We start from the raw sequence: 70,744 nt of genomic DNA, 5'->3' as shown, positions 1-70,744 counted from the left end.
TTAAACTCTTGCAGAATATAAGATTTAGATGACAATTATACTCCAATAAGGATGTTTAAAAAAAAGAAAAAAGATTTAGTTGATATATTTAAGTTTTTTAATTTTAGAAAAATTCCAAGTATATATAAAAGTAGAGTAGTCTAATTAACCGCCATGCACCCGTTACCCAGTCCCACTCATGACCAGTCTCGTTTCATCTGTACCTCTGCCCCCGACCACTCCCATTTTTAAGCAAATCTCAGACATCATATGTTTTCATGTGTAAGTATTTCAGAATGTGTCCCTAAAATATAGTCTTAGAAAAAAAACTACAATACCATTATTATCATACCTAAACAAAATTAACAAGTCCTTAATATCACTAAAAGCCAATCAATATTCACATTTCCCTGGTTGTGTAAATTTGAAAATAATTTGGTTATAGATAACATATTTAAAAGTAATAGGCGGGGCTTCCCTGGTGGCGCTAGTGGTTGAGAGTCCGCCTGCCGATGCAGAGGACGCGGGTTCGTGCCCCGGTCCAGGAAGATCCCACATGCAGCGGAGCGGCTGGGCACGTGAGCCATGGCCGCTGAGCCTGCGCGTCCGGATCCTGTGCTCCGCAATGGTAGAGGCCACAACAGTGAGCGGCCCGCGTACCGCAAAAAAAAAAAAAAAAAAGTAATAGGCAACCTGATTGATTTTTACTAATCACATTTTCCTGTAGGATACTAACATGAAAACACATGAAACTGTATCATATTATAAAGCTTTCTGAAAATGCTGAGGCGCTCTACCATTGACCAAGGCAGACAGAAATAACAGAGCAAAAATGGGAAATCTCTGTTGCATTTTAAAACAGCAACAAAGTTATTCTTTCTTGGGCTTTGCACTTTTGTAACTCTAGGTTATTTAAATCTAACTTCAATAATGAACAGCTGAACTTAACTGCTGTTAAATTGAGGTTTGCCTCCAACCACAACTAACATTTTGAATATGTGTGAGTTTTAAAACAAACGATTAAAGATCCTTGACACTTTTTAACCTTTAAAAGAAAAGCAGTACAGCTGTATGAAAAGTAAGAGCAAGGGGGTTCAGACATCTGGTGTGTGTGCTTGGCTGCGGAGCCAATGGGGTGAAGCTACCATCTGTGGGATTATGACTGAATGCCTGCGAGTCAGATTCCTGCCCAGGTGGAACGATTAAAAAATTTTTTTTAAAGAAAAGTTAAGAGCGGGGGTTGGGGGGGGGGGGGGGTGATAAACCCATGTAAATAAAACAAATTACTTAAAAGCGTAAAGACCCTGGATTGTGTCTGTAGTTTTAACATCTAGTAGTACTACTTCTTTACTTAAATCTAGTGACTCTACGCCATTAAATAAAAAGATGAGTGGGACAGTCTAAATCTACCCAGGCTTTGTAAATATATCAAATCCTGAAGGTACGGTTCTATACGTAGGATTACACTGACAATCTAGTCTTTATAAAATTTCTTCCTTCTCCTTGTTGCCTACCTTTCCGAGATTGGACTCTCCAGCCCCTTTTGGATTCTTGATGTTATCAGAACGGTGATTATGAACTTTCCGGTGACTTAATCAAACTGTCTCTTGACAGATGACCTGCCCAGGATGAGGTTCAAGTGCCCGTACTGCACACATGTGGTGAAGCGGAAGGCAGACCTCAAGCGCCACCTTCGTTGTCACACAGGAGAAAGGCCCTATCCCTGTCAAGCTTGTGGGAAAAGATTTAGCCGGCTAGACCATCTAAGTAGCCATTTTCGAACAGTATGTATATGGTTTTTCATCATTTTACTTTTTAGGAAATACATGCATTTATCTGTTCTAGGATAATCTAGTTCACTGAGGAAAATCTTTTCACACAACTATGCAATATTAAACAATTTTTCCAATTTAATGTTTTACTTTGCACATAATTTTATATATTTTAAAATTTTATTTATTTGTTTTTTTATTTTTGGCTGTGTTGGGTCTTTCGTTGCTGCACATGGGCTTTCTCTAGTTGCGGCGAGCGGGGGCTACTCTTCTTTGCAGTGCGCGCTTCTCATCGTCATGGATTCTCTTGTTGTGGAGCACGGGCTCTAGAGCACAGGCTCAGTAGTTGTGGTGCACGGGCTTAGCTGCTCCACAGCATGTGGGATCTTCCCAGGCCAGTGCTCAAACCCTTGTCCCTTGCATTGGCAGGCAGATTCTTAACCACTGCGCCACCAGGGAAGCCCCATATTTTTTAAAATAGGTTTTTTTTTCTCCTCTGAAACCTTGAAATAAGATATTCTTTTGAATATCCATTTCAATTCACTTAAAATCTATTATTTTTATATCCCGGTTTTTCAGAGCCAAAGACAATGTAAACTTCTAAAATGTTTAAAACTTTTAAAATATCTGTGTCAGAATCACCACGTCAGATATTAAGCACCTGCTAGTGATTCTTGAATCCTTGTCTGGTAGGTTGTCAGTCTAGTTTCTGACCTCTCTCCACTACAGCCTCTTTCTAGTGTCTCTCCAGTTTCTCTGGTCTCCTGAAGGAATGGAGTGAGATGGGCAATAGGGCGACTCTCAATCAAGGACTGGACTGTCAGCAGTCAGAAAAATCTCAGGGAATTTTCTGTTCAGTGCTCTGGTGGTTTAATAAGGTAGTGATGGGACTTCCCTGGTGACATTGGTAGTGACATTGGAATTACTCTGCTGTTCATCTTGCAGCAAAAATTTTTTCCAAAATTGATGTTCTATTACCCATACTTTTATTTCATTTATACGAGCTCCTTTTAATTTGGAAGGGTATTGGTCACTTGATGCATTGCTTTCTAGGGATTCATCCAACAAATATATATTGAGCACCTACTATGTGCCAGACCCTTTTCTAAGAGCTAGGTATATGGCAGGGAGCAAAACAGATCTCTGCCTTCATTAATCTCTGAAGCTAATTTAAAAGTTAAAATAACCTTTTATTATTACAAAAGCAATAAGTATGCATTATAAAAACTATGAAAATAGACGTAAGAATAAGAAAATAAAAATATCATATTTTTACCACCCAGATATTACCATTCTTAACACTTTATCATGTGCATTTATTTTTTTTAACCAAAATGATATCATACTGTATATGCTATTTTGTAACCTGCTTTCTTTTTTTGTTTTTAGATTTATTTATTTTATTCATTTATTTTTGGCTGCACTGGGTCTTCGTTGGTGCACGTGGGCTTTCTCTTGTTGCGGCGAGCGGGGGCTACTCTTCCTTGCGGTGCACGGACTTCTCACTGCGGTGGCTTCTCTTGTCGTAGAGCACGGGTTCTAGGCGTGCGGGCTTCAGTAGTTGTGGCACACGGGCTCAGTAGTTGTGGCTTGTGGGCTCTAGAGTGCAGGATCAGTAGCTGTGGCGCACGGGCTCAGTTGCTCCGCGGTATGTGCGGTCTTCCCAGACCAGGGCTCAAACCTGTGTCGCCTCCATTAGCAGGTGGATTCTTAACCACTGCGCCACCAGGGAAGCCCCTGTAACCTGCTTTCTTTAGTGAATAATCTCTACCTTTCCATCTCAATAAAATTTTATGTGTTACACAGTTCAAATTTACCTATAGTTTCCTAAAATACCACTTATAGCTGGTGTGTCTAAGCCAGAATCCAATCCAGAACTCATCTCATTGTTAGATCCCTTAAATATGTTTTTGAGCTAGCATAGTTCCCTACCCGCCCCTGCCACCCCCCCACCTTTTTAAAAATAACATTGACTTACTGAAGATATTGAGCCAATTGTTTTACAAAATATCCTGCCTCTGGATTTCTCTGCTTGCTTCTGCATGGTGTCATCTTTAGCTTGTTCTTTTATCACCCCCTGCATTTTCCGAAAACGAGAAGTTTTATCTAGAGGCTTAATGGATTCAAGTTAAATACTTCATCAAAGACAAAATTGTATGTTTCATATTGTGTCACATTAGGAGACACATCGTATCTGGTGGGCCCATCATTCATGTTGTTACAGTTGATCACTGGATTAGGGTGATGATACTATGATCCCACCATTGCATTGTAATTAGAAAGGAATCTCTGTGTAACTATTTTGGTATTATATGACTATCCATTTTCCCATGAACTATTCATTTAATAGTATTAATACCAATTGGTAATCTCTGTCCAAATTATTAATTTTACTTGGAGTTGTGGAATGATTTACTAATATTATCCTTCCTTCTATATTATTAGCTGGAATTCTATAAAGTAAAGCTTTCCTTCATCACCTGGGGCTATTTGGTTACTTTGAAATAGGGTTCCTGCAGGAGAAGCAAGATAAATGTTTAATTATTTCCCTTTAACCACCAATTTTCAAAGTAAAGAGTGATTTAATAGTAGCCTCAAATGGTATATGAGTTTTTTCTGGCTTTGTTTTTTTAAATAGCATATGTTTTCATGAATTTTCATTGGTTCATTATGTTTGGATCCATAACAATTATTATTTTTTTGATACTCAAAATTTCAGATTTGTGCAGTGGGGACCTTTGAAGCTGGCTCTTGTGTCCTTTTGTCACAACTCCATTAAATTTTCAGTGCTCTTGTTCTCTGGCTCCAAAAGAGCCCTAGGCTCATCTTGTACTTCCCGTGCCACAAAACTGGAATCAGCCATTTCTCAAAGGAGCTTTGGTACCTCTTAGCAGGGAATGAAATTAGAAACCAAAATTTGGACACCCAGGGTGCTCATTGTTATTAGGGTATCCTTTTTAGATTGTTTTTGAGCTAGAAGGTATATATTTTTAAAATAGTGAGTTCATGATGATATTTTCAGTTTTAACATTACAGTGTTTCACTTAATTTCTTTGTCTTCATAACTGTATTGGATTTGGAGGGGGATGAACATGAATCTGTGTCAGAACTTTGTAATAAAAACAGTGCCACATAGGATAACCGTAATACTGATTATATCTCAGGAGAAATAAAGGTACACTCAAATTATGTACTTTCAACATTTACTGATTAATATGTCAGTGGTTAAGCAGAAGATAATAACTGTACTGAGTGGTAGTCCCATACATTTTCTTAGATATTTTACCAGACTGCTTTAGTTCTCTTGGGTTTTTTGACTATTTGTGTTCGGTGGCCCACTTTCATACCATTCTGACATTATCTAAATGAATATGCCATAAACATTAATTCAGCATATATAGTTAATTATATGTAATAATTTTTAGATTAGAATCTATAATCTATTGCTCTGACAGCTATTGAACAAAGTTACTAACTATAATATACAATTATTCATCAATTACAACTTCTTCCCAAAGCATTTCACACATATTAACTCATTTGGTCCACACAACCTGAGTTGTATCCCTATTAGTAATAACGGAGCAGTTAGGAATAATAATAGACTGATATGTAGCAGAACCACCGTAGTGGTTGTTTATAACCAGTGTCCATTCTGATAGTCAGGCTTCTATTCTGTTTGGGTGGTGCCCATACCTTACCAGTTGTTAAATATTTTGACAGTCACCCTGGAAGCAGGTTTATAATGTTTTAAGTTACTTGCTTCAAGATAACATCGTTATTAAATGACAAAAGCAGGACTAGAACCCAGGCTTTCCAATTCCTAGTCCAGTCTTCTTTCTATTAGATCTTTCATTAATAAAAGTGGCAATAATCCTTACATTGAAAATATTTTTTGATAAATTTAAATTTGGGACAATATTTTTTCTTTCTCTAGCGAAATAACAAAATATTAGTATTCAAATGAAATGAGTTTTTTCCCCTGAATTAAGATATGTAAAGTCCTGGGCCTCCCTGGTGGCGCAGTGGTTGAGAGTCCACCTGCCGATGCAGGGGACATGGGTTCGTGCCCCGGTCCGGGAAGATCCCACATGCCGCAGAGTGGCTAGGCTCGTGAGCCATGGCCGCTGAGCCTGCGTGTCCAGAGCCTGTGCTCCGCAACGGGAGAGGCCCGCGTACCGCCAAAAAAAAAAAAAAAGATATGTAAAGTCCTTAGAAAAGTATATGGCAGATATTAAGTGTCTGCAATAATTTTGTATTATTCTGGGAATGTGTCCCTTGTTACCTCAGATATAAAAATATTATTGGATTAAGGGATATGTGAAATTATTAAGTACATAATATTAATCATAAAAACATAGTAGACATTATTTAGAGAAAGCTGGTATTTAATATTTCTGTGACATTAATTTATCACCAAAACCTGTGATTTTTTTCTAATAACTAGATGTTAATTTAATACTAATGCTTGGCTTTGAACATTTTAAATTTATGAATTGGTACTTAGAATATCAAACTGTTCTGCTTTTGAAAAATCTTTTTTTATCACTATTTAAATCTCTACACAGATTCACCAGGCATGCAAACTGATCTGCAGAAAATGCAAACGCCATGTGACTGATCTAACAGGTCAAGTGGTACAGGAAGGAACCAGGCGCTACAGACTCTGTAATGAGTGCCTTGCTGAAGTTGGCATAGACAGCCTCCCCATTGATTTGGAAGCCGAACAGCATCTTATGTCCCCATCAGATGGAGATAAGGATTCCAGGTGGCACTTGGGTGAAGATGAGAATAGATCATACGTGGAGATTGTAGAGGATGGGTCTGCTGATCTGGTCATACAACAGGTTGATGATAGTGAAGAAGAAGAAGAAAAGGAAATAAAGCCCAACATCAGGTAGCTGGGATGTGAACCAACAGATCTGGCATGTCTGCAACTTACATTGACTTCCCATAACTCTCTCTTTCCATGGTCAGAGTCTGGTTAACAAATTATCAGACTGACCTGAAAGTAATGACCTGATATCACTTGCATGCTTTCTGAACAGGCCATTGTATCCATTCTGAACTTTGTTGCCCTAAAATCTGTTGCTGCACTGGAAAGAAAGACCTAGCTTGAGTTGGCATGATGGATGAACAATTAATCCTCTTACTTTTATTACAGAGATACCTTTTTTTTTTAATATTGGAAGATCTACTTAGTGAACTTTTTTCAAAGAAAATATTTTAAATAAATTCACCACAACCAAACTGTATATAAGATAATTTCAAGGTGTTTCAAAAACATATAAACTACCACTATTGAATTTTCACAGGGAACCAGGTAAGAGCACATTTAAGGCTCTGGCACCCTACCTGACTAAACTAATTAGTCCATTACCTTCAGACTGAAAATGACCTATCATTATCCCAATATCCTAAATATTTTAGAATTATGGCAGAAAACAAACCTAAACTGTTTGAAATCATTCATATTTGAAACTTTTGTCATTAAGTTAAAAATTACTCTTATGTAGTCAGTGTTTAAAAAGAACAAACTCTAAAATAGAAGCTGATCAGAGATTATATACAGACATCACTTTCTTAAAGCAGGAAACTAATATGGTCAAGGTAGTTTTTTGAGGATCTGTCTATATAGCTCTCTTCCTCTCCAGAGAAAAAAAGAAAACTGGAGGTTCTTACCGGTTCTTAAGATTAATTTCCTCCATTTATATACTACTATATTACTTACAAAGTGCTCTTTCACACATCTCCCCACCTAAGCAGCAAGGTAAATAGTATTGTCTCTGATTTACAAATGAGGAAATTAAGGTCAGAAAGCTTAAGTGGTGGGACTGGTGACTGGACGGGTTTTGATTTTAAACAGTCCTCTTTCAACTGTCTCTCCCTGGATAGTCCCCTGAAATGGTGAAGAAGTGAAGTCAAACCTCACCAATCTGCAATAATTATAAAAAGAAGCCTATGAGAATTAGAAAGTATGAAAGAAGAGGAATTTAATCACCTTCAACAACATATAATATCTTGAACTAGAGTTATTCAAGTAGTGCTAAGTAATGTCCCTATAGTACCTATTGACATGTTTTTATGTTATTTATATATAAATTTTATATATAAAACTATTTGAACACATTATTCTCCTAAGTTCTTTAAGCAGTTTATATAATTTATATATTTCTTCAAAACAAACTTTTCTACTAGAATACAAAATTAAGTTTTAACTCCTCCCCTATATGAATTATGAAACATTCCAAAATTACAGTCAAATTGGAGATGCATTATTTTAGTTGTAAAGATAAAATCTAAATACTAGAAGTAAAGAACTGTTCATAAAGGTCTTGGCAAGTTATCCCAATTAAGTTTGTTTTAATTTCGATAGAGGCTCCATGTATTATACTGTATTTTTAACTGCCATGACATACCTCAAGATACTTTTTAATGTTATTTTCTCTTATTCTTTAATTAATGATTGTCCTTAATACCAATTTGTGGGCCAAAATGGTTAATTTCTTTAAGTTTTCTTTATAAATAGATGAATAACCACTTTGTTTTATGGTACCTAATTCTGAGATTTTTTTCAAGATTCCCCTGATGGTAAATTTCCAATTGCTTCAAGACCGGATAGTGTGCATTGAGTTCATTGTCTCCCAACATGACCATTCCTGAGTCAGGCGTCTTAACAATTACATTGTTCCAAATGAGGGAGGGAACACTTGTCATTCTTTAGTCTCACCAGAGGATGATAACATCTTTCAAAATTGTAATCTGATTTTTAATCATTGGAACCAATAGGAAAAATGACTGACTTGAGCTTTATTTATAGAAATGAAGTTGTGCTTGCATGTGTATACTCTAATGCACTTTAGTCTATGATCTAAATGTTCTTTGATGCTACTATATTCTGCATGCAAACATCAGCATGATTGTCAGCAAGGTCCACTGAACACAGTGCCACCAGCACTTGTAGAGCCTTATCAGAAATAATGCTTTCTCATAATTGTTTATAACAAGCATCAAGCAATCTCCACAAAACAGCTATCAAATTTACCAAACTAGACAGCGCATCTGTTCTATCATTTTAGTATCATAAAAGAACATACGTGACATGTTTGTAAGTTGTAAATAATAACTCCAGTATCATATCATATTTATCTAAGACTTTAGAGACCAATTCTTTTCTAGAGTATAACTATTAATGGTTTCTAAGAAAACTGAATTCTTTGGCTCTTAAATGTGGGAAAATATTACATAGGGGTATAATCTGTTAATATAAGCTTTATTTATGGATTTTTTTTTTTTTTTTTTTTTTGCGGTACGCGGGCCTCTCACTGCTGTGGCCTCTCCCGTTGCGGAGCACAGGCTCCGGACGCACAGGCTCAGCGGCCATGGCTCACGGGCTCACGGGCCCAGCCGCTCCGCGGCATGTGGGCTCTTCCCGGACGGGGGCACGAACCCGTGTCCCCTGCATCGGCAGGCGGACTCTCAACCACTGTGCCACCAGGGAAGCCCTTTTTCTTTTTAATGTTAGGAAAATAATGGAAGTTGGTTAGACCAAAGTTTGCTCTTACAAGAATGCTGTTTTATCAGCTTCTGAACACCCTTCTAAATCTATGGTCCTCAAGATCCGGTTGATAGGATGAAGTTTTGCAATATAAAGCACCACTGAGTCGTGCCTACTGTCTGGAGGAAGCAAAATTGACTAGGCCAGTGGGTTAAAAGATTTTTTTTTACCCAAGAAACCCCTTCTTCAAATGAATTGTTTCATAGAGAAGTTCAACATTTAAGGAAACTCTAAAGGACAGAGCTGCTCTGGTTTAAGCTCCCTACAAACCTTTCCCCAGACACTCTGCAGAGCACTGAAAACCTTGGGCTGTATCACTTTTTGAATTCCCTTTGAGCATTACAGTCTCACTTCATTACTCCTGTTACTCCTTGCACTTATAAGCTGGTAACCATAGAGCAGCAAATCACATCTTTACAAGGTTCCTTCTATAGTTATCATATATCTTAAGACCTTTTTAAGAACAAATCTTTCAATATTGTATGTCTGAGTGATGAAATCAAACACAGTTACTGCTTTTATGTGGCCAAGTTACTGCTTAATGGATGAAAAGCTTAGTGTTTCAGTTACTTATGAGCTCAGAACTCAATTCGTTAAAGTTATTTTGCTGAGTCATGCTAAGATATATTGAAATTTCCACTCATATTGGTTATGTATGTTTGGAGTCCTAAAATTAATACTATGGAAAAATCACTAAAAACAGTACAGCATAAGATGTGTTTAACTGGGAAGGGTGATAACAGTAGGTACTGGAGGACCAAACTTTAGATTATAAGTGGAAAGTTCTAAGTTCTTTTATATTAGAGTGGATCAGTATTACTATTTATCATTTATATAGCATTTTATATTTGCAAAGTATTTAATAATTTTTGTTATTCTTTACGTATCTATGAAATAGGACATTTATCACATGAAAGGTAAAGAAATTGAGGCACAGAACAATAAAGCAACCTGCCTAAGACAGCCCAGTGAAACAGTGGCAAAAATAGGAATTAGAATGATCAGATTTCCTGAGTCCTAGAATATCAGCTTAAATCACTGAGGTGTGTTGTGTATTACTCTATTTTATAAGATGAGTTTATACAAATTACAGTCAATTGTTTTAAAGCTGACGTCATTGTATGTGGATAAATCCTATACAGAATAAATATTATGTAACGGATGTGACTTTGGTTACAAGAGTTTCAATGATAAAAATTCAGGTTGTCACACAAGTGGCATTATTTAGCCAATTTTATATATTGTGAAGTATAATTAATATTTTATTTTGATATAGGAGTTTCTCAACTATTCATGCCAATTGAGCCATGAATAGAACAGAAAAATGAAATCCACAGAGAATCTATAAACTTCATTTTCTAACTTATCAGCCTTCTCCCTAAAGTACCTGTGTTAGTGCCAATGAAAAGTGAAATATGTTAATAAGCCACACACAGGAGAAGCCAGGGGACTCTTAATTATTATTATTATTATTTTTGGCTGCACTGGGTCTTCATTGTGGCGTGTGGGCTTCTCTCTAGTTGCAGTGCATGGGTTCTCTAGTTGTGGCACGCCAGCTCAGTAGTTGCTTAGTTGCCCCACGGCCTGTGGGATCTTAGTTCCCTGACCAGGCATCAACCCCGTGTACCCTGCATTGGAAGGCAGATTCTTAACCACTGGACCACCGGGGAAGTCCCGGGACTCTTAACTTTTAAATGCAAAATATTTCGAAATGTATTTACTTAAAAGCGTGATAAACACTTTTCCCTGCCTCTTTTAATTTTCTTCACACCAGCAAAAGCCATTGGTACTTCATCATCTTTAGATAGGAAACCAGTGACCAGGGTAATGCCAGTCATCTCTTTACCTTTGGGCTTGATTAGATCATTTGCAAACATTATTAAAGACAACTTGTAAAGTATATCTAAGAACTGATTATACTTTACTTCACTCTTTTGGATTTCTAGATACACAGATCCATTATATAGTTTCTTGATTTTCCCACTGGGAAAATCTTTTAATTCCTTGTTGATATTATTTACAACTACTTAATTCTTTTATTGAGTAAATTATTGTATTCAGCCTATACGGGAAAAAAATGGAACATTTTTACCTAGATAGTAGTTCTCAACCTTGGCTGCACTTGAGAATCACTTGTGGAAATTTCAAAAATACAGATGCCTAAGTGAAGCAGAATCTCTGGCAGATGGGGCCTGGATACATTTTTTTTAATCTTTCCAGTGTCTTTTATGTGCAAAATAGGTCCCCTAGTCAAGGTTTCCCTTTTTCTCCCCAGATAGATAGATGCTAAAGTTGGGCAGTGGAACCATTTCACATTCCAGTCCACTGGTTCGCAACCCTATCATTAAGGAAAAAAAATTAAAATATGGTTGCCCAGTCCAAGAAAATATTAATTTTTGTGAAATTTTAAGATATTGTGTATGCCCCCTCATCTAAACTTTTTATTAGGGTCAAATAGTATGGACACTAAATTAAAATAGCCCATTTTTACTTTGAGATGTATTTGCATTTTTATTTGATCATGGGTTGCAGTCTGGGAATTCACACAGTAATTCAGAGTAATTAAAGAACTATATTAGGAAAATGTGACCGAAATACTATATCCTGAAATTTTGCAAGTTTAATGTTTTCTTTGCTTTTGAAAAAGAAACCAGAACACTCTCCAAGCACTGTGAAACTTAATTGCTACACATTTGTACTCCATCAATGAATTGAATTAAATCAGTTTTTATTAAAGTTAAATGCCATACCAGAGAAACCAAGAAAGATGTCTTATTTAAAGAAGCCTTCAGATTAATTTGGAAAGAAAAATAAATGTCTTTGCTTTACTTCAAGTATTGCCATTAAAATTTTTTTTTGTAAAATAACTTGAAACGACTTTGGCATAAAGCACCATCCTCATTCCCATAATTGAGGTTATGTATGCAATTCAAACATGACAAGTATATCCGTTCAGTAGTACTGTATATGCAGACACCATTGCTTAATCTCCTACCAAAAAAGAAAATTATCCAATAAGGAAGTGGCACTTTCTTGCATAATTCAAAAAGGTTAAACGCTGAAATACAAGAAGATAATGTGTCTTTTGTTGCATATTTGAGTTGATTTTAAACGTTTTTTCCCCTGGAGGAAAAAAATCCACAAGGAATACAGCAGTGGAAAACGGCACCTGCACCAGACGCTCCAGTATTTGGGGGCCGTGTTAAAAAATGAAAGCCCTGTGTTTTCCCCTAAGCAGCAGCAACGTCTATTCGCGCTCAGGCGGTTGACCACGTGGCTTCATCCTACTCTCAGGGAGGGCTGCACCAGTCAGTGGGATTAAGGAGTAGGAACCTTTCTTTTCCTTTTCAGTCCTGTTTCCCGCACAACTACTTTTCCTGAAAAGTTATCACAGAGTCCAGCAGCGAGATCCCCAAAGTTCCCCGTAGAGGGCCCCGACATACCAGACACCCCTAAAGCTAAATTCTGGGGGTGCAAGATGAATAGAAAACGCTGTGTTGTGTGCAGTGTGCACCCGATAAAGAGCCCCTATTTGCCGGGTCCCTACTCGATCCAAGGCCGCTGAGGTAGGCACACATGCCTCCCCATTTAAAACAGGAGGAAACAGGCTTGAGAACGGACCCGTCATTGAGTCCAGCCCACGCAGTGGGTTGGCTAGCGGTGTCCGAAACCGCCGCCCTACCGCCAGGGGGAGCTAGTGTCCTTTACCTCTACTCTCGGTTCCCATAGTGCAGTCTGTGCGTTACAGAGGGTCACTGCCTTGGGCGTCACCCCCATTCCTCCCCACCCCCGTCACACAGAGGGGGGACCGCGCCCTTGGCCTCGATGCTGCTGGAAGAGAGGTACCGGATGAGAGCCTAGCTCTCCAGATTCTGTGGGCACTTCACTGACGTTTTTTAGTTTACCTGTCTTGCCTCCCTCCCCTCCTTCCTTTTTCAGGGAGTCGTAACTCTTTTAGAGAAAAATTGAGCAACAAATGTTTTAGCCTGACAGCCAGGTGAGGCAGGTAGTACTGTATTATGGCAGATGAAGAAACTGAAGCTTAGAGTGGTGAAAAGACTTGGCCAAGTTCAGAAAATTTAGGAAGTTTCAAGAAGGAAACTGGAAGGAGAGGCCTTGACTCCTACCTTTAGGTAACAGACATACATATAAACATCCACATATTGGAAGATGAGGCATTTGTAGTGACTTCGGGAACCCTTGTCACATGCAAGGGAGAGAAATGAAATAAAGTCCTGGGGGAATTTTACATTCCAGCTGGAGAGACATACATATATGGCCAATGACGATGTGTGGTAGAAAGTACCAACAGCCAGAAGTACATCCATTTATTCACCCAACCAATGTCTCAATATCTACCAAGCACCCAGATTCCTAAATGGAATTCAGACAAAAAATTTGGGTGGGGAGAGTATCACATTTATTAATTTCGTTTTTACTCAAAAATAAATACAGATAACAAAAATGGTCCTTAATGCCAACATGTAAAATAGCAATGCTATATTTAAAATGAGAAAAAAAAATGATTTTAAGCTACACCTTGAATAATGGAAAGAACATCCAATTAGGAGACACAATGAAAGGAGAAGATAAATGATCAGTGTAACTAAGGAAAACTAGCAAATAGTTGAGTACAGGGGATGGAAGTGTAAGAGGAGTTCAAGAAAACTCCAATGTGGGCTGTGGAAGGATAAGAGCACTGTTGATAAAAACAAGGAACTCAGAATTTGGATATGAAAACACGACATTAAAGATCTCTCCCTAAGGAGCATGTCACCAGGGGGCTTTGGAATCAGGAAGAACTGGAAGCATCACTGAAACAGACCATTAAAAGATGGAAGGTACAAATAATAACCAGAAGCCAGTTCCCTTGCTCCTTAAGGTGCTTCCAACTTCAAAGCGGAGTTGACTACTACACACATTAGCTGACTTAAGGAACTTTATGCAATTGTTGTAAAAGAGAAAAAGAATCTGCACAAGAATTCAAAGGTAGGAACTGGTGAGTTGTATGGTGTGAACTTTGATGGTGGGTGATGGCGGGCGGGCTACACTGGTACTGAGAGAAGACTTGGAGAGGCCATGGGAACATAAAGGCAGAAACAAAGTTACCGTATAATTGATTCATCTTTCTTCTAATTGTGACACACCCCTTGAATGGTTAATACTTCGAGCTGCAAGGGAATCAGGATGGGACAGTAAAATGGGGGTCCTGTAGAAAGGCACCCAGCTTGGCATAAAGGGACAAGCACAGCTTTTGAAAACAGCTCAACTCTGATAATGGAAGAAAGAAAATTAGACTAACAGGAAAGATTTGGAGTAGAGAAGCAGGAAAGGAAAAAGTCTGAAGAGAAAGCAGGAGGAGAAGCAGAAGGGAGTGGCTTTGTTTGCCCTTCTTAATAAACAAGAGACTCTGGCAGAATGGCACTGGCTCCAGGGTTATCCTTAGGCTGGTCACCCCCTAACCAAGCGCTGTGGCCTTTTTAAAAAATTAAAAGGTGGGGCTTCCCTGGTGGTGCAGTGGTTGAGAGTCCGCCTGCCGATGCAGGGGACACGGGTTCATGCCCCTGTCAGGGAGGATCCCACATGCCGCGGAGCGGCTGGGCCCGTGAGCCATGGCCGCTGAGCCTGCGCGTCCGGAGCCTGTGCTCCGCAATGGGAGAGGCCACAACAGTGAGAGGCCCGCGTACCGCAAAAAAAAAAAAAAATTAAAAGGTGAAAAAGTAAGGTGGCTGTTAGCATTTAAGCTTGTCCCAATAATAGTACTAGCCCTCACTGAGCATTACTATGTGCCAGGCACTGTCTTGAGTTTTATGTGTATACATTTATTTAATTCTCTCAACAACTATTGTCACGAGTTAAAATTTGGAAATTGAGGCACACGGAGATTCAGCAACATGCCCCAAAGTGGACAGTTAGTAAATGGTGGAACCAGGACTTGAACCCCCATGATCTGGCTCCAGTTTGTGCTGTTAACCACTGTACCCCCCAAATCCTCAAAATAAAACTGTTAGCACAGTAGTGTTTAAATTCCACAGTTCCAAGTATAATTCCAAAATTACTCCCTTTCTCTTCTTCTACAAAATAAGATTCTCAACTATGGTAGCAAAGCTGGGGACACCTGGTCTGTGAGTAGTCACCATCTCCATTTCAGTGTTGAAGAAACCCAGCCTCAGCGAGGTTCAAGAAATTTCCCAAAGTCATATAGCCAGTGAGTGACATGGTCAGGATGTGAATCCATGACTCTAATGTACTTAAAGTTTGTATTTGGAAGTAATTTAAAAAACACACACAGTTGTGTATTTATTTGGCAATGGGAAAAAATAATATAAACCCACTATTTTCTACTCTCTTGTACTGATACAAGATATTTCTATAGTCAAAATGTTTTTGCTAAATAACATTAGCTTTTGAACTTTTAGAGTATGTGTCAGAGAAAATGAGACAGCCATTGTCAATCATCTATTTTTGAGTTGCACCTTACAAATATCACCCAAATGTAAAGTGTTTCCTTATATATAAAAATTGAGGGCTTCCCTGGTGGCGCAACGGTTAAGAATCCGCCTGCCAATGCAGGAGACACAGGTTCGAGCCCTGGTCCAGGAAGATCCCACATGCTGCAGAGCAACTAAGCCCGGGCACTACAACTACTGAGCCTGCGCTCTAGGGCCCGCAAGCCACAGGTACTGAGCCCGTGCACCACAACTACTGAAGCCTGCGCGCCTAGAGCCCATGCTCCACAAGAGAAGCCACTGCAATGAGAAGCCCGTCGACACAACTAGAGAAAGCCCGCACGCAGCAACGAAGACCCAACGCAGCCAAAAATAAAATAAAACTTGAGTAATGAGAGCTGTTGTGCTAACCTCACAGGGCTATTACCTGGATCAAAAGAACAACAGAACATAAATGTGATTTGTTATATATTAAAAGATATTGTATAAATACAGTGAACAGAGTCCTAAGTCCCAAATCTGCCTCTTCTAGCCAGTAGGTTTTAGGTGTCACTAATCCCCTTATTTGTAAAATGTAGGACAACTGTACTACATATAGAATTGCTGGCAGGACAAATGGGTAATATACAGAAAGCATCTGGGAAAATGTTTTGTACAGAGGAGACCTGGATATGTGTTTATGACAAAATAAATATGTTGGCCCTAAAACTATTTTCTTGCATGTCCAGAATTCAACATTAATTGTTCATTTTACAGGCAACAGAACAAAAAAGTACAGAGCATGTTATATGGGAAAAAACATTGATAAATTACTACAGTCACTAAATTCTGAGGAAGTTTGCTCTGGAAGGAGCTTTTGGAAGCTATCTTTTCCAATTTCCTGTCCCCCCCTCCCACCCCCTGGTTTTTGTAGATGAAGAAACTACATTCTCAGTCTCAATCTGGAATTCCCCAAACCTTCTGAAGCTCAGACTTCAGGAAGGGGCAGAACTGTAGTCCACTTGGTGCGCTTCCCCCACTTTGAGGAGGGTATAAACTGTACTTTTTCCACCATTTCTTCTTGAACATTCTCTTCCGAAGCCCAAGTGGTAATAGCAAGGTGGAAAGAGAACTAGCAAGGGTGGCTGTAAGGACACACATAACCACTTAGCCTTCTTGGAGAGGCACCAGTGAGAAAAAGTCATCACATCACTACTGTTACTTTCCTGAAGTCACTGCCATCATGTAACACAGCCCTGTACCCATGACAATGGCTGTCTGATTAGTGAGCAGACCTGGATGGTGTGATCTGGACCTTTTAGGCTAAACTGTTCCAGTAAGATACCTTCTTTTTCTCAGCTCAGTTGTTTAAAATATTACTCGATCACAGAAACTTAGAACTGGAAAGGAACTGAGGAATCACTAATACACACCTATAATACATAGATGAGGAAGTAGGTCCAAGGTCAAACAGTAGTAGAGCAAAGGCTAGGAACTGAGGCTTGTGGCTTGGGGTTCTTCTGTTCTTACAGATATGCTCAAGGAGCTGACCTGCAGTCTCTGCCTAAGAGTTTGACGTGGCTCTAAGATGCTTAATCCACTGACCACTAAGTAGTAACTGACCATCTATTATGTGCCATCTAGGAGCTTTCCTTCTATTCAGAGGTATAAGACTAGTGAACATTAAACAATTATAAAATTGAATAAGCCTGCAAATCTTTAAAGCTAACTAGAGAGGCATAGTTCAGAGACCCCTGAAGGCTGAATGGTAAGGGAGGCATTGTGGAAATGTGATTTGAGTTGGGTTTTTAAATTTTATTTATTTTTGGCCACTCTGCGAGGCTTGTGGGATCTTAGTTTCCCTACCAGGGATTGAACCCAGGCCCACAGCAGTGAAAGCACCAAGTTGTAACCACTGGACTGCCAGGGAATTCCCTGAGCTCGGTTTTAAAACGCAGCTGCAGACTAGCAACCTGTGGACCAGATTCTGCCCACACACAACCTGTCTGTACTTCATTGTGATGACCCACAGTGGTTTGGGTTTCTTTCCAAAAACTTGGGAGGTTTTACATAAAAATCCCACTCTCTGGGGTTTTATGAAAAACTGCCACCCTAGGCTTGTATTCCCATTAGAAATGAGGGCTGGAGCTGAGAGGCAGCTGCCCGCTTGGCCCCTGCGTAAACCCTCAGTTCAACACCTGCAGCCCTCCCATTACCTGCCTGACTCCTTGGGCAGCGGATTTGCTTCCCGACATTTTCAGAAATGAGAACGGCAGCCCAGAAGTAAGACAGAAGTGAAGATGGGTGGGTACGTTATGGGGAAGGAGAATTAGCTCTGCAATGGGGGAAATCTGTTCCTTAGGGGAAGACACATACTTGAAACTGGCAGAAGAATCTGGTGAGAGCACGGTGCAACCATCTCAATAAATAAACTAAAAATAAATAAAACGTGTGCTGCTACTGATGGATCAAGAATGCCAACACTTCACGTATAAAGGGTAACATACTCATTTTCCTTCTATTCAGTATCTTTGTTTTGGCATATTTTAAAACACAAACTAAATTTTAAAATTTACCTGAAATTGTAATGTTATAAATTTATTAAAAATAAGAAAATATAATTTGTATTGCATAATTACATCTGCCTTGTTTTTATTGAGCCCCATTATACAGCTCTGGTGGTTAAGAGATATGGCTATGCTTTCCCCCCACCCCACCAAGTCAAATGTGTACCCTACTTGGCTTAATACATCCCAAGAGCTCTTCTTACTTTGGCTTCAGCTCTCCCATTCCCCTCACAGTATCCCATTGTTCACTTGCACAATCAACCCCCCCAAGTAGCCCATGATGTGTAAAGGAGTCGAAAGAAAGAGCCCCATCTCAGGCTGGAAATTCATCCTAACAAAAGGTAAAGAGATTCTTCTAGACATTGTTTTGCTTGGAGGTCCACAATTTACATTATAAAATATGCCTGAGAATAAAGAAGGTAAAGGAGTGCTACCTCAGAGATCCTGCTGTGTATCCATTTGAAGAGCTACTATTAAAACCACAGGCTCAGGCTTCCCGGGTGGCGCAGTGGTTGAGAGTCCGCCTGCTGATGCAGGGGACGCGGGTTCGTGCCCCCGTCCGGGAAGATCCCCACATGCCGAGAAGCGGCTGGGCCCGTGAGCCATGGCCGCTGAGCCTGCGCGTCTGGAGCCTGTGCTCCGCAACGGGAGAGGCCCGCGTACCGCAAAAACAAAAAACAAACAAAAAAAACCTCACAGGCTCTTGCCCTTGTCATTACCCCCCGCTACTTTCTGTTAAATTCCCAGAGAGGGACTTCCCTGGCGGTCCAGTGGATAGGACTCCGAGCTTCCAAGACAGGCGGCACGGGTTCGATCCTTGTTTAGGGAAATAAGATCACACATGTCGTGTGGCGCAGCCCAAAAAATCCCCAGAGTAAAAATAATGTGGTGCTCCAAGAGAACAGTTAGAAAGCTCACAATCTCTTCCTTTTAGGTCAAGTTCAGCACACTATAATGATATTTGGCAGCACCCAGTGGCAATCTTTTTTCACATATGTGTGAATAAATAGCAACTTTGCAAACTCTTGCATCACAAGGAAGAATACCTCAATCAATGAATAGAAAATGGAATAATGCTGCAAATCAAATGAAAGCAGCCTCATGTTTTCAAAGGTTATCTACTTTGAAAAGTTCAGATCATTTTAAAGTTGTTTTCCTGGCCTCCTGTCTCCTTAGGAATGAAAAGCTTAGGTAATTTTTAAAAACCAAAGACATTTTTAAAAAGTCTCCTTTTCTTCTCTAAATATAATGGCTTTAATATAAAACTATATGTTAGAAAGAAGGGCCCATTTGTACATGCATCAAATTTTTCTTATGGGAAAACAGGAAAGTGTCAATACTTCAGTGCTTAGAAAAAAGTGAGAACAGTAAATCAGGGCTCTTTCTAGAGAAGCCTTCCAATTGTTCAACTATAATTGTTTCATCTGAGAAAACCAACTGGAATACAGGATGGCTCTTTCCCACAGCAATCTAAAACGACCTCTTTTCATGTACGTATAGAAAATATATGTGTTAACCAATTTGGAAGAAAAGCAAAATCCTGGTTGTAGGATTCCTCAAATTTCTTTTTTTTTCCAAGCTGCATTCAGTAAGGGCATGGGGGCTTCAGAGTCTCTCAGGCTGCTCTTAGATCAATGATCCTTTCTGGGACCAGGCTGGAGGGCTGGCATTCCATGGGAAGGGTGTAAGGCACCTGCTGCTACAGCAGGGAATTAACAAATGAGATACCATACTTGCCACCTAAAGGTTTCTTTTAACTTTGAATATTTGGATAACACAGACCAAGGCTGTACCTAGATTTTCCATTTCTGTAAGTCACATTTTAATTTAAAAATTTCTGTTCTGCAAATCTCCATATATTAAGATACTGTAGAATTTATATCATGGTATCATGGTATCTTCTCAAAAGGAAGAGAAAAAACAGTTCTTCATAGGGAGGCTCTTTTTTGTGTGTGTCTTAAATGTCAAGGATCACAAAAACTTCTGGCTTCTCTTCATTATAGACCTGCATTGCTGAATACGTTATTGCCTTGACTTCAGTTCCCTGAAGTTGGGGTTAAAGAAAAAACAGGAAGAAAAAGGACATCAAAATCAGAATCATTAACTCTAGCAACGACTGGCAGAAAGTCAAAATTCTAATATTGCTCTGAAAAACTCAGACGAAACAATTAGTTATCAAATTAGTATAGTATTATCCACTGATCCAGTAAAAATGAGAGGCAAATGTGTACAGCAGAAAAATCATTGAGTTAGGAGACGAAGCATATTATAGTCCTGGCTTTGTTTGCAACTGGATACAGAAGCTGTCTGACCTCTCTGGGCATCAGCTTTTTCATTTATCAGATGGGTTGAATCCAAGAACACAAAGCTTTCCTACTGTTTGGGTCAGGGCTCCCTCTTAAGGCTTCTTCCATACAGTTGAACCTGGGCCCTGGGAACTCGGCCTATTCCCTTCTCTGAATGGCAGTCAAATGCCTATTATCCAACATCTCCGTTTAGATGTCTAATAGGTATCTCAAATATAACATACTCAAAAGAAAATGCCACTGTCATTTGTATTATAAAAATAATTTGTTTTCAGTCCACATGCTCCCTCTCTACTGGCTTCTGTTCTTTTTATGCTTCTCTTCCCCGAGGCTCCCTCCCAGGCTTCATTTTATTGCACTGTGGTTGAAGAAATTCTATTGCAGCTACCGGAAGCGAACAGGATTTTCCAGTCACCTCCAACTAACTTAGGTCTCCTTGGCCTAAACACAGGAGTCAGTGAACTACAAATTGAAGGCCAAATCCGGCCTGCCACCTATTGTTGTACAGCCCCACGAACTAAGAATGGTTTTTACATTTCTAAATAGTAGTGGAGGAAATGTTTAAAAAAAGTTTTACTGGAACACATCCACATTCATTCATTAATGTGTTGTCCTTGGCTGTTTAGTGCTATATATAAGAGAAGAGTTGAATAGTTGCTCTTCCATCATTCTCTGCCCACAAAGCACAAAACATTAGGAAAAAAATTGCCTACCCCTATTCCAACAGATTTGACTCGTATAGAGCGAAGCCATACATGCTGGCAAATACTGAATCTGGAGAAGCACAAAAGGCAGAAGACACTTTAGAGAACATCTAGTCCAACACCTTCATTACGGGGGAGGACATCAAAACTCGATAAGGCAAAGGGATTTTTACACCCCACAACTCTGTAACAAACCTGACCCTATGACCCAAGTGCTGATTCCTAATCCTCCAAATCAGCTGTGTGAAATCAGTGTTTTAACATAATATGTCCCGACAGGTCATATTAGTCTGAGAAAAATTTAGGACTTTACACCAACTTATTAGAACTAGTTAACTGTCACATTTACTGACTTTATGGTAAGGTAGTATAAAATGTTTCTAATGGCTGGATTTAAAAACATACCTGAGGGTGCTTGGACAATGAGAATTCTTCTCCCCACCTTGAGAAGGAAAAGTGAAACACGATTAAGATTTCCAGGATTTAACATTTATTCTCTCTTTCCACATTTTAAAATAAGCCTTATAAATGTGGTTTAGATACTAGAAAGCCAAAAGAGATGGAGGGGGAAGGGAGCTATAAATTTCAATTTGATTGTTAGCAGATACGGCTGTTGAGGGACTTATGTGTACAATAGCCATTTCAAGAAGGCTGATAGTTGCTCTTAAAAAAAAAAAGTGTCCTAGTATAATGTATATAGGTAGATTCTCAATAAACATTGTTTAATGAACATTGGTTCACAACAGAGTAGCATGTTCAAAATTTTCACTGTACTCAGGACTACAGAACTAATTAATATCTTCCACTGGAGAAAGCACGTCTGAACACCATAAAGGCAAAATACTAGATTCTGTAATACAGTCTGAACTTGGTTTGTATTTTATAACTTTTCAAAAAATGTCCATGGTGTGTACATGGAAGGCCCTAGAAAGGTACTGCCCTGGAACCTGGGATGAACATCCTCTCTCCCTTCAACACATGTGGCTGAAGATCACAGTAGCAGAAGCAGTAGCAGTAGTAGAAAGAGCAAAGTTTTAAAATTCTGTTCAACTATTTATTAGCTAAGTACCCTTGGACAACCCTGTTTTCTTACCCATTAAAAAAAGGGAGGAGGAGATAATAAAAGCTCTCACTTTACAAAAAGAAACTAAAAAAATTCAACATAAAATAGAAAAGATAAGCTCTATATAAAAATAACCTAAAAGAGCTGCGTAAGGGTTGGAGTGAGCCCTCACGTGGCTGAATAAGACCAGAGGAGGCAGTGAGTGCTGGGAGGAAAGTGTAAGGCTCAAGATGGAAAATCATGAACCAGATGATACTGTCAAGGAGAACTTAATTGATATCACAACCAGAAAAATTAACCAAATTCCAAAACAGAAAGGAATCCGCTTGAAAATGGATCAACATACGTTGGACTTAACGCTGCCCTCTATGGCCTAATAGCAGATAGTCTTGTTCGACGAATCTTACATGTGACACAGGCTCATATACCTGCTGGCTTAGCAATGGCAGAGATCCCATTTTTGACGGCACACGTATCTTACAAAGATTTTGTAAGTTTACCTTTGAATACAGGTGATTTGCATTGTGAAACCTGTACCTTCACACGAGGTGAATTGGTTGGTCTTGTTTTTGGTGGTCTGTACCCTGTTTTCTTGGCTATCCCTGTGAATGGTGGCCTAGCAGCAAGATATAACTCAGCCCTGCTACCCGAGAAAGGAAACATCTTAAATTACTAGATTAGGATTTCTAAGCCTGTCTTTAGAAAGATGTTATTTCCCATTTTGCTCCAGATTGGGCTTGCAGCATACCTTGGGTCTAGAGAATATAAACTATTTATAAAGGCTTTTTAGTTACCTGAACCTGTCCTAGAAACCGTGATTGTTAAGTAAATCTGTACACAAAAATAAAAGAGTAAAAATAACCTATATCTAAGTATGAATAAACAGAGACTTGTTAAAAAAAAAAAAAAACACCTAAAAGATATCATTAAATGACTGAAGAAACTCGGAAAACACCAAATCCAATCAAAGTGCCATAATCAAGTGTTTGCAAACTCTGGAAGTGTATAACTTGTTAATAGAAGGAAATGGAGTCCAGGTGTGAGGATCTATAAGAAAGGATGCATCAGCATTTATCATCACCAAGCTAAGCTTTATGCAAATATCTGTGCCCTCTACCAATGATATATTTTTTGTGCTAAAAATCAACAAATTGGGAATCCTGTTTAATAACACACATCAACTTTGTTCTGACAAGTTTCTGGTCCACCAAACCTGAGGTGAACCCTGGCTCCTAGGTATCTCAAGAAGCTTAACCTGCAAAGCCCTACTGGGATGCAACTGGTCTTCTGACTTAACATTGCTATTTGTCTTCCTGCCCACTGAGTTCACTGAAGAATAACTTAACATCTTTCATGACCCGCTACTTAAAAGGTTTTCAAAACTTACCCAATTGACCGTAATTTGAAATTTCTTTGATCAATATTAAGTACTTTTACTTCCTAAAGAAGAAAAAAATTTCTTTTAATTTTAATATATGCTCATAACAGACCAGCTCCTAAAACATGTCTAGGTTATCATCTTTTCAAGATAATAGCATAAAACTTCTCTGAAGCAAAGAAAACTAAAATGTTAACTAAAACAGAATAACAAACTATATATTTCAAGGAAATAGTTTTTTCTTACATATTCAAGGGACATATTCTTAAAAATGTACAATCTAAAAATATGAGTCAAAAGAATTTTTCTGTAAGATACATAGAGGAGGATGACCTAGGGTTTCAATCACTCTGGATTTTTTTCAGTTTTATTTATTTAGAGTTGACAAAACTCTCAGCCTATTTTTATATAATATTGTAGGACGAATGACCCAGTTCTGTAGGACGAATGACCCAGTTGGAAGAATATATGTAGTGGAGCTGGTAAGGGAGAGAATGGGGGAATTACGGAAGCAAGGAAGGCCATGTGTGTTAGATGACAATGAGGTTGGAGAGGTGTTCCCTCTGGAGGTTGGTGGCAACAAGTAAACTCCATTTGGCTTTTCCTTTTTCACATTAAGGAAAACTAAAAGCATCAATTTTTAAACTTAGGCCAACATGGTAGAACTGCCAAATTACAAATGGGACAAAAAGAACATATGGACGGACATAAATACAGTTCAAACTTGGGAGACATAAAATGTGCAGAGACAGTGGCAACAATAGGTGTGTTCTTGTCACACAATCCTGATGAGTGACAAGTATATAATAAGAGATCTAAATACAAAATGCACATACATAAGCAAACTCGGGTTATCCAAGAAGAGCCTATGGTTATTATAATTTCTGCAAATCATCATCTGTATGGCTTGGTTTTGCATCACATGTTCTATTTTAAATCACTAGTCTTATTATAAAATATGGGTAAGAACGCATTTGCTCAGTAAAAAAGAAAAACTATTGCTTACCCGGGCTATGAAGAATTCATCAGCACTGAATTTATAAAGCCATTCATTCAAAAAGTGAAACAGAAGAGATTGTAAGTCATCTCCTACACAGGATCAAAAAGAACCATGACAGTATCATGTTTAATAACTCTTGTCTCTAAAAAACTGGTTTGAATTTAACAGCGCAATGAATTTCTTAGGCTAGTTGAAAGAACAAGCTCATAATCAATTTTGTTGTTCTTACTGTGAGCATATACTGAATTTACATAGAATACTGAACATCTATAACAATTTCTTCCTTGTGAATAAATTGGTTACCTTGGATTTCTACTTCTGTTGCTTGGAGGGGCTCCACTGTCCCAGTATCTGTCATATAACCAAACATGGCCATTGCACATTGCTCAAATGCTTCCTCCAGAGTATCTCCCCATGCGTGTAACCTAAAGAAATACATTCATGCCCTGTGTAATATAATCCACTGCAAAGCAGAAAACTTGTCAGGAAAGTCAAAATAAAATTAACATGATAAATACAAAACCAAAAGTCTCAATCAGTTTAATGACACTGAAACCAGGTGCTTTTAAACCATCATTTCCATGTCCTAAAGGAACCAAAAGACGAGGAGAAAAATTAAAACTCGGGACATCAAGATTAAAACATCAGCCTTCCTATGTTAAGCACGTGGTTGCAAAGGCATAAACTCTAGCTATACTCACTGGACATCAGCTGTATGATCCAAATCTGAGGGAGAGAGGAAAAAACACTTATAAGTAACTAAACCTGACTTGCAAATCACAAGAAAATAACTCTAGATCATTACTAAGAACATAATCCTTGAACAGCAAGAAAATGTGGGCTGGCCACACACCTTTCACTAACCATTTACACAAAAGTTGATTGTTCTGTTAAGGGTTATTTTTTATTTTTAAAAATTTCTTCTAAGCATTCACAGTTATTATTCTGTTAATATTAAATGAACTAATATTAAATAAAAGAATTAATACTTCCATAATATTAGCATATTGATGCTAAAGGGTTATTTTTTTAAAAGCCTAGATTTATATTTAAATGAATGACAATTTCTGGAAGGCATCAAAGCCACGGTCTTCTAGGTGATCTAAAAAGTGTCTAATACATCATAGTTCTTCAATAAACAAATGCCATTCTCTGCCATTAGTTACTTTTCCTCAACAAAACAAATCAGTATCTTTTCTAAATATCTACTTGTGTGAATAACCAAAATTCTAGAAACTACATCATCAAAGATATAAAATTCCAGATTTCACTTCACCTTTTCATGAACAGCTAGCCAAATCCCAGACAAAACAGTTTTTTATTTTTAACAAGAGCCAAGTTTTATATTTGTTGATTTCTTTCATTTGAAGGACTCCTCAATGATATCCTTGACCAATAAAACTGTTTTGGAAAGTAAACTCTACAATATGTATTATGAGCTTTTTCCTGATATTCTCACAGCAACACTAGGAAATAACAACTGCTACTACAGCAAGTTCCCATTGGATCTGTTATCTCAAGATTTCAAAGTCAGGACTTCCCTGGTGGTCCACTACTTAAGAATCTGCCTTCCAAGGCAAGGGATGTGAGTTTGATCCCTGGTCAGGGAACTAAGATCCCACATGCCAAAGGGCAACTAAGCCCACGCACCACAACTAGAGAAGCCCAAGTGCCACAATGAAGACCCAGGGCAGCCAAATTTTAAAAAATTAACTAATTAAAAAACAAATGATTTTAGAGTCTATCCTTCACTCTTACCTGACTTCCATCAATTCTTCCTGCTCAGAATCATAGAATATTCAGGCTATAACGAAGTCTTAGAGTTCATTTAACAGAATTCCTTCAATTACAAGAAGAAACCTGAAATCCAGAGAGATTGTGCGACTTGTTTAGGACTACACTGCTGATTAGAGTTGGGACTAGAATTGAGATTTTCTGACTCCCAGTTTAGTGCCGTTTACATAACACATCTTGTTCTGGTAACACTCAAGGTTTAAGCTCATCTCTAATTTACTCAGAATATTACTGAGAACTCAATACATTTTAGGCATTAAGAGGCTCAATGATCAGCAGAGATGACAAACAAGTTAAAAGAAAATAACAGGTATTAACCCTAGAGAAATTAAAGTATGTGGCCACAAAAGGACATAGAAGGTTCACAGCAATTTTATTCCCCCAAATTAAAAACCCCATATCCATCAAGAGAAAGGATAAACAAACTGAGGAATACAATGCCACACTACTCAGCAATAAAAAAGCATGAACTACTGATACAATGCATTAACAAGAGTCAGGGAGCTCACCTCTTTCCCCTGCTGTCAGTAGTTACTGAATAAAATCCATTCACCACTTTAACATCTAGCTGTGTTTGATACCGGGTGAAGAAGCCAGACAGAAAAGAATCTATACTGTGTGATTCCACTTATACAAAACTCTAAAACAAAAGTAAACTGTGGTGATAGACATCAGAGCAGTGCTTGCCTCAAGGTAAGGGGCTAGGGGACTAACTGGAAAGGAGCAAAGGGAACTTTCTAGGGTGACAAGAAATGTTCTAGAGCTTGACTCGAGTATTGGTTACACAGATGTCATTTGTTTATCAAAACTCATTGGACTTTATACTTAAGATGTGAGCACTTTTATAACATGTAAATTGTACCTCAATTTTTTAAGACGGTTTAAAGAGACAATGACAGATTGCTATAGGGCAGTAGTTCTCAAATTTTTTGGTCTCAGGAACCCTTTATTCTCTTAAAAATTACTGAGGACCCAAAGAGCTTTTGTTTATATGGGTTGTATCTGGCGATACTAACCTAGAAATTTTAACTGAAAAAAATTTTTAAGTATGTATTAATTCACTTAAAAATAATAAGCCCAGGGACTTCCCCGGTGGTGCAGTGGTTAACATTCCACCTGCCAATGCACGCCACAACTACTGAAGCCCGTGCGACCTAGAGCCCCAAGCACCACAACTACTGAGCCCACGTGCCGCAACTACTGAAGCCCGCGTGCCTAGAGCCCAAGGTCTGCAACAAGAGAAGCCACTGCAATGAGAAGCCCGTGCGCTGCAACAAAGAATAGCCCCCTCTCGCCACAACTAGAGAAAGCCCCAGAGCAGCAACGAAGACCCAATGCAGCCAAAAATAATAAATAAATAAATACAAATAATAAGCTCATTTTATTTAACATAAATTATATATTTTTATGAAAAATGACTACATTTTCAAAAAATGTAGTGAGAAGAGTGGCGCTGTTTAGCATTTCTGCAAGTATTTTTAATGTCTGGCTTTTCAGTGTGCTGCAATCTCACAGATATGCAGGAGGAAAAAGGAGTACTTTAAGAGCTAAAAAAAAATGTGGACTTCCCTGCTGGCACAGTGGTTAAGAATCCGCCTGCCAATCCAGAGGACATGGGTTCGAGCCCTGGTCCAGGAAGATCCCACATGCCGTGAAGCAACTAAGCCCGTGTGCCACAACTACTGAGCCTGCTCTCTAGAGTCTACGAGCCACAACTACTGAAGCCCGTGTGCCTAGAGCCCGTGCTCCACGGCAAGAGAAGCCACTGCAATGAGAAATCCACGCACCACAACAAGGAAGAGCCTCCACTCGCCGCAACTAGAGAAAGCCTGCCCGCAGCAATGAAGACCCAATGCAGCCAAAAATAAATACATAAATAAATAAATTTATTTTAAAAATGCATATGGGCAGCACAGCCGGAGTAAGGAAAAAAAATTGTATATAGTCTTCCTTCACCAAAACTAGAAACTGGTGGTTTTTTAAAGGTTAGTTGCAATGCAGAATCTGAGGTTTTAACAATGAATTTTTCGAACTCTGTAACATTAAAATCCATTGCTCTATCTTGTGCTTAGAACAGATCTTATCTTTGCCTGATTGTGTAATATCAAGCATTGGTTTTTGGGATAATATCAGTTCATCGATGTTGACACATTCTATAGAATTTTTAAAAATCTATTTGTTAATATCACCTCCAATCTCATCAGAAAAGTCTTTAAGCACTGGGAAACCGTGAAGCTCATGATGGCAGATACAAGTTTTCCAAAATTCTGATTTCACTTGAAAGCTTGAATTTTATCATTATATAATATACATTATCAATATACCAACAAATATTGTTATTTTCCTTGATGTGACAGATTACTTTATTTTCAAGAAGATATTGGAAATACCCAAGTCTGAATAACAATAGTATGTCTTTCAGTCATTCTTTTGAGAAAAAATAGTGTTCCGAGAAAAAAGGCATCTCACAAACAATCACAGAAGTTCTTTTCCTGAAGGTAAGCATCAATACTTTGAGAAGCAGCAGAAACACTATGCATACTTCCCATTTTGTTACACAGAATATTAAAAAGGTATGTACTCAATGGTTAATATTTAATAAAATTAATAGTTCTTGCCAAGTCATCAAGGACATTTTTAAGTAAAAACGACTTTTTCTTTTTTTAATTATAAGTACATAGTGGTAAATAATACAATGGCTACCAATACAGTTTGGTGCCACTGCCTCAATTTGTGCCAAGGGGCCAGGACTTTTACCTATTACTGCCTCTGCACCACGAGTGCAAATATCAACACAGTGAAAAGAGCAAGTAACATCTAGTATTATTAAGAAAGTAGTTTTAACTTCACAGATCCTTTGAAAAAGTCTGGGGAAACCTAGGGTTCTAGAAACCACCCACTTTGAAAATTCTATTATAGGAGAGAATAAGAGATAAACTAAGCTAGATTAAGAGGTTCAGGTAAGAATTCCCAAAGGAAACAAGACTTAACACTTTATGTGCCAAGAGACTAAGGATGATCTTTATCTATCTGCTCACTCATTTATTCCCAGTTTCCGCTCAGTGTCTGATACACAACAGGTGCTCAATAATGTTGCTGAATGAATATATGAGATGACAATTGAGCTGAGTCTTAAAGGAAAAACAGGGCTACAGGGAGAGCTTGGGGTAGATCTGGGGGTAGTCAGTGGCAAGAAATGAAGCTGGAGGAAACATACTAATCTCACATTACATCAATGCCAAGATTCTGTACAAAATGTCAGCAAGTAGAATCCAGAATGACCAAGTGGGATTTATCCCTGGAATGCAAAGATTCAATTCTTAGGAAACAGATTACATCATCTCCATAGATGTAATCATGAGGCATAACATAAAAAATGTTTTTTTTTTTTCGGTTTTTTGCCTCACTGCAAGGCTTGTGGGATCTTAGCTCCCCGGAAAGGGATTGAACCCCAGCCCGGCAGTGAAAGTACCGAGTCCTAACCACTGGATGGCCAGGGAATTCCCAAACAAAACGTTAACAGGATTTTTGAGCAAATGGTCTTTTCTCAACTATTTCTCAAAAATACACTATTGTTTATTTTTTCTCTCATTCTTTTTTTTTTAAATAAATTTATTTATTTTTTTGGCTGCGTTGGGTGTTTGTTGCTGCATGTGGGCTTTCTCTAGTTTCGGCGAGTGGGGGCTACTCTTCGTTGCAGTGCATGGGCTTCTCATTGCGGTGGCTTCTCTTGTTGCAGAGCATGGGCTCTAGGCATGCGGGCTTCAGTAGTTGAGGCACATGCGCTCAGTAGTTGTGGCTCGCAGCCTCAGTAGTTGCAGTGCATGGGCTCAGTAGTTGCGGTGCATGGGCTTACTTGCTCCACAGCATGTGGAATCTTCCTGGACCAGGGCTCGAACCCATGTCCCCTGCATTGGCAGGCAGATTCTTAATCACTGTGCCACCAAGGAGGCCCTTTTCTCTCATTCCTAATTGCTGCTTTTCACTGAATGTTTTTGTGGTATAATGAAAATATATACTTGGTCTTTGTCCCTGGTTCCTGGAACAGAGCTCTTAAAATCCTGGGAATTTTCTGAGTGACAGGAGTGTCACTCAGTGTTATTCATAAAGAGTCCCTTCTGACCACACTTGAGTCTATGCTAATAAGGTGATTCAGGGTTGGGCCCCTAAGTAGCCTCAGGATGGAGAGAAGATGAAACAAATGATTAAAAGGGGGGAGGGGATACCAACAGTAATTCTTATGGATCGTCACAAGCTGATTTTTATCTACATATAGAGAAAAAAATAAAAACAATAAGAATGGTAGGAAAGGAGCAAGTACTGAGAGGGAGATTGTCCTAGAAGATATTAAAAGATACAATAAAGCCTCAATAATTTAAAATGTGGCACTGGCACATAAAAAGAGAGCTAAAACAAAGGAATAGAATAGTAAGTCCAGCTATAGACCTAAATATAGTTAGAGGAATTCTGTATACGATAAAGATGTCATATTTCAATCACAGGGGAAAAGACAGACTGTTGATAAATGATTTTATAGCATCTGGAAAATAATTATCAGATATTGATACTTAATTTCCACCTTACCCTAATCCTAAGGTATTCAAAATTTAAATATATATTTTTTAAAAACCATAAATACTAGAAACATGAACAATCTATAACTATTAGCAAAAATACGGTTCTCATAAATATGAGACAAAAAAAGCCAAACACAAAAGGAATACATACTACATGATTCCATTTAGATTATGTACAAAAACATGCAAAGCTCATGTATGGTGTTAGTAGTCAGGCTAATGGGAAAAATACGGAGAGAGGAGAAAGGAGCATGAGAGGGTCTTCAGGGATGCTGTAACATTCTGTTTTTTGATCTGGTTACTAGTTATACAGGTGTATCCAGTTTGCAAAAATTCATTTGTAACATGTGTACTCTATTATATGTACCTTATACTAAAATATAAGTTTTATTTTGGGGAATTCCCTGGCAGTCCAGTGGTTAGGACTCTGTGCTCTCACTGCCAAGGGCCCAGGTTCAATCCCTGGGCGGGGAACTAAAATCCCACATCCCACAAGCCATGTGGTATGGCCTAAGAAAAAAAAAAAAGTTTTATTTTCAAATGTACTAGAAGAAAACATGGGAGAATTAATTTACAGTCCCAGAGTGAGCAATGCCTTCTTAAGTATGATATCCCAGTAGCCATAAAAAGGGTTAACAAATTTCACTACATAAAAATAAACTTCTGCACAGTAAAAAAGACCAACAATCCAATAGAAAAAATGGGTTAAAAATATGAATATACACATTCCAGAAGGTAAATACAAATAACTCCAAACATACTAAAATACGTTCAGCCTCACTTATAAGTAAAATGCAATTAGTATAAGATACTTAACAGACTGGAAAAGATCAAAAAGTGTGGTAACACAGTAAATTGGTAAAAGTGTGAGAAAAGAGGCACAGTCGGGACTTCCCTGGTGGTCCAGTGGTTAAGACTCTGCTTCCAATGCAGGGGGCACGGGTTCACTCCCTGGTCGGGGAACTAAGACCGCACCTACCGCGCAGCACAGTGCAGCCAAAAAATAGATAAATTTTAAAAAGTAAAAATAAGTTTAAAAATGAATTAAAAAAAAGAATTCAGGCTTCTTAAAAGGAAAGAAAAAAGGCACACACACAATGCTAGCAAGGGTATAAACTGGCACAACCTCAATGGAAAGCAATTTGGCAATAATTGTTGAAGTTTAAAATGCAGATATCAAAAAGAATGTCTATATATGTATAACTGGATCACTTGGCTGTACAGCAGAAATTAACACAACATTGTACACCAACTATACTTCAATTTTAAAAAACATTGATAAAATGCAGATACCCTTTGAAAAAGCAATGTAACTTTTGGAAATTTATTCTACAGATACACGTGCACATGTGCCAAACAATGGATGCACAGGTATATCCACTGCTGCATTATTTTTATTGGCAAACGAGTATAAGTATAAATGTCCATCAACTAGAAATTGGTTAAGTAAATTAAGTAAACATACACCTTTGCATGTACACATAAGAAAATGTTAAGGATGGTCGATCTGGATAGCAAGACTAAGGGGCTGGGGATCGGGGCTGAAAGAAAGACTTTCGCTGCATACCCGTTGTATTTTTTGAATTCTAAGTCATATATATGACCTATTAAAAGTAATTTTTAAAAAATTAAGTGAGAGACAGTGAGCTAGGGAGATATGCAGGGTCCAGAAAGTACAGAGCCTAGTATGCTATGGTAAATAGTTGGACTCTATACAGAGGACAATGGGAAATCAATGAAAGAACTTTAAGAAAGGAAATAAGAGCCAGATTTGTGCTCCCCAAACCACATCCACCTTTAGGGACGGCAGCTTAACGTTTATGTAGAACTTCAGAGTCTGCACTATACTTTCACATTTATTATTATCTCATTTATCCCTCACATGAAGGAACTGAATGCAAAGAGGTTATGTGATTTTTTTGCCTAAAGTCACTAAGCTAAAAATGACAAGACCAGGTCTTTTTGCTAACAACACGATACAGGTAAGACACCAATTTAGAAGTCCCCTACTCAGAGCTTTCCGAGTCCTCTACCCTAGGCACACTCTAACTATCCCACAGTTGGAGGGAGATACTTGGGGGCGACAACCCCTCAAACGCTTGAAAATACGTTACCTTCAGAATTAATACGGAAGTAAAATTCCCACAAGATAAATGTAATTAGGCATATGCAGAAAAAGTTCAAAAGGCTGTAAATTTGGGAGCCCGGGTTTCCCGACTCTCAGACCAGGAGGCTTTAGCCTTCAGCGTTCCCCAGATAAGTACATAAAAGCCTACAATAAAGGGCAAAACGGGAATGCCTGAGCCACCCTATGGGGCAAAATGGAAGAGGAAGCCGGAAGCCCCCGGCAAGGAGAGAAGTGAGCCACCTACTCACACTCGTACTTCCGATTGACTGGAGGATACTTGGCCTTGATCGCCTTCTGCTTCTCAGTCAAATTGTAATCTCTAACATCTTCCCTTTCCAGCGCCATGATTGCGGCTTGGGCCCCAAACTCAACTTCCGCCCTTCGTCAGCCGGACTTCGGCCCGGACTTACAACTTCCGCCCTAGACTCCGCCCCTTAACACACACCCTTAAAGGGCCAGGACTCCATTCTCGAGGACTTACTTAATCCCCTAAGACTTCCGTCCTAGGTCCCGCCGCTTGGAGATCTTTAAAAGTCCAAGGCCTCATTTTCTGGGCTTGCTTCATCAATAGTTCTTTCTAAGAACTAAGGGAACAAATAAATTGGAGGACCTAGGAGCAAGGGACACTTAAATTAGACATCTCGAGGTCTGATAGAAGCCTTTTCTTGCAGTCTCACCCCCAGAGTTGACAACTAGACCCGAAAACATTTTAGACCCCTCATCTAAAGTCCTACTTTGAAGGGATCGCTAGCTTCAAGAAAATGGCTGCACCCAAGAGCGTGCGGACTAAACCTCTCACGTGACCTCGAGAGGCGCACTCTCACCAACCCCGCGCGCGCGCAATCGAAGGAAGTCGGCTCCGGGCCTTGTGGGGGCAGGGGAGGAGCGCGCGCTTCGACCCCGCGGCAAGCGACTCCGCGCGTCTGGATAGGCTACGAACGCGGCTTCCCCGCCCACCTCGCCGCTCGGCGCGCTCCGATTGGCCGGTGTTGGCGCGAAGGTGCGCGAGTCGGCCCTCACTCAGGGGCAGCAGGAAACAATAGAGGACGCGCGCGCAGAGCGAGCGCCCGCAGCCTCCCCGCCCCTCTCGCAAAGCTCAACCCGATCCCCCCGGCTTGCCTGCCCGCCATGGCCGACAAGGAAGGTGAGGGTACTGGGGCGGCCACAGGAGAGCGGGGGTGCCGGGCTTGCGTAACGGCCTCTACACGGCCTAACAGTGAGGACAGGCCGGACTCTGCTGAGTGCCGTACCCGCCATCGCAGGCGTGAGGAGAAATCGCCCGGCGGGGCGGGCTAACGGCGCGCCAGCTCCTCGGGAGCGGAGGCCCGGCGCAGCGGCGGGAGGGTGGCGGTGGGGGCCCCGGCGGGTATTTGGTCCCTCCCCGCGCTCCCTGTCGGTCTGCCTGTCTCTCTCCGGGTCCTCTCTGCAGCGCTCGCTACCCGCAGGGGTCGGTGTTTGGCCCTCCTCGCGGGTTCTGTTCTCCTGCCGACGCTGTCGCCCGAACGGCTAACGGCGTCTGGCCGGGATGACCCCAGCAGTTAGGCCCCGTGAAGCTGGAGAGCGGTGTTGGTGCCTGCGCCTCGGGGAGATTTAGACAAACCTCCATTTCAGAATCGGGATTCTGGAGCCGTGCCGGTAGCTTTGAAAGTGTCTACTCGGTTTCCATTTGTGGTCGCTAACTTAAATTTGTTTTTAATGTTTTAGCAGCCTTTGATGACGCCGTAGAAGAACGTGTGATCAATGAAGAATACAAAATATGGAAAAAGAACACTCCTTTTCTTTACGATTTGGTGATGACCCATGCTCTGGAGTGGCCCAGTCTAACTGCACAGTGGCTTCCTGATGTAACCAGGTGATAGGAATCTTTTGAACGTTATTTTGTTGTGTTCTCGGTGTAGATTTCTTGCATTGATTTTCCCTGTTTTCCTTTTCTCCAGTCACCCGTAGCGGGCACGTGATCAGAACCTAGCGGTGACATTTTTTTTCTAGGCCAAAAAAGGCAAAATGTAAAACAACTTTGCAGTTTACCTGATAAGAGAAAACATGTTGTCTTCTTTATCTGACTCTGAATTGAATAGCCGTATTATAACTATAGTTGACCAAACAGTAATGTAAAATTTGTCAGCTTTCAAAAAGTATTATGAGTCCAGTTCTTTCAACAAAAGAAATTTGAATCTCACAGTCATTGGTAGTAGCTGGCTAATGCAAAGATGAATGTGACATGGTACCTGCCATTCAGAACAACACTTAGAAATTCTATAAGTGTACTAAGTAAGTAAATTCCTTCAAAACTCAGGTCTTTAGAAGTCAAGATATTTGCGAATTGTGGTTATTTGGCTCCGTTGCAGCTCAACAAGTTTTATATAAATGTTATTAATAACTTAAGAATGAGCCTGCTGCCTTCACATTGGCATTTTTTTTTAAATGGCAACATCTGTCCTAAGTATGTTAGTAAGTTCTTAGAAATTTAGAGCTGGAAGCTGGTTTATCATGACCAGGAGTTCCCATATTCAGCTGATCATCAGAATTACTTGAGTTCAGGATAAGTGGAGTCATTTCTGTCAGGAGTTCTCAGTTCAAACCACTTAGGAACTTGCGCCAGGATACTTGAGAATAGTTGAATGGTGATTCCAGATTTACTGTAGACATGTGCTAAATGATATTGGACCAGAGGATCCCAAATACTGGCCACCCCATACCTATTAAGTCATTCTAGAAAAGCTTTCCACATAATGTGGTTAGCTATGTTTGGAAAGCAGTGAATTAAGACTAAATAACCCAAGGCTGAAATCTGTGCTCTAGTCTTAGTAGCTTTCTACTTTATGAATCGAGGTAAATAAATCTTTCTGCAGTATTAGACATTGGTCCAAATATCCTTCCCCTTTTTTTTTTTTGTATTCTGCTCGAATAACAATGTCATTTACTTATTTATTTTTTTAGAATGAGGGGTCCTTTAAGCAACTATCTCTAATGTCTACTGTTTACTGTGTGTGTGTGTTCTTTTTTATTCATATTTTGTTTCTAAACACAAAAACAAAAAACCATACAATCACAGTTTTGTAATATTCTTCTTCCCTCCCTCACTTGCTCTGAGTCTTTAACTTTCTAAATGCAGGTATCCCCAACTTTATGTTGACAGCCCTCTTATCTTTCCTCTGTTTTTTCCCATGTAAGATGTAGACACCTATTAACTCTGTGCAGAGGAATTTCTGTTGATTTATCTCCAGACCCAACTTCTGAGCGCTACCTGAATTTTCAGCTGTCTTATCTGGAGTAGTTTATTGGCTTCCCCAACATGACATATTTCAAACTGAATATATTTTTTCCATGGAGGTCCCAACCCAACTTTTTCTATTGTTCCCATTTCTCCTTTTCATAGTTGACTTTGGTTTGACATTTTTTAGGTTTTTCCCCGTTTATCCACTTGACAGTCCATTTATAAGCCCTGATCAATTCTTTTGTAGCATCTTTCCCATCTAGACCATGGGTTCTAGAACTTTAACAGACATCATAATCAGCTGGAGGGATTGTAAAACAGGTTTTTTTTTTTTCAATTGACCACGCCTTGCAGTTGCGGGATCTTAGTTCCCTGACCAGGGATTGAGCCTGGGCCATGGCAGTGAAAGCGCTGAGTCCTAACCACTGGACAACCAAGGAATTCCCTGCAGAACAGATTGTTGAGCACCACAAACCATCGCTCCTCTCCCAAGTTTCAGATTGAGTAGGTCTGTAGTGGATCTCAGAATTTGCATGCTGAAGTTCCCAGATGATGTTGATGCTATTGTTCCTGATACCACGCTTGAAGAACCTCTGCTTTACACTGTTAAATTAATCCTTCTGAGGTAACTCAGATGATGCTATGTTCCTTATAAATTTTCCATGGTTCTTTGTTCCTTACAGTAAAGAGTCCAGAATGCCTTAAGCTGGCATTCAGTACCCTAGAGTCTGATTTTTATCTGCTTTCTAGCCTTCTCTCTCACTTTGCTTTCCCACATTCAAAGTCAGATTTGGACTTCAGTTCTAGTTCTGTTAGTTGGTAGTTGTGATCTTAGGCAAGTTGCTTAATTTTCCCAAACCATCTTTAAATTAGAATAGTACTTCAGAGTGTTGTTATGGTGTTTAAGTGATATGAGGTATGTGAAATGCTTAACGTGGTGTCTGGCACTTTGTAATCTTCCCTTTGCTTACTTCCCTTAGAATACTGTCTTCCAAAGCCCTTGTCCCCCTCTTCTAGATTATCTCTCATTTTGAGACCTGCTCAGGTAACACTTCTTCTAAGAATGTGTCCTTTATTCCAGAACTAATCTTTCATATCTAAATTTCCATGTTCTTGGGTACTTTTCATGAATTATATGTTGACTTGTGTTTAAAATGTTTGTGTATATGACTGTTTAATTGTCCCTGGTTTTTTGAGGATATGAATCACATCTTAATCATCTTTGTGCTTCAGTAGTATTTGAACAGTTAGTTTACCTGATGTTACTTCCTTTCCCTTTTAATGACGTTAACCTAATGAAGTAACCTAAAGTGGTAGTATACCCACCAATTGGTTTCTTTCCCTCCAACTCCTTGTAAAGGGTGAGTAGCTAATTCGTATTTTATTCCATCAGACTTTTTCCTCAAAGTAATTGTAAATATTTGGCTAAGTTAAGAAATAATTATGAAATTAAGTGTTCTGTGGTCCTTATACTCAGCTCTATGGAAGATATGTGAAAAGTAGGAACTATGGCTCTTAATGACTTCTTCCTCTGAAAACCTGGTTGTAATAGTGCCTTGTGCATACATGTATGTCACTGACTTTGTAGTCTCTCTTAGTGTACTGATTTGAATACTGACCATATATTCCTATTACAGACCAGAAGGGAAAGATTTCAGTATTCATCGACTTGTCCTGGGGACACACACGTCAGATGAACAAAACCACCTTGTGATAGCCAGTGTGCAGCTCCCTAACGATGATGCTCAGTTTGATGCTTCACACTACGACAGTGAAAAAGGAGGTAGGAATCTTAAAGGTGAAGGAAGGAATGGTATATGGGTTATATTTTTCATATCTCTAAATTATCATAAAGAGTGTGTACAGTTTGATAAAGTAGTCTCTCAAGTTAGGAACAAGATAACTAAGCTTTGGAAAGCCTGATTTTGCAGTATAGATATTAGATGTCAGAAGACATATTTAACACATACTTGGTTCTGTACCTTTTCTGTAAACTTTCTTTAACTAAATTTGGTGGTGGGGAAATTTCTAGAATTGAAAGAAGCAAAAATCCACCATATATTACTGCTACGCATGCTTGCATTCTCAACATGGGAGATACTGCCCCTGCGGGAGTGAAAATTGGTTCTCAGAGGGGTGTGTGTGTGAAAACAATCTTATTCTTTGAACTGTTTAAAGCACATAGCAGGCATAAACAAATACACAGGAATTTCATCAAGGTATCAGAAAAAATGTCCTACAAGGTTCCTTACAGGGGCAATAATGAAAAAAAAGGTTGAAAAACACTGGCTTAAATTACACTTTCTGGGTTTAAGTGGTATAAATGACTTAACCATGGCATTTGCTATATAGTACATAAAAATTGAGTGTTTAATTATGTCCTATTTTTAGGAGATATCCTAAGGGCTTAACTGTTCATGAAATACTTTTTCCCTTTCAGAAGAGATAGAAATGAGTGGGTTTCCTTTATTGTTGTCCTTGAACTCAAATTATTACTGGGAGGTAGAAGATAGGCTCTCAGTATTGAGATTTGTGCCAAAAATGAATGTTTAATGTTTTTTATCTTAGATTTCTCCTGATTAGCAGAATCCATTCTTTATCTAAGATATTTTGGGTTCCAGTTACTTGCCAGGATTGTAATGTACAGTTACTCTTTTGATCATTCCATATTTAGCTTAGGGTAATATAGAATGCAAAATAAGTCCTTAGGATAAAGGTCAGCAAACGATTTTGTGTCGCTGACCCAAGTGTGTGAACTATGGGATATGGTTACTACAGAGTTATTCTCTAGGTAGGCATCAGTGATTGAGGGGATAAAACACTGAACTTAAGAATCAAGACTGGGACTTCCCTGGCAATCCAGTGGTTAAGGCTTCGCCTTCCAATGCATGGGGTGCGAGTTTGATCCCTGGTCGGGGAGCTAAGATCCCACATGACTTGCGGCCAAAAAACCAAAACATAAAACAGAAACAATATTGTAACAAATTCAATAAAGACTTTAAAAGTGGTCCACATCAAAAAAAAAAGAATCAGAAGATGGGCTTGAGACCCTGTTGAGCTGCTCACTAGCTGTGTGGTTTGAGGATAAATCATTTAGCCTCTCTGAGCCTGTTTCCTTTTATTAAATAAATTGTCTTTAAATAGGACTTTCGGTTATTTAGACATAAAGCAAATATTCTGATTGGTAATATAATAAATCATCTTTAATAAAGCAGGGAATTCCCTGGTGGTCCAGTGGTTAGGACTCCATGCTCTCACTGTGGGGGCCCTGGTTGGATCCCTGGTCAGGGAACTAAGATTCGGCAAGCCTGTGCAGTGCAGCCAAAAAAAAAAAAGCAAATATAAAACACTGTGAACCCCCCTCCCCCTGTAAATCTATCCCTTATGGATCGCTGTTAAATTGATAGTTTTCTGAATGGTTTATCTATCCCATTTATTGGATCACTCATTCAACAAATACATTAAGTACTTACTGTATGCCAGGCAATTTTTCTTGGTACTGGGAATACAGCATAAAATAATAGTCTTCTGGCCTGGTGTATCTTGGACATCTTTCTGTGTGAGCATATGGAGATGTGCCTCCTTTTTAATGGCTGTATACTATAATTAACCATCCCTCAATTAACATTTAAGTGGTTTCCAATCTTTTGGCTTCAAAAACAGTTCTTGTACATGTATCTTGCATAGTTTTGCTGTAGAATGATTAAGTGGAATGTTAATCAAGTGGCAAGAACATTTTCAATTATAATTGGTACTGCTAAGTTGCCCTCCAAAGAAAGATTCACAATTTCACCAATAGCAGATGTATTGATGTCTGTTTCTGCATGCCTTTGCCAACATTGAATGTAATACTACACTCTTTATTTTACTTTGCTTTTTTTTTTTTTCCCCTTTAATGGCTGCACCACGCTGCTTGCAGGATCTTAGTTCCCTGACCAGGGATCAAACCGGTGCCCTCAGCAGTGAAAGCACGGAGTCCTAACCACTGGACTGCCGGGGAATTCCCTACTCGGCTTTTTAAGTTATTCATAATGTTGGACCTATTTTAAAATATTTGTCTGTCTGTCTCTCTCTTGAGCTGCCTATTTATGTTTTTTGCTCATTTTTTCTTTTGAGTTATCTCTCTATATAAGGTAAGTTATCCCTAACTAATAGGTTATAGGTAATTTTTTCCCTCTTTTATAATTTTGAGTCCTATTTTGTTTAGAAGCTGTGAATTTTAAATTATCCAGCTTTCCTCTGGTGTCCTTCCGATTTTGTCATTCACTGAAAGGCCTTCATTCCAAGATTTTAAAATAGTTAGCTGTTGTTTTCTGGTACTTTTGTGTTTTGACTATTAAAACTTTAATCTTTCTTGTATTTGTTTTGGTTTTAGGGATGAAATAGGAATCTGAGCTTTTTTCTAAGTGGTTAGCAATTTTTTTTTTAATGCCATTTGCTGACTAATCCATTTTCTTCACTGTTTTTGTTGTTTTAAGTAGAGTTGATTTACAGTATTGTGTTTCAGGTGTTCGGCATAGTGATTCATTAGGTCTGGGGGGTTTTTTTGGGTTTTTTTATATTCCGTTATAGGTTACTACAAGATATTGAGTATACAGTAAATCCTTGTTGCTTGTCTATTTTATGTATAGTAGTTTGTATCTATTAATCCCATACTCCTAGTTTATCCCCCCAATCCCTCCCCTTTGGTAACCATCAGTTTGTTTTCTATGTCTGTGAGTCTGTTTCTGTTTTGTATATAGATTCATTTGTATTCTTTTTTAGATTCCTCATATAAGTCTTCCCTGGCTTTTGAAATGGCATCTTTTAACATACACTCCAGTCTTTCTGGTAACTGAATTTTTTGAGTGGCATCAAACCAATTTACTTTTATGTTTTGATGATACCTTTATCCCCCTTACTAATACTTAATAATAGAGGAACTATGAAAAATACCAGTAATATGTATGATACATTTGTATGACTGTATTTCACCCTATTTAATCCTCATAAGGAAACCGATACTTACAGTTGTTTTGTAACTTGCCCTAAGGTTACATAGCATATCAGCTCCCATTCCTTCCTTTTCTCTTACTTTTACCTCTCCTTCGTCCTTCAAATCACCCTCGGATGACTGAACAAGCTTGGTGCTTGAAGCGGGGCAGGTGCTCTCCATGTGGTCTCAACAGTGCTGGAAGTAGATATATACTAATGTCTCTTAAAGCTTCTTGGGTTGTTGTTATATAGATAGCTTCCTAGTCCCTCCTTGCTCTCAGATGAAATGTCCTGGACTCTCAGATTGAACTATTGTAATTGATTACCATCTACTTGACCCCATTTGGTTTGAGGTACTTGGTGGCAGACAGCTTCAAAAGATCATTAAACTTTCAAAGAGAAAGAACTAAAAACTGGCTTAGGCTTGTTTTGACATTAAAAAGAATGTGTGTGTTTATATTAGATTCAGCCAGGCTATGGTCACATTTTAAGCCTGAAAATAGATTCGGTTTAAAAGTTTACTTCAGACTCTGTTACCAGGATCTTCAAATATCAACAGATTTATTTTTAGCAACTTATTTGGGGAATGGGTTGGGGGGGGCGTTTGTTTTTGTTTTTAAGTAATCTTTAGTCTTTTGCCTCAATATATAATAAACTATTACTAAATCATGATGAAATAATGGAATATTTGACTCAAGATGTTACAACTTATTCTTCTTAGTTTCAAAATGTTTATGGACTCAAAAAAACGGTACGGTGGTAGAAATTAGAATGCTGGTTATCTAGTTTGTCAAGCAGCATTGGTTGGGAGGGGCACAGTGGTACCTTGTGGGAGGATGAGAGAGGGCTGGAGATGTTCCGTATTTTTATCTGTGTGGTAGTTCCCCGGATATATGCATATGTAAAAATTCATCAGGCTAGACACTTTTACTATATTGTTATGTCTCAGTCTTTTTTTTTTTTCAAAAGCATTGACTAATTTAATCCTCACATCCACGGTGACATTGGTACTTTTCTTTTTAATTAATTTATTTATTTTTGCTGTGTTGGGTCTTTGTTTCTGTGCCAGGGCTTTCTCTAGTTGTGGCAAGCGGGGGCCACTCTTCATCGCGGTGCGCGGGCCTCTCACTATCACGGCCTCTCTTGTTGCGGAGCACAGGCTCCAGACGCACAGGCTCAGTAGTTGTGGCTCATGGGCCTAGTTGCCCCGCGGCATGTGGGATCCTCCCAGACCAGGGCTCGAACCTGTGTCCCCTGCATTGGCAGGCAGATTCTCAACCACTGCGCCACCAGGGAAGCCCCAGTCTCAGTCTTTTTAAATGGTATTTTATATGGAGAGAAGCAAACAAAATAGCAACATAGTTAGACCTTGATAGTCATTCAATTTATTGTACATTGCTACCTCAGTCTTTCTTTCCTACATCAGATTTGGCCTTTTGCGTATCACCTTCAACTTGGGGGATCTATTTGTTAAATAGATAAATCCTCATCTTCATAAATCTCAATTGTGAATCCTCTAAGCTGATTTCTTATTACTGTACTTCAACTACAGTTGGGGGGGGGGTGGCTCTGATTAGTAGTATATAGCTGATACTGAAATAACCCACATTATATAACAATTACCCCCTTGCTCTGTGGGCTCCATGCCAGCTATTGCTCTTTCCTTGTTGGTATCTCTTTTCTGGCAATTATTCTTTTCTGTCATAGTCATCTATAATTGTGTGCTTATCTTATCTCCCTGTGTTTGGACTAAAAGTTCTTTGAGATCACATATCCTAATCGTGCCTTCTTTTTTTACAATGTAGATGCTTGTGGTCTAGAATTCTGGGGGGAAAATTGTTTAATGTGTTTGGGGTTTTTTCTCTTTTAGAGTCTATTTTGAACTGTTTCTAGGTTTTTAGCTTGTTTAAACCACTGCTTTTCAACTTATAAAGTTATTTTGAGGTTGAAAGTTATCTGCTAATTATATTACCCAACTATGTCTCTGCTTTTTGAAAAGATTTTTGTCCTTCAGAGTGTCATTTTCATCTACAAGTTACTCTCATAACTTTGTTTTATGGGTAAGGTGTTTGAGGTTCACAGAAATTGAAGGCCTTCACCAAAACCACCAAGATAGTAAGTGGCAGTCAGTTATGCCATGGCCTGACTCTTACTCAGGTACCTTATCATGCTGCCTTCTGTAATTCTTTGGTTACTTATTAACTACCTTTGTTTAAATATTGCTTTGCCAAGATTTACATAATCACAAATTATATTGTTATACATTTTATAATGGTACTTGGGAGAATTCTGTAAGTGCATACAGTAGTCAAATATGAATAAAAAATGTTTTTGTCTAGTCCTTGCCTACCTGGTTTATTTCAACCAAGGACTCTGGTTGGCAAGTGTAAGTGGGAGGTCAGGAAAGTGGAACCAGCTGTTGTGGCTCTGTTTTTCTTCACTGGTGTGAGGAAAGATGTGACGGTATTTCAGAAAGGTCATCCCAAACTAGAGTTTCAAATAGTAAAAGGGACTCTTTAGTACCTAGCACACTGTGTACTTAATATTCATTAAAACAGTAACTTCGATTTTATTTATTGAGCACATTTTTTTTGATAGTTTAAGTGAGGCTTGAAAGCCACTTAGTGAGAATTTTTGAAGTGGAGTCAATAGTGTTCCTTACTTTTAGATAGTAATGTAATACTTATTAGGTATATTATTACCTAAATCATTGTAGGTATAGCTGAAAGAGTACCAGGCTAGGGATCAGAAAAATAGGGATTCAATTTAGGTTCTGCCATAGTCAAGTCACCATAAACAAATTAATGTAGGTCCTCTGAGCTTCTCTTTTCTTGTGTAAAATTTTTATTTATTTTTTATTTTTGGCTGCGCTGGGTCTTTGTTGCTGCGCGCGGGCTTTCTCTGGTTGTGGCGAGCGGGAACTACTCTTCGTTGCAGTGTGCAGGCTTTTCACTGCCGTGGCTTCTCTTGTTGCGGAGCACGGGCTCTAGGCTCGCGGGCTCTAGAGCGCAGGCTCAGTAGTTGTGGCGCACAGGCTTAGTTGCTCCGCGGCATGTGGGATCTTCCTGGCCCAGGGCTCGAACCCGTGTCCCCTGCATTGGCAGGCGGATTCTTAACCACTGCGCCACCAGGGAAGCCCTCGTGTAAACTTTTTGGAGATAATAACTCTTCCCTACGCTGTAGGGTTATGCTAAGAATCAAATGAAATAAGGAATGTGAACGCACTTTATACTGCTAACAAATTTTTAGATCGCTTCTAGTATTACACCAGTTCGTTGATTAAAAGCCTTGCCTGTGTCATACTTTGAGTGACGTAGAGTAGCTCTTGCTTTGTCCTCATTTGCAATTAATTTATTGTATTTACAGAATTTGGAGGTTTTGGCTCGGTTAGTGGAAAAATTGAAATAGAAATCAAGATCAACCATGAAGGAGAAGTAAACAGGGCACGCTATATGCCCCAGAACCCTTGCATCATTGCCACAAAGACTCCATCCAGTGATGTTCTTGTTTTTGACTATACGAAACATCCTTCTAAACCAGGTACTTGCCCTCTTCGATTCAAATACAAATGATGAGTCACTGTGGGGATACATTGCTTCTCTCAATTTTAATTGCTTGTTATTCTTTGTATAACTTAACATCTTATATTTATATTGATATGTGTGGGTACTCTTCCTTCATCCTTCTTCCCTACGTGGGGGAAAAAAATGCTTTTTTACATAGGATAGAATGTGCAGCTCTTAAGCATTATCTGTTTGGTCATAATGGGTCTGTATGTCTCATAAAAAGTAAGAGCTTTAGACCTCTTGATAAAAATTCCATTATGCTTAGTAGATCCAAAGAGGAAGTGGACTGGATAGTCTTGATGTGTCTGTTACTTTGTAGACCCTTCTGGAGAGTGCAACCCAGACTTGCGTCTCCGTGGACACCAGAAGGAAGGCTATGGGCTTTCTTGGAACCCAAATCTCAGTGGGCACTTACTTAGTGCTTCAGATGACCATGTGCGTATCCTTTACATTTTGAAGCAAATCTGGGCTAGTTATATCAGTTTTTTTCCTCTGGGGTGTGTCAGGAAGTGAGACCTTTTTGTATAATAGTTAATTTTTCATTTAAGACTATCTGCCTATGGGACATCAGTGCTGTTCCAAAGGAAGGAAAAGTTGTGGATGCGAAGACCATCTTTACAGGGCATACAGCAGTAGTAGAAGACGTCTCCTGGCATCTGCTCCATGAGTCTCTGTTTGGGTCAGTTGCTGATGATCAGAAACTTATGATGTGAGTAGAATCCATTTTTTTCTCAATATATTATCTAAGTTTTATATTTAGTTACCCATTTCAAGCTTTTTTCCTGTTTTTTCTCTTTTACTAAAGCTGGGATACTCGTTCAAACAATACTTCCAAACCGAGCCACTCAGTTGATGCTCACACTGCTGAAGTGAACTGCCTTTCTTTCAATCCTTATAGTGAGTTCATTCTTGCCACAGGATCAGCTGACAAGGTCAGTGTGATTTATTCTACAAGAAAACAGGGTGGATTTCTCTGGCTTCTTTTGTTGTTAATATTTATTTATTTGGCTGTGTCGGGTCTTAGTTGTGGCATGCAGAATCTTTCATTGTGGCGCATGGCTCTCTAGTTGAGGTGTGTGAGCTCAGTAGTTGTGCTGCGCGGGCCTACTTGCCCTGCGGCGTGTGGGATCTTAGTTCCCCGACCGGGGAATCGAACCCGTGTCCCCTGCATTGGAAGGCGGATTCTTTACCACTGGACCACCAGGGAAGTCCCTCTCTGGCTTCTTTTGAATGCACAGAGATCTTTTAGTTATGGATTTTCTTTTTCTCGATAGAAAAATTTTATTGATTGTACTTGCTTTCATTTTTGTATGTAGACTGTTGCCTTGTGGGATCTGAGAAATCTGAAACTTAAGTTGCATTCCTTTGAATCACATAAGGATGAAATATTCCAGGTGAGAGAAACTAATGCTCCTCCCCCCGCCCTAAGGGAAACCTGAATGTGGGAGTGGGCACACTTGTGCCATATCCCATTGCTATAAGTAATAAAAATCATCTTTATGCCTATGCTGATCTCTGTATGAATTGGGATTGTTTTCCCTCCATTGTTTCTATATTAAACTTAGTGCCTGATTATTTTATCTTCCTTGTTCCTGACGCTTGTCTCTTCCCTTATTTCCACTCCTTTATCCTTTATAACTTGCTGTATCTGTTAATTTCACAGTTCATTCGTAAAGTACTGACTCCGTGTTTTCTGCCTCATCCGTTTAATTAAGCTCCATATGCAAAGCCCTCTGACTCAGTTCAAGAAATAATTGTTACATTATGTTGGAAGCTTAATGCAAGGGCACTGTGAGGAGTACATTATAGTCTTTGCAGTCCTATGTGTAATACTGAATTCATTATAAGTACTTGGGTAAATAATTACTTTGTGTGTGATCTGTACTTTAGTTCTTAGGTCAGCACTGGATGACATTTGGCTAGAAGCTGGAATTAGACAATAAGAGTAAATGAGATCTTCAAAAATATGAAATAGAACAAGAGCTGATATCCTGGGTCTAGTAATGGGTTAAATTGTTAAATATAATGTTAGATTTTTTCCCCTCAATTTTCTAATTGATGGCTTTTATCTTATGTATAGGTTCAGTGGTCGCCTCACAATGAGACTATTTTGGCTTCCAGTGGTACTGATCGCAGACTGAATGTCTGGGATTTAAGGTAAGTCTTGTTAATTATTACTCTTTGTGGAGTTATTTTCTTACACTTTCCAGAATTACTCAAGGTAAATCTGTTTTAACTTTTTTTTAAATTTATTTATTTTTGGCTGCGTTGGGTCTTCGTTGCTGCGCATGGGCTTTCTCTAGTTGCAGCGAGTGAGGGCTACTCTTCGTTGTGGTGCGCGGGCTTCTCATTGCGGTGGCTTCTCTTGTTGTGGAGCACGGGCTCCAGGCGTGAGGGCTTCAGTAGTTGCAGCACGTGGGCTCAGTAGCTGTGGCTCGTGGGCTTAGTTGCTCCGCGGCATGTGGGATCTTCCTGGGCCAGGGATTGAACCCGTGTCCCCTGCATTGGCAGGCGGATTCTTAACCACTGCGCCACCAGGGAAGTCCCTGTTTTAACTCTAAAAATCTTTTTGTGCTAGTAAAATTGGAGAGGAACAATCCCCAGAAGATGCAGAAGATGGGCCACCAGAATTGTTGGTATGTTACAGATGTTGAGCAGAACTGAAATAGTTTGTGATTTATTGTCCTCTGTCTGCTTTTCATCTGTTTTCCTTCCTCTTTCAGTTTATTCATGGTGGTCACACTGCCAAGATATCTGATTTCTCCTGGAATCCCAATGAACCTTGGGTGATTTGTTCTGTATCAGAAGACAATATCATGCAAGTTTGGCAAATGGTAAGTGTTTCTTTATTTGGGCGAGTTTAGATAAATGAGACCTAGTATCACTTCATATTTATATACTCCATCAGTACAACTGGCAACTCAGTTCATTTTACTCCCGAGTGTGACCTGCCTGCACATTATCATTTTCAGCTGCCTACCCTTTAACTTTATCAAGTTCTCTCACTGGTATCTTGAACTCAACTAAACAAAACTAATCTTTTCTTTTCTCCTTCCTTTCCTTACTCCCCTTACCTCCTGACTTTTTGTTTTCTATATGGCTTCAGTGTCTCCCCAGCTCACTAGATTTGAAAACTCAGGTCTTCCTCTATTGTCTGTTCACCTCTAGGTGCGGTTCACTTATCAGATTTTATATTGTTGATCTCTGCAATGCTTCTCCTGTCTTTACTCATCTTACAAACAGATATAACCAACTTTCCTGTTTGTATTCCACACCTAGTTTTTTGGTCAGGTTCTCATTACTACTTGCTGGGCTATTGCAGTAACCTCCTAATTGTTGGCTTGCCTCCTGTTTTTCCCTGTTTGCTAGCAGTCGAATCCTTAGGGATGATCATTCCCTTGAAATTACTTATGAACATACCTAGCACAGTTCCTACTGCAATGTCACAGCATCAAAGAGTACCATTTCTTCATGAATCTTACCTAGATGTCAAAAACATTCCCTGCCTTTATACCCCAATTGAAGGTGATCACCCTTTGAATTTTCAGAGTACTTGAAATTTAATAAAAGCAACTGTAATGTCTGATATATAGCAATACAAGAAACAGTTGCCTTCTGGAGATGGATGGTGGTGATAGCTGCACACAGTGTGAATGGACTTAATGCCACTGAACTGTACAGTTAAAAATGGTTATGATGGTCAATTTTGTTATGTGTCTTTCACCACAATTTACAAAACAACTGCATGACTTTTAAGTGACAGTAGCCTGATAAATGAAAATAATTCAAAAGAAACCTTTGGTGTCTCAGAGTAGATCTAGAGCCAGGAAGAAGCTCCAGAGGTGAGTTTTTGGCTCAACATGAGGAAAAAAGATTTTGATATTCAGAACTTTCTTACAGAATAACCCTATTAATCAAAAATAAAGAAATAAAATGGGAGTATTTGTGGCCTATGAGATTAACACATTATATACTGCATCAGTACTTTGGAATATTATGTATCAGAATGAAGTATACTTAGTTTTATAAGCTATTCATGATCTGCTAATAAGTAGGAAAAAAGCAAATTATAGAACAGCATGATAGAATCCCTCTTATTAAAATTTGGGTATCTAGTCTTATGTTTAATTATATGTAACTATTTAATAGAAGGCTATTTGCCAAAATGTGGTTGGTATGTTTAGAGAATTCTTGTTTTCTTCTTTATACCTTTCTGTATTATAATTTTTTTATAATAAGGATTTGTTTCATGTATTAACAGAAAATCCACTTTATCCTTTTCCTTGTAACACACCCACACAAAATTAATATAAAAAATTAGAGTTCTAACAAGAAAGTGAAATGGGCTGCCTTAGATAGCCTGTCAATGAAAGGTATTTTAGTGGTTGTCATGGGAATGTTGTAGGAGATTAAGCTACATCACCTTCAAGGCCATCACCTCCAGTCCAGGTTGTTACTTTACTCCGTTTGGGGGGGGGGGTGTTTGTTTTGTTTTGTTTTTAAGAATTATTGTGATATAATAAGGAGTAAGCATTTGGTCTTTGTCCAGGTTCCTGGCACAGAGTTCCCAAAACCCTTGGGATTTCCTGAGTGGTAGGAGTCTCTATTGCTATTTATAAGTAGCTGCTTTTGGCCTCACCTGAGTTTAGGCTAAGGAGGTAACTTAAGGGGGCCCCTATAAAAACTCTTGGGAAAGCTCCATAAAAAGCTTTTGATTTCATGAGCTTCTGGGTTGGTGAATATATCAATGCCACCAGAAAGGGTGTGGAAGCTCTGCGCTCCATCCCCACCTTGCCCTGTGCATCTCTTCCATTTGGCCATTCCTGAGTTATACTCTTTATAATAAACCAGTAGAGCGCTTTCCTGAGTTCTGTGAATCATTCCAGCAAATCATCAAACCTGGGGGGCGGGGGTGGCTGTGAGAAAATTTATAGCCAAGTTGGGCAGAAGTATGTGGGTAGCCTGGGCACTCGGCTTGACACTGGCCTCTGCTGAAGTGAGGGTAGTCTTGTGAGGTTGAGCCCTTGGTCACAGTGCTGCCTCCAGGTGGTCAACATCAGGATTGAACTGAGTTGTTGGACACCCCATTGGTGGCAGGGGAGAAGATACCACACTTTTGTTGTCAGACTACTCACATAATTGTATACATTGTTTGTCCCTGTAGTCAGATTGAAAGCTAAGACTATCCCATTCTCTGTAGCACCTACCCTAGTGATACTAAGTGCATAGTAGATACTAAGAACAGTAAGTTTTGCCCAAGTGAAAGTGGTATCTGTGTTTAAGATGCTCTTGGATATGGGTATTTCATCAAGTCGTACAAGTAGAGTTTATTTTATGCAAGAACAGTTTCTCTTTTTTAAATATTTATAAATTGAGATTTAGAACATGGGTTTTGCAGTACAGTCACAGAATTGTGCAACCATCACTACAGTCAGTTACCCCAGAAAGAAACCCCACACCCAGTAGCCATCCCTCCCATTTGCCTCCAGTCCACCCAGTACTAGGCAACCATTAATCTACTTTCTCTATGGATTTGCCTATTCTGCACATATAATATAAATGAAATCATACAATATGTGACTGACTTTTTTTATTGCCAAATAATACTCCATTGTATGGATATATCATTTTATTTGTCCATTTATCAGTTGATGGACATTTGTGTTGTTTTTACTTTTTGACTGTTATGAATAATTGTCTGATTAAAAGACTCAAGGTTGATTATCAAGACAAATGGTAACCTTCAGTTTTTAGGGACTATCCTAATCCGGGGGGTTGGCCTGTGGCCAGCTGCCTGTTTTATTTGGCACGCAACTATACTTACCCATTTGCAGGTTGTCTGTGGCTACTTTCATCCAACAACTGCAGAGTTGAATAGTTAAAACAGACTATATGCCCCACAGTCTGTCTCCCTGGCCTCGTCTATTTGAAACTTTAACTTCAAGAAGTAACTTTCATGTTTACTCAATATCCTTTTCTCTTTTTCTTGTTTTTGGCAGGCAGAGAACATTTATAATGACGAAGACCCTGAAGGAAGCGTGGATCCAGAAGGACAAGGATCCTAGAGAATGTCTGCACTTCTTGTGATTTTAGACTCCCCTTTTCTTCCTCTCAACCCTGAGATTGATTTAACACTGGTTTTGAGACACAGACTTTGGTTATCCCTCTATAATAAGTTCTATCAACAATGTTATTAGTCCAAACAGAAGGTGTTTTCTAAATATTAACTGGGGGCTTCTTGATTCAGGAAAGCCACAGACTTATATTTAAATTTTCTTCAGGAATTTTCTAGTAACAGAGGTCTAAAGTAGCCACAAAAAGGGGAATATTGTGAGTGGTTATTTTTCTTCTTATGCTGTATCCCCAAGTTTTTCTGACTCATTTAAGTAAATGCTAGAGTGAGTAAGAGATAGAGCCAAGTGAGGTAGGTGTCTGAGCCATGAAGTATAAATACTACAAGATGTCATTTTTATTCAGGAAATAGGGGAGATTCAAGTCATATAAATTCCTGCTCTAAAATCTTCACACCGAACTTGCCAGGATACACATTTTCTTACATAGACCAGTCTCCTCTCAGTTTCTTCAGTTAAGTCAAAACAATGTGTTCCTCTTTCCCCATATATTTTTGCTTGTTAGTGTATTTCTTGAGCTGTTTCCATATTATTTCTTTCCTTTCTGTGAAATGGTTTAAAAAAAAAAAAACTTGGGACCACCAAGTTGTAAAGATGTATGTTTTTACCTGACAGTTATACCACAGGTAGACTGTCCAGTTAAATTGAGAAGAGCAAATCAATAGCTTGTATTTGTTTTTAAAATTAAATTAATCCTGGATAAGAGTTGCTTTTTTTTTTTTTTTTTTTTTTTTAAAGGAGTTAGTCCTTGACCACTAGTTTGATACCATCTCTATTTTGGGTGACCTGTTTCACCAGCAGGCCTGTTACTCTCCATGACTAACTGTGTAAGTGCTTATAATGGAATAAATTGCTTTTCTACATAATCCCACGCTGATGGGTTTTATTTAATATATAATATCCATCAAACACCAGTCTCTGGCGTCTAGAAGAGTTTTTCAGGTGACAGTTATTTTCTATCGTCTTTGACTACCAAGAGCAGAATTAAATATAATAGACCCAGAGGTATAGCAAAGAGCTTTACTCCTTCCCAGGGGAAGTGAAAGACATAAAATGCTGAATTAGAGGTGCACAGATTAGTCTTTGATAAAATAACATCTTTTTGAAGTCTGTCTCTGGAGAACTACATGAACTTTCAAGAATGTCAGAGGCAGTGTGGCAGAGAGAATTTAAGGCAAAATTTAAATTTGGAAAAGGTGTTTGACCTTTTCTCATAGAGAGGTTGAATCTCCCCAGTATTTTTTTCACTGGGGCCTGTACTTAGAGGTTAGAAAAATAGGCTCTTGGAAGCCAAGTGCCATAACCAGGTAAAATGCCAGGTTCTTCAATCACCCAATTTAATGGAGTAGATCACTCTGACCCAGAATCATTTTCATGAGGTGAAAAATCAAAATCACCTTTGGGGAAATCTGGATTGGTTCTTTTTTCTAAGTCAGTAGTTTTTTTTGTTTGTTTGTTTTTTTTGCGGTACGCGGGCCTCTCACTGTTGTGGCCTCTCCCATTGCGGAGCACAGGCTCCGGACGCGCAGGCTCAGCGGCCATGGCTCACGGGCCCAGCCGCTCCGCAGCATGTGGGATCTTCCCGGACTGGGGCACGAACCCACGTCCCCTGCATCGGCAGGCGGACTCTCAACCACTGCGCCACCAGGGAAGCCCAGTAGTTCTTTTAGAGTATAGTGAAAATTACCATGACACATGAGTAAATCTACATGAATCAGCACAGACTTAAAGAAAAGTAAACTTTGTAAAGGGATTCAATTAAAGTCTAACATTCATGGCACAAAGGAATTCAAATTGTAAACCCATGTACAGTTGACCCTTGAACAACGTGGGTTTGAACTGCATAGGTCCACTTACAACATACTTTTCAATAGTAAATACCACAGTACTATACCTGCAGTGGTTGGTTGAGTCCGTGGATGTGGAGGAACCTCGGATACCGAGGGCCAACTAAGTTATGTGCAGATTAACCGCCACATTGTTCAGGGGTCAACTTGAATATAAGGAAAATCGTCTGCCTTTTTGACTCCACCAGTGTGTCTGAAAAACTTTCTGCTTTGGGTCAACAGAAGGTAAGATACATTCTTCACAATACAGCAAGGTGTGTCCATACATTCTTCCTTTACTTTGTGCGTGTGGAGGGTTGCTGATGGGTGACAGGAGACTTATTTTTCCATTTCTCAGTGCATTGAAATCAGTACCAGCAGCCTATGAAATAGAATCCAGCTAAGAGTTGACTGATAGTATTCTGCCTCCAGCCAGCCCTAGAATCTTTTTAAACAGGTCAGCCAGTATTTGTAACTTTCCCAGAGTGAACTGCTTGCCAAATCCCTGGCACTCCCTTCTCTGTTTAGAAAAAAGTATGTCCAAAGGGTACTCAGTGATCCTTTGCTAAGAAGTTTTTTTTGTTGTGTCTTGGTTACAGATTCGGCCATATGTTTCTAAACAGCCCCTGTAAGGTTGAGAGAAAAAAGGATAAGTTTAAACTTTCTGCAACTTGAAATAATACAGTATAAAGTTTTTGTGGGGTTTTTTTGTTGGTTTTTGGGGGGTTTTTTGTTTGGGTATGCTGCATGGCTTGCGGGATCTTAGTTCCCTGACCAGGGATTGAACCTGTGCCCACAGCAGTGAAAGCGCTGAGTCCTAACTGGACCACCAGGGAATTCCCAGTATAAAGTTTTTAATAATGAATTTCTGAAGCTTAGTGCAGGCCATATTGAGGAGAGATTGCTAGAGTGTGTTTTGCATCTAATCAAGGATGACTTTGGGAAGGGCTAGCTAAAAAGTTTTTCTGCCCACGTTAACTTTACACACAGGTATTACAAGGCCTGAAATTCTGTAATTTCGATTCTTTGGATTAATCATTGTCTTTTCCATGTACTTTTCATTTTATCCACACAAAGGTGTTTAGCAGATAATTTTCTTCGGTTACAAGGTTCTAGTAATCTCCCAAACAATGGGCATAGTCAGTTATGCCTGGATGAAACATGGTAAAAGAAAATCCTAGTATGGGAGTTCCCTGATGGTCTAGTGGTTAGGATTCAGCGCTTTCGCTGCTGTGGCCCGAGGTTCAATCCCTGATGGAACTGCAAGCCATGCAGGCTGGCCAAAGAAAAAAAAAAATCCTAGTAATTTAGGAAAAGCATCAGTAATAATAGTTATTTGTGAATTTGTATACAAAATGTAGGATTAACTAGGAAATTAATAAAAATTTATGGATATTTATCTAGTATCCAACTTGATCTTTTTTAATCCTTAGTTTCTTTATCCAAGAGAATCTAGCACTTTATAAAGAATGTGAGGACATATTGGTATGTAAAGAACTTAATGGATAGGTGTGTTGCTTGTTTCACAAATTAAGCAATAATCATGTCCTTTAGTCTACAAACAACCCCCTCTTCAGCTTTGTAAATGACTGTTAACAGATTAATTTAGCCTTCTTGGCTTCCTTAGTCATAGTCTGAATTAGGTACCCTAACTGCCTTCTCTGCTATTCTAAGGAAACTTTATGAATAGCAGATGGGGTCCCGTAGGGTGAGGAAAGTAAGAATGCACAGAGCCTAGATGTTTTATCCTGTTCTGGATTTCCTGATGATAATCAGGACATATTTTAAGTCCTACTAGAAATTGAAACATTCCAAATGAAGCCTGAATGCTTGAACCAGGCAACCTGGAAGTATGTGTTATCCCTAAATGACTTACTTGTCATGAGACACGATCTTTTTTTAAGGCACTAGTCTTGTTAGGTTAGGAAAGCAGCAACAATGCAGACACTGCTCTTGTAACCTACAAGGATCACCTTGCGGCTGTGTCTGGATTCCACCTGCCTTAGAAGTGGGAGCATTAGCCTGTTCCAGGCTCTTGGGTAGCATAGCTGTTTAAAAAAAAAGAGCCATTTTCCATCTGTTCACGGATGAGCATAATTTGAAATTTTTCCCCCAGTTTTCTTTTTTTTTTGCTTTTCACTGTCAAGAGAAATTTCCCCTGAGCAACATCTGCCCTCCCCACCATTCCCTCAGCCTGTGTTAGTTGAGATTTGGGTAGCAGCAAAAACTGACTTGTACGTTGAGAGCTCTTCAGCAAGGCTGATCTTTAGCTGCTCCATCTCTTTGTTCCTCTGTTGCTGGAGTTGCACCCCGCTTCTTAGCTGCCTCTGTTGTTCTTCCATTTCCTCCAGCTGTTCCTGCATGAGGGCCAAGAACATTTCTAATGCACCAAACAACAAAAACCTGACATTGTCCATAATAGTACATTTCCTTACACATTGTTTAATCTCCATAGCAGTATTGAGGTTGAGAAACAGATTCAGAGAATTTGTGTTTTGACAGTGATACTGTTTTTGACAGTGATACTGTTCTGAAAGGAGTCTTGTCTGTTAACCACAGCTTACATCTTAAAATCCTGCAAAGGGTGGACAGATTTTCAGAGGGACTTTTTTGTTTCCCAATTTTAAGAAGTGTCGGGGGCTTCCCTGGTGGCGCAGTGGTTGAGAATCTGCCTGCCCTGGTCCGGGAAGATCCCACTTGCCACGGAGCAACTAAGCCTGTGCGCCACAACTACTGAGCCTGCACTCTAGAGCCCGCGAGCCACAACTACTGAGCCCATGTGCCACAACTACTGAGCCTGCGCGCCTACAGCCCGTGCTCCGCAACAAGAGAAGCCACCACAATAAGCCTGCGCACCGCAATGAAGAGTAGCCCCCACTCCGCAACTAGAGAAAGCCAGCAACGAAGTCAGCAACAAAGACCCAACGCAGCCAAAAATAAGTTAAAAAAGTGTCGGGGAGGATTTTGATTATCTAGTGGTGAACTAAGAATTTTATAGACCCCTTGCTCTATGTACAAGTTTGTTTCCATTAATAATCAGTAGTCTTTATAATGCCCAACAACTTCAGCAATTTAAGTTGAAAGAAACCAAGTCTTTGTGTAAGCAATTCTTTTTTTTTTTTTTTATCACTACATTTATTTATTTTTTATTCTTTTTGCGGTACGCGGGCCTCTCACTGTTGTGGCCTCTCCCATTGCAGAGCACAGGCTCCAGATGCACAGGCTCAGCGGCCATGGCTCACGGGCCCAGCTGCTCCGTGGCCTGTGGGATCTTCCCGAACCGGCACACGAACCCATGTCCCCTGCATCGGCAGGCGGACTCTCAACCACTGCGCCACCAGGGAAGCCCTAAGCAATTATTCTTGAATATTATATTTGAATCTCCTTGAAGTCGGAGATATCTTTACTTAGTACTTACCACAACATGGCATGCAGATAGATGCTTTATTAGTGAGGGTATCAGAGTTGTTAATTTCCTATATCCTTTGCTTATTACATCAGGACAATTCGTTCTAAAGTTGGAAGATGAAGGCGCTATGCCCTGGAGGCCCTCAGGGGTCTTCAGATAACTATTTCCCATTCTGCCAAAACCAGGCAGGATGCATTCTGTGAATTGTTTCTGCCTAGGATTAATGCCTGAGGAATGAAGATGTCAGCAAATCAGTCTGTGCCTTGGTTGCTAGCTGACATGGATCCTCAGGATCCATGGGGTAGCTGGGAAGGGAAGGGAGCATTGAAATTGGAAGGCACATCTTTAAGGAGCAATGACTTTACCTCAGATTTTGAAGAACAATACAATAGGAATCCAGTTTAGGTGCATACTGTCATTAGAAGGATCTAAATAATTTGTTCACTGAGTCACCCTTGATATACTTGTGGCCTGTCAATCTGCAGTGTTTTGATACTCTGGCTGAATCTCAACTTTCATCAACATTGTCAAAGGTCTGTTTTTTAGTGCCTAGCCATGCTTTGATACCACACAGAGATGTAGCCTTACAATCTAAGAGCATGTTATCTAAAGGAAAGCATCTGCATACCTCTGTGCCCCAGTTTCCCAAGCCTCACCATCTAGCAAACCTGTTGTTTGCTGGATATACAAAAGACCTGCTTGTGAAGGCTGTCTGCACCATCACTGATAAGCTGTTGACAGGGAGAAACTGTCACAGAATGAAGGAAGTATTGTACAGTGACAGAAATTAAGGACAATCTCCATTCTTAATCCTGTGTAGCACCACTGGGTTAACTTTTTAAAAACTGCTTTATTGGGACTTCCCTGGCGGTCCAGGGGTTAAGACTCCATGCTTCCACTGCAGGGGGCACGGGTTCGATCCCTGGTTGGGGAACTAAGAACCCACATGCCGCACGGCGTGACCAAAAAAAAAAACTAAAACAACAAAACAAAACAAACCTGCTTTATCATCTCAATCTTTCATAGGCTTTCCATTTTCTTTAGTCTGGCATTCAGACTCCTGCTAGTTGGACCCTTACTTCTAACTAGAACCTCCATTATTCCTGTAGTCTGCACTGTCCAGTATGGAAGTCACTAGCCCCATGTGGCTACTGAGTACTTGAAATATGGCTAGTCTGAACTGCGACGTGCTGTGAGTGTAAGATACATAGCAGATTTCTAAGACTTGACACCAAATATATATATGTGTGTGTGTGTATATATATATATATATATCTCAAATTTTAATGTTGATTACGTATTATAGTGGTAATATTTTTGCTATGCTGGGTTAAATGTATTATTTTCACCTGTTTCTTACATTTTTTTTAATGTGGCTACTAGAATTTTTTTTTCTTTTTTTGGCCACGCTGTGTGGCATGTGGGATCTTAGTTCCTCAGCCAGAGATTGAACCCACGCCCCCTGCATTGGAAACGCAGAGGCTTAACCACTGGACCGCTAGGGAAGTTCCCCTAGAAATTTTTAAATGACATCTGTGGCTTGCATGATACTTCTGTTGGAGAGTGCTGCTCTAGTCTGACCAAGTCAGATTTCTGTGCCTTTACTCCTGCCATTTCTGTCACCTAGATAGCATCTGTTCCCTTATATTGAAATCTTTTTTTTGTTCATGTCTAACTCCCGACCAGATGGTAGGCTCCTGGTTCTTAGTATGTCCGGCACCCTACACATAATGCTCATTGAGGTGAAGCATGCAGATAGTAAAAGCATATTCCACCTTTTGGCCTTAGAAGTCTACCAGTTTCAAGCTAAAAACTCTGAGATCATTCTCAGCACATTCCTCACCCCGCCCACTGCCACCAGTCACCAAATGCTACCCATTTAACTTCACATCTCTCATCTCTCCTCTAAGTGGTGTTTCCGGGCTCTCCACACTGCCACTTAGAGTACGTAACTACGTGGCAGGCACCATTAGCAGCACTTTACAGATATTAACTAGTTCATTCCTTGCAACAGCCCTATTAATCCCATTTTACATGTGAGGAAGCTGAACCACAGAGTTTAAGTCATTTGTCCAAAGTTTCCCAGTTAGTAAGTGGTAGAGCCAGGATTTGCCACTGACGTACAGCTCATACTCTTAATTGCTTTATTGCCTTCATATAGATAGATATAAAAGTAGACATAGATGATAGATAGATGATAGATAGATGATAGATAATAGATGATAGATGAAAGATAGATGATAGATAGATGATAGATAATAGATGATAGATAGATGATAGATGATAGGTAGACAAATGATACATGATAGGTAGATAGATGATAGATAAATAGATGAAAGATAGATAGATGATAGGTAGATAATAGATAGATAGATAATAGATAGGCTCTTAAATGGTCTTCAAACTGTTTTCCAGGAAACCACAGGAGGAGGCCATGCTGGAGTGACCTTGTCAGTCTTTAGTTAGACAGTAGCTCTACTTTTACTTGTTTTACATGTTGGCATTCCATATAAAATTGTTTTGGGGAAAGGGTCTGTGGCTTTGAAGAAAACCTTTTTAGGAAAACCACTGACCTAAAGAATACATAAAGCCGGGCTTCCCTGGTGGCGCAGTGGTTGAGAGTCAGCCTGCCAATGCAGGGGACACGGGTTCGTGCCCCGGTCCAGGAAGATCCCACATGCCGCGGAGCAGCTGGGCCCGTGAGCCATGGCCACTGAGCCTGTGCATCTGGAGCCTGTGCTCCACAACGGGAGAGGCCACGACAGTGAGAGGCCCGCGTATCGCAAAAAAAAAAAAAGAATACATAAAGCCCTTTGCAATCTGGTCCCAATCTACCTCTCCAGCCTCATCTCTCTACTTCTCACATTCCTTATGATCCAGCCACACTGAGCTTCTCACTTCCCATAACAACGTTTGTGTTTTCATGCTTTTGTATAAGCTGTTCCCTCTGCCTGGAATACCCTTCCCTTGTCTACACAGTGAATTCATTCTTTAAGGCTCAGCTCAAACACCCTGTAGTAGTTGAGTGTGGACTTGAACTAGATGGCACAGGGTTACATCCTTCCTTCATCACTTCCTAGCTGTGTAACCCTGGACAGATGACTTCTCTGACTCACCTGTTTTCTTGTTTTTCAAATGGTGACAGCAGTTATACCTATCTCAGATGTAAGAATTAAATGAACTATTACATGTAAAGAACTTCACGTACATGCTAGCTATTGTTAATCCTCTAATGAAATTTCCCCCTTATCTCCCCAGGTGTAATTATACCTGCTTCAGTACAATGCTTTATTCCTACAACTATTACATTGTCTATCACTCTGAAGCATATTAATTATTTCATTGATTCTAAAACTCACACTTTAACATCTTACTTGGATCAGGATGCATCTTACGATCAAGTGTATTAGATTTTATGAAATTTTATCTGGCATCCTTCCTGGACTGTAAACTTTTATTCTTTTTCTGTTTAATTTTTATTTTTTGTTCATTTTATTTATTATTATTATTATATTTTAATTGGACTATCAACTTTTTGAGGACAGGAGCTGCCCCCCACCTCCACCCTACACCACAGCGTCTCATCCCTTGCCAGCACATAGCTCATTGCCTGGCCCATAGAAAATAGGCACTTAGAAGATATTTGTCAAATGAATGGATGATGGTGATGAAAGAGGCAAAGTTTATAGTCATAAGAGTGAAGCGTACCCTTGAAAAGTAATCAGATGCCATACATGGCCTTTGGCAAACAGGTTAGGAAGAAGCCATTTCAGAAAGAAGAATTGGGACTTCCCTGGTGGCACAGTGGTTAAGAATCCGCCTGCCAATGCAGGGGATACAGGTTCGAGCCCTGGTCCGGGAAGGTCCCACATGCCGCAGAGCAACTAAGCCTGTGCGCCACAACTACTGAGCCTGCGCTCTAGAGCCCGCGAGCCACAACTACTGAAGCCCACGTGTGTAGAGCCCGTGCTCTACAACAAGAGAAGCCACTGCAGTGAGAAGTCCGCGCACCGCTACGAAGAGTAGCCTGTGCTCGCCGCAACTAGAGGAAGCCCGCGCACAGCAACGAAGACCCAACGCGGCCAAAAATAAATAAATAAGATAAATTTTTTTAAAAAAAGAAAAGAAAGAGAAGAATTAGCTCTTTCATACCTTTATTCCTACTTTAATTATGGTATGGCGATAGGAGACACCCATCAAGATTGTTTTCTATAGAATGATCTTTGGAAAGGTGCACAGATCATCAAATCTGAAACAAATCCAGTACAGTGACGAAAATCACTGGGGAAAAAGTTCTACAACTCTAGTACTATGTCAGAAAATTCTAATCCTGAGGATTCCTTACTTAGAGCACCACCATCCTAGTTAGTCTTGCCTGAAATCTAAGCATCCTCTTTGACGTCTCACCTCTCTGCCCCACTCATTCTGTAGCCAAGTTTATTCTACATTTGTTCTTGTATCCTTCCCCTTCCTTTTATTCCTGCTACCATTGTTTCCTTTTACCAATAGTAGCTTCCTAATTAGTCTCCTTGCCTTTGGGTCTCTAGCCCATTTTACACACTGCCACCAATACTGTTTCTAAAAGGAGAGCAACGATCATGTTAATCCCTTGATTAAATACTTTTATGGGGACTTCATTGGTGGCGCAGTGGTTAAGAATCCGCCTGCCAATGCAGGGGACACGGGTTCAAGCCCTGGTCCGGGAAGATCCCACATGCGGCGGAGCAACTAAGCCCTTGTGCCACAACTACTGAGCCTCTGTGCCACAACTACTGAAGCCTGCGCGCCTAGAGCCCACGCTCTGCAACAAGAGAAGCCACCGCAATGAGAAGGCTGCGCACCGCAACAAAGAGTAGCCCCCGCTCAACACAACTAGAGAAAGCCCACGCACAGCAACGAAGACCCAACACAGCCAAAAATAAATTTTGATGAATAAATAATAAATAACAAAATAAAAAGAGGCTCTTAAAAATAAAAAAAACCTTTATGGATGCAACTGACCACTGCATAAAGTCCAAACTCCCTAGTTCGGATTTCAAAATCCAATGTGATCTGCCCCGATTTACCTTTACAGGTTCAACTCACCTCTCAGTTTTTCACCTTTCACATGCAGCCAAGTTACAAATTATATTTTAGATCTATTAGATTAAATAAAATATATTAAAATTACCTTCACCTATTTCTCTTTTATGTGGTTATTAGAAAATTTCAAATTATATATGTGGCTTGCGTTATATTTCTGTTGGACAGCACTGCTCTAGATCTTACCTATACTTCAACACTTAGCTCAAATAACATTGTCTTCCGTTATGGGTTCTGTGATTTAATCCACGACTATTATCCCATAGCATTCTTATTTGTACCTCTCTTAAATCACGTTACTTCCTACCCTGGGTTACAATTGTGAATGTAACATTTGATTGAGTGTAAGCTGTTAAGGTTAGTATTTGTTTCTGCAAAGATAATTAGTGCCCTTTCACTAGATTGTGACCCAGTAAAAAAGCAGGGCAGTGAAGGCGGCGGGCAGTGTTGGGTGAGTGAGGGGAGTGCATATATGTATAGTTTGAAAACGTTCAATATTATGACCAAAAAACCCCACCGTTTTCATAATACAACTACAGAAAGCTTGACAAAATCTTCAGTGAAGTAAATGCAGCCATTTTCAACAGAGGACATGTTCCCTTAAGGATACGTCAAAATCTCTGGTAGGGCATAAGATTAAGTTCATCCAAAAAAAGGGGGGCTCCAAAAGACAAAAGTACTGCTCTGAAAAGCACCACACTGTGGTCTTCTCATGGTACCCAGCAGCTCTTAAGTCAGTGCCTAACTGATGCATACTCTGAGCCTGGTGGCAGAGATAAGTAAAACATACTCCCTACCTTCCGAAAGCTCACAGTCTGTGGGGGAGAGAGACTTGTTTATGCACTTAGTGTTCGTCTCCCACTCTGTTCTAAAAGGGATTAGAACTGGCTCACGATCAGAAATAGCTTGAATACAAGTGAAATGGTGACAAATGCACAAAAAAGGAAAACGAGGAATTGAGATTTATAGATTTCATCCCGGTTTTTTAAGACTGGAAAAACTTCAAGGCAGAGATCAGATAGGTTGGGCTTGAGGGTGAATATGGGAGAGGGGAGAGAATGAATACTACCTAGCCTCATTCCCTCCTGCTCTATATAAACCCAAGTGTGATTCACTTAGAATTGGAAACTTGTGCCGTGGAAAGAGCACTGAAATATTTGGGGGTGGTCAGACTAGAGTTCAAATTACTCCAACTCACTGGGCCTCAGTTTCCTCATCTATGAAAAATGATAATAGTTGACTTGGAGGATTAATGAAGGTCAAGTGAGATAATTGGTGTAAAAGTGCTGTGTAAATTAAGAGTGCAAGATAACTTTCAGCCCTAGCACAGGCCTGAATGAATGAAATGGAAAATGGCATAAAGAAGTGAGTGAATGGCCCAAGGAACAAATTGTTCTTCCTACATATGCTAGTATCCTTCAGCCCAAAGACATTCGGCCCCGATCCCCTTTTCCTCCCCAGGATAAAAGACTGTACTTCCTTTCATGCCAAGTGGGCCTACCCTGTACTGCTGCACATCCTCGTCTCGTTTTTGCCTCACAAGGGTGGTCTGGTCCTCCAGATTCCTGTTTTGTAGCTGGAGCTGAAGGGCCTCTGCTTGCAGGGGTCGCAGAGCCTCCTTCATCTCCTGGATCTCGGCCTGGATTTTCTGCAGAGCTTTGGCCGCAGCTTCTTTCTTCTCTAGGAGCCGCAGCAGCTGAGGCTCATACTCCTGCTCCAGGCCCTGGCGGCTCTCTGCCATGAGGTTCTCGAACTGGGCAGAGAGCTGCCGGCTCTCCTGTAGAAACTGCCCATCCCTCTGGCTTGGAGGTGCTTCTAGTTGTTGCTGTAACTGCTCCTTTTGCTTCTGATAGGCATCCCGAAGCTGGGCTAATTCCTCCGAGAGCTGGGCTGCCCGGGCGGTCAGCACTTCCCGGAACTCGGCAAACTGGGCCACGTCCTGCCGGCGGCACTCCAGCTGATATTGGTAGGACACACATTCCTTCGTCACCTTGAACAGCTTCTGCTTGACCAGTCGGATCTCCTCCCTCAGCCCATCCCTCTCCAGCTCTGCCTGGGCGTGCAGTTTGTAGGCAGCCAGAATGTCGTGGTGGACCCGTTGCACCTCCTGCAGGGCTGGTTCCCGGAGCAACACAAGCTCATGGATGAGCTGATCCCTCTCCTCTTCCAGCTGGGCCACGGCTTGGACACACTGCTGGAAACGCCCCTCCAGCAATTCCAGGTCCTCTGTGCTCAGGCTCCCCGCTGTGCTGGGACTCGGCCCAGCTCTGAGGCTCTCCTCGGGGTTAGGTTTCTCCTCACTCGGGACTGTCTCTCCCCCATAAACCATCTGCTCTGGGCTTGTAGTCTTCCCCGGCTTCACGGGCTCTTCCACATATAGCATCTCCTCTGGCTTTCCTGGCTCCTCCACATACAGGGCCTCATCAGGCGTCCTGGTCTCCTCAATATGCAGCGTCTCCTCAGGCTTCTCGGTTTCTTCCACATACGTAGCCACATCAAAGTCACCTGTGTCCCCCGGGTAGAGAATATCCTCTAAGTTCAAGGTCCCTTCCAAAGACAGAGTAACTTCTGGGTTCCAGGTCCCCACCTCATACGGGCATTCAGAGTTCTCCTCTTGCAGAGAAGTGGCCTCTGCTCTTGTGTTCCTGCAAGAGAAATGACAAGGTGAGAGGGCAGCCACAATCCTGGGATGGTTTGTGACTGGAGCCAGTAGGACACAGGCCTAATTTATATCAAATTCTCACATCTCAGAGAGCACACGTCTGCCCCTTCCCTCCATCGATCCACCCCGACACAGCCCATTGCTTAGATCTGACACCATCCCCATGATGTCAGTGTCGAGTCTCTGCTTACATACCTTCAAGGACTGGAAACTCACACCTGAGCTACTATATGTTCCACCGTCATAAGAAAATTCTAGTGTTGAGGTAAAACCTTCCCTGCAATTTTTCCCTGGGTTTGATTCTTCTTTCTAGAATCAGACAAATCTAATTTTTCTTCCATGTAAGTTCTTTGAACACTTACAGAGAACTGATTTATCCTTCAATTATTCCATGCATGCCAAGGTTTCCAGTACCCTCCTCATTTGGGTCACTTCTTTCTGACAGGCTCCAAGTTGACAGGCTTGCTATCCCTTGGGGATGGGTATAGGAAGCAATACCCAGGTGTACTCTGAGCAGTGATTCTCTGGACACTATACTCCTATTGTTGCAGTCAAGATGCCCTTAGCATATAGGGCAGCTCCATCATATTCTTGATAAATGCTGAGTTTGACTAAAATCCTGAAGACTTTTTCACACCAAGTGCTTTTAAACCACATCTCTTGTTCCTATAAAACTTCATCTTGTTGGAATTGGCCCATCCTTCTAGCCTGTCAATGCTCTTGAATTCAGATTCTGTGATTCTAACAGATGAGCCCCTTAACCCAGCTGCCCGTTGCCTGCTAGCTTACTCAGTTCCTGTTGAGGAATGCTCTCCTGCTGCTTTGGCCCTCAAGTGGCTTTGGTCTTTCCTGTTTCAAATGCATCTTACCTACCTTGGATCTCTGAGCAATTCTTTGAAAATATAAAATACTATGGAAACAATAATAAATTACACTTTTAAAGGTCTTATATATACCAGGCCCTGTTCTAAATGTTTTACATATATCAATTCATTTAATCCTCATAACAATTCTATGAGGTGGTTACATTTATTATTCCCATTTTACAGATCAGGAAATGGAGGTTAAAGAGATTAAGTAATTTGCTCAAGGAAACTCAGATACTCAGAGTGCACCACTTATAAAACAGACTAAATTTGAGTGTAGCTTTCAATAAACTTTTCTTTTTTAAGATATAAAGTATAAATGAAAAGCCTCACATATCAAACAAAGAATTTGATTTCTCTTGAAAAGGCTTACTTGTGTCCAGGTTTTCAGCTCTATTTCTCAGCTCCAAGTTCCCAATAAAGATTATTTTTATTCTAAATCGTGTTCTCAGTCCTCCTCTCTACACCCCAGGAATCCCTGGCTTCCCTTTTGTATCTCCTGATGGCCCTCTGGAAACCACAAAAGTGTGTCTTCACCAGGCCCCAAACATCACTGGCCTCATTCAACCCCAGCACCTGCACCAAAATCTAAAACTTAATGACAACTCAACAATCATCTAGTCCATTCACTTCACTTTACCAGAGATGAAGTGCTTTTTTTGTTTTTTATAAATGCATTTATTTATTTATTTTTGGCTGAGTTGGGTCTTTGTTGCTGGGCGCGGGCTTTCTCTAGTTGCAGTGAGTGTGGGCTACTCTTCGCTGCGGTGCATGGGCTTCTCATTGCGGTGCCTTCTCTTGTTGCGGAGTACGGGCTCTAGGTGTGCAGGCTTCAGTAGTTGTGGCTCGCAGGCTCTAGAGCACAGGCTCAGTAGTTGTGGCGCACAGGCTTAGTTGCTCCGCGGCATGTGGGATCTTCCCGGACCAGGGCTCGAACCCATGTCCCCTGCATTGGCAGGCGGATTCTTAACCACTGTGCCACCAGGGAAGCCCTGGAGTGCTTTTTTAGATATCTTCATCTGATGCTACTTGGCACCTCAAACTCAACTGCCACCAAATTATCCTTCTCCCTGAGCTTGTTACACCTGTATTTTCCAGCTCAGAGAAATGTATCACCATACACCAGGCTGATGAGACAAGCAGTCTTTTTTTTGTTTTTTAATTAGAGTACAGTTGATTTACAGTGTTGTGTTAGTTTCTGCTGTACAGCAAAGTGAATCAGTTATACATATACATATATCCACTCTAATCTTCTAGATTCTTTTCCTGTATAGGTCATTACAGAGTATTGAGTAGAGTTCCCTGTGCTGTGCAGTAAGTCCTTATTAGTTATCTATGTATATATAGTACTGTGTATACGTCAATCCCAATCTCCCAATTTATCTCTTCCTCCCCTTTCCCCCCTGGTAACCATAAGTTTGTGTTTTACATCTGTGACTCTATTTCTGTTTTGTAAATAAGTTCACTTGTACCATTTTTTAAAATATTTTATTTCTTCTTCTTATTTATTTTGGCTGTGCTGGGTCTTAGCTGCAGCAATGTGGGATCTTTAGTTGTGGCATGCAGATTTCTTAGGTGCAGCATGCATGTGGGATCTAGTTCCCTGACCAGGGATCAAACCCAGGTCCCCTGTATTGGGAGCGTGGAGTCTTACCCACTGGACCACCAGGGAAGTCCCTGTACCTTTTTTTTTTTTTTTTGGATTCCACATATAAGTGATATTATATGATATTTGCCTTTGTCTGACTTAACTTCACTCAGTATGACAATCTCTAGGTCCATCCATATTGCTGCAAATGGCATTATTTCATTCTTTTTTATGGCTGAGTAATATTCCATTATATATATGTACCACATCTTCTTTATCCATCCCTCTATTGATAGACAAGTGGTCTTTAAACAGCCAACTCACTAAGAACTGACGTTTCTATCTCAGAAAGTCTCCAGTCTCTATCTCCCTCTTCACCCCACTGCCAGGACCCTCGTCCGAGTCATCATCCCTCACCCGCACTTTCGTACCAGCCTTCCCATAAGCCTTCTTCCTTCTCATCCCAGTCTGTTCTTGACAGTGCTGCAGCTTGCTATAATATAAAGCAAACCATCTTGCTCCACTTCACCATATATAGCCAACTGCTTAGCATAGATTTAAGGCCCTTAAAGATGTGACCTCAACATACCTCTTCAGCCTCATCTCACATTACTACCCATAGCCCACCCAATGCTTGACAACCCGTAACATGCGTTAACTTTTCTACCTCCTACTCCTACCCCACAATGTCTAAAGGGTCCAGCTGAGAAAATACAGTTCATTGTATACCACCTGACTAGAGAACAGTCCTACACTACCTGGAAAAGTAGAGTTCCTAATGCCAGGAAGGATGCACCTGCTCAGCTAGCCAGACCCACCCGGATCCTCAACCGAGTCCCTGCTTTGCCAGCAGACGGCCCTCACGTCATGCTCCAGCTGAGTACTCCACCCTGGAATAACGTAATTGTGTTCAAGGAAGTATTCTAAGCGTTTCCCATAAATACTAATTTATCTGATGCTCATCCATTATCCCCACTTTCTAGATTAGGAAACTAAAGCACAGAGTAAAGAACTCACTCAAAGTTCTACAACTCGTACGTGGTGGAGCCTGGCAAAGGCCGGCAGTCTGGCTCCAGTGCTGGAGCTCCTTTTTACCACTCTCGTCTTAGAACAGGCATAAGATCTGAAAGAGGTAAAACAACTACGGCAGGTATAGAGCTCGGCCCTAGCATTCAAAATATATTTATATCTCTTTACCTAACAAATTTCTACTCATCCTTCAAACCCTGCTCAAACTCCACCTCCTCTGTTAAGCATTTCCCAGACAACTCCCATTCTTGTGTTCTCAAGGCACTTTGTAGGCAGCTCATCTTTGAACTAAGTGCTTTGTGTTACAGAAGAGCATGTATCTGTCTCCCCTGATAGTCCATTTCCTAACAACCAGTACAGTTATTCTCTCTATATCCCAGGGTGGGGCTCTGTAGAAGGTAGGCAGGCAGCAACAAGCTGAGCTCCAGGGAGGAAACTTGCCCAAGGTCGAGTGGCAAAGCTGGAAGTAGATTCCAGGTCTCCTGACTTGCAGGCAGTGCTGTTACCACACACCACTCAGTCACCCCATCCACAGTGCCAGGCCTCTGCTAGGTGCTGCCCTCACACTGCTGTCTCTCTCTAAGGAGCTGGGGAAAAGTAGATTATGGGAGGCCTAGGGGCAAGGGGGCCAGCTTAACTGGGGCCCCTGACCTCAGGTTTCCTTGGGCTCCAAGCAGCCTCCCTCTCTGCCACTTTGTCCCTGTCCCTAGAGGATTCCAGCAGCTCCCAGCCCATCAGGGATGTGACTGGGAGTGTTCGTGATACTGTGCAGGCATGAGTTGGTGTGTGACTCTGTGTGTACCCCTATGTGTGTACAGGTGAGTGCACATGTAAAACAAGGCTCAGCTTTGTGCCCTTGGTGACAGGGGAGGGGTGTCAGGTGTGTGTGTGTTTGCACCTCTACCTCTTGGTACAAGAGGAAGTCCAGGGTTACAGGCTGACCTGAGGCAGAAATGCTCCCTACTCGCCCCAAATCCTTCAGCCACAGGTCCCTTCCCCGCTAACCAGTGGCGGAGCTGACCGTTGAATGTTGGAGAGGGCCTCCCCTCCAGGGCCCCTGCCAACCAAGGCCCTCTTGCTGGTCTGGGACAGTAGACTCTCCCCCCAACCCCGCCCCGTCCAACACCACCCCAAGCCCCAGACCAGAGAGAACCAGCTGCTTGAACACTCTCAACTCCAAGCTGGCAGCCGCCCAACCTTGCACGAAGTAAGTCTCTTCCACACGGCAAATTCAGCAACTGGAGGCCTCCATCTCCAGCTGCATTTGGGGTGAGCAACGAAAGAAAACGGGTAGCGTCTTTGGCCACTGGGGGCCGAATGGCATCTCACGGTTGGTGCCCGCTAGTGTGAAGCGGTTAATCCTCGCACCGCCCGTGGGAGGGGGAGGGGTAATTATAAAAAGTCCCAGACAACCGGAGATGTCAGGCCGGGACGAGACGCCCCGATCTCCCTTCGCGGGTGGCTCCGCCCCGTGCCCCACCCAGGCTGGACCCCCGCCCCCGCCCGGCGAAAGGCGCTCGCGGGGGGTGGGGATCCGTCCAGCACCCCTTCCCCAGGGGGCGGCGGCGCGGCCCCGGGACGGTCCTTTCCTACCTCGCGGCCTCGGCGGCGCCGTCCCCGCCGCGCCGGGGCTCCGGGCTGGCCATGGCTGCGCGACCCGGGCTGGGCGGCCGCGGTATTAATAGCTGGCCCCCCGGGCAGCCCGCACCAGTCCGCCGCACTGCCAGCTGCAGCCGACACCGGATCCCGCCGGCCCCGGGCCGGGCGCGCCCACTTGGCCCAGGCTCCCGCCGCGGGAGGAGGGAGCGGGCCGCTAGGCCCGGGGGCGGGGAGACGCCGCCCCTCCCGCGACCAGCGGAGGGTGTGGGGGGAGGTTTGGGGGCGGTCGGCGTCTCCAAAACCAATCCCCCTGAGGTCTTCCCGAACCTTCTTTCTCTCCACCCTTCCCTTCCGAGGGTCCCGGTTTGGGCGGGGCGGGGGGGCAGTGGAGGAAGGTGTCTCCGCAGCCTCAGGAGAGCGCTTGCCCTGCCAGACCGGCCCGGGAGGGGGGCAGGGTGTGGGGTTGGGGACCTCGAGGGACCCCGCACCCTGCCCGCCGCCCGCAGGAGTTCGGGGGTGTCAGCCGCCGCCCCGGCGCCCTGCGATGCCCCCTGGCCTGAGCGCTGTGCCCCTCAGCTGTCGCCGAGCGCTGGCGGAGGAGGGGGTAACACTACACCCCGTACGTTTGGGGACAGTCCGGAGCCTGGGGAAGGGCGGTGGGAGGACTGCGTGGGAGGGTTTAAGCCTCTAAGGTTCAGTCCATATTTAACACCGCTTTCCGCCCTCACGCTGCGAGGTTTCCAGGGGTCTCTCCGCTTGCTCCACCTGTCACCCCCCACCCGCCCTGCTTCTTCCCACTCCAAGGCGTTCTCCTCCCCCAAGTCGTTAGGCCACCAGTGTCAGGATCAAACTCAACACTGAAGGCTGTCTCCCTAAGCGAGAAGCTGCCAGGCCCCTTCCCAGACCTGGGCCTCGGGCATTCTCCCTTCTGATGCCTTTTTTCCACTTAGTCCCTCTGTCTGGGGAGGTCTTTGACTCAATCGCAGAAGAATGCTGTTCACGTAACCAGCAGAGGGGCTGGATGTGTTTAATCAGAGAGGCCTTGAGTAAAGGGGGGGGTGGCGGGGGGGCGGCCGTGCGGAACGCTTGTGGGCTGTGCGTTGTGATCTGCGTGCCCGCTGCCAGCTGTGTGAACACCACGTGGTTGTGTGTGTGCTCTGTGGAGGGGGAGGCTGTGTGATGGTGTGTCAACGTGTGACTCTGTGATGACTGTGGAGTACCTGTCCGTGTGGATGTACCCCACGCGGATATGTGACTGTATAATCATGGGGGAGTGATTGTGTGTGTGGTGATTGTGCTGGTGGTGGAGTGTCTGTGTGGCCGGCTGTTGTGACTGTGTTGTGGGGCGTGTGTATAGTTGTGTGCGTGATTGTGTACTTACAGGAGACTGGGGACTGAAGTGTGTGGGAGGGAGGGCTCATAAGCAGCTGTGTGGAGTGTCTTCTGTGTGTCACTGGGGCCTGAGTATGTGGTCCTTAATCCAAGTTTCTGAGTGTGCTGCCTTTGGCGTATATTTATATCTCTCTGTGTAGTGCAAGGGG

At 40.9% G+C, this 70,744-nt stretch overlaps 4 protein-coding genes, 1 non-coding gene and 1 pseudogene across 12 annotated transcripts in view; 4 read left to right on the top strand and 2 right to left on the bottom strand.

Annotated features, from left to right (window-relative positions):
* Positions 1-7,003, top strand: part of ZBTB8A (zinc finger and BTB domain containing 8A) — a 48,543-nt gene extending 41,540 nt beyond the window's left edge. Inside the window, exons 4-5 of the mRNA XM_029228897.1 lie at positions 1,594-1,763; positions 6,320-7,003. Of these exons, the coding sequence (XP_029084730.1) occupies positions 1,594-1,763; positions 6,320-6,652 (503 nt within the window). The 3' untranslated portion in view covers positions 6,653-7,003. The remainder of the gene's footprint in view (positions 1-1,593; positions 1,764-6,319) is intronic.
* Positions 7,004-20,102: 13,099 nt separating this feature from the next.
* Positions 20,103-33,985, bottom strand: ZBTB8OS (zinc finger and BTB domain containing 8 opposite strand). 7 transcript variants are annotated; one of them, XM_029228901.1, is made up of 7 exons: positions 33,736-33,985; positions 25,457-25,481; positions 25,059-25,180; positions 24,762-24,844; positions 23,765-23,817; positions 21,720-21,756; positions 20,103-20,348 (listed from the first exon to the last, which is right to left on the bottom strand). In XM_029228901.1, exons 3-7 carry the CDS (start codon positions 25,129-25,131, stop codon positions 20,262-20,264), a joined length of 333 nt encoding a protein of 110 aa, XP_029084734.1. In that variant the 5' UTR covers positions 25,132-25,180; positions 25,457-25,481; positions 33,736-33,985; the 3' UTR covers positions 20,103-20,261. The 7 variants fall into 7 exon arrangements, with proteins under 7 accessions (XP_029084734.1, XP_029084732.1, XP_029084735.1 ...); XM_029228899.1 differs by lacking the exon at positions 33,736-33,985 and adding an exon at positions 33,503-33,718; XM_029228902.1 differs by lacking the exon at positions 33,736-33,985 and adding an exon at positions 26,514-26,561.
* On the top strand, positions 22,608-23,230 carry LOC114898812 (annotated as a pseudogene).
* A 306-nt stretch (positions 33,986-34,291) lies between the features above and the next one.
* Positions 34,292-52,008, top strand: RBBP4 (RB binding protein 4, chromatin remodeling factor). The gene is made up of 12 exons (XM_029227312.1): positions 34,292-34,398; positions 34,959-35,106; positions 38,109-38,254; positions 44,812-44,985; positions 45,331-45,446; positions 45,560-45,720; positions 45,817-45,943; positions 46,328-46,405; positions 47,092-47,168; positions 47,590-47,647; positions 47,735-47,845; positions 51,011-52,008. The coding sequence occupies exons 1-12, from the start codon at positions 34,383-34,385 to the stop codon at positions 51,074-51,076; spliced, it is 1,278 nt and encodes a 425-aa protein (XP_029083145.1). The 5' UTR covers positions 34,292-34,382; the 3' UTR covers positions 51,077-52,008.
* On the top strand, positions 39,692-39,763 carry TRNAE-CUC. The gene has a single exon. It is a non-coding gene; the product is annotated as a tRNA-Glu (tRNA).
* Positions 51,853-69,267, bottom strand: SYNC (syncoilin, intermediate filament protein). Of its 2 annotated transcripts, none has more exons than XM_029227309.1 (4): positions 69,198-69,267; positions 62,961-64,104; positions 55,201-55,325; positions 51,853-53,594 (listed from the first exon to the last, which is right to left on the bottom strand). In XM_029227309.1, the coding sequence occupies exons 1-4, from the start codon at positions 69,248-69,250 to the stop codon at positions 53,534-53,536; spliced, it is 1,383 nt and encodes a 460-aa protein (XP_029083142.1). In that variant the 5' UTR covers positions 69,251-69,267; the 3' UTR covers positions 51,853-53,533. The 2 variants fall into 2 exon arrangements, with proteins under 2 accessions (XP_029083142.1, XP_029083143.1); XM_029227310.1 differs by lacking the exon at positions 51,853-53,594 and adding an exon at positions 54,822-55,013 and having other exon boundaries at positions 55,193-55,325.
* Positions 69,268-70,744: the final 1,477 nt, after the last annotated feature.

The sequence above is a fragment of the Monodon monoceros genome, unplaced genomic scaffold (assembly GCF_005190385.1).
Source record: "Monodon monoceros isolate NGI ecotype Baffin Bay Population unplaced genomic scaffold, NGI_Narwhal_1 Super_Scaffold_18, whole genome shotgun sequence".
NCBI lineage: Eukaryota > Metazoa > Chordata > Mammalia > Artiodactyla > Monodontidae > Monodon > Monodon monoceros.
Note: the sequence above shows the minus strand (reverse complement) of the source record. Positions and strands in the feature narration are given on the sequence as shown.

Excerpts from the sequence above, each read along its gene's own strand:
- ZBTB8OS (XM_029228899.1), bottom strand. The coding sequence starts at position 33,599 with ATGGCGCTGGAAAGGGAAGATGTTAGAGATTACAATTTGACTGAGAAG. Across the intron at positions 25,482-33,502 it reads AGTCAATCGGAAGTACGAGT|ATTTGGATCATACAGCTGAT; the intron begins GTGAGTAGGTGG and ends TCTCTCCCTCAG. Across the intron at positions 25,181-25,456 it reads GATCATACAGCTGATGTCCA|GTTACACGCATGGGGAGATA; the intron begins GTGAGTATAGCT and ends GTATTTCTTTAG.
- RBBP4 (XM_029227312.1), top strand. Across the intron at positions 45,944-46,327 it reads CCACAGGATCAGCTGACAAG|ACTGTTGCCTTGTGGGATCT; the intron begins GTCAGTGTGATT and ends TTTTGTATGTAG. Across the intron at positions 47,846-51,010 it reads TCATGCAAGTTTGGCAAATG|GCAGAGAACATTTATAATGA; the intron begins GTAAGTGTTTCT and ends TGTTTTTGGCAG.
- SYNC (XM_029227310.1), bottom strand. The coding sequence starts at position 69,250 with ATGGCCAGCCCGGAGCCCCGGCGCGGCGGGGACGGCGCCGCCGAGGCC. Across the intron at positions 64,105-69,197 it reads GGCGCCGCCGAGGCCGCGAG|GAACACAAGAGCAGAGGCCA; the intron begins GTAGGAAAGGAC and ends TTTCTCTTGCAG. Across the intron at positions 55,326-62,960 it reads AGGATGTGCAGCAGTACAGG|GAACAGCTGGAGGAAATGGA; the intron begins GTAGGCCCACTT and ends GCCCTCATGCAG.